This window comes from Phalacrocorax aristotelis, unplaced genomic scaffold, assembly GCF_949628215.1.
Source record: "Phalacrocorax aristotelis unplaced genomic scaffold, bGulAri2.1 scaffold_113, whole genome shotgun sequence".
Taxonomy (NCBI): Eukaryota; Metazoa; Chordata; class Aves; order Suliformes; family Phalacrocoracidae; genus Phalacrocorax; species Phalacrocorax aristotelis.
Genome location: NW_027441194.1, coordinates 168,756 through 230,831, shown reverse-complemented (window position 1 = coordinate 230,831; position 62,076 = coordinate 168,756). Strand labels below are relative to the sequence as shown.

Here is a 62,076-nt window from a genome sequence, read left to right as displayed (position 1 = left end):
TTGCCCTGTTGCGCTAGCAACATCTACTGATTTATGATCAAATTTCTCTTCACGTGTATTCAATACCAAATAAGTGGCTCCCGTATCTACCAAAAATTCTATTTCTTCATTCCGTAGCTTCAGTGTAACCAGGTGTTCAGCTAGGGTTGATTCCCCTGGTCTCCTTCATGCCAAGCTACTTCAAGCATTTAACCCAGATCTCTGGATTCAGGTTGTTCTAGTTTCTGAAGGTTGTTTTCTCTCCCCCCGCCCCCATCTGGGGCTGATTGTCTTATGAATATAGAGACCAGCTGAATTGCTTTTTCTGGTTTTTCTGGGTTCAAATGAGTATATTTTCTGGTGGTCACCTTCAGTCTTTCCATAAAGGCTGAAGGGGACTCACTTAATTCTTGTCTCACTTCATAAATTTTGACCAATTTATTGCTTTTGGCATTGCTTGTCTTACTCCAAATAAAATCTCTCTCTGACATCTAGTCAACATTCCCCTGGGTCCTGGCTGATTAGGGTCCCACTCGGGATTTGTAGATGGAAAATTCTTATTCATTGTTCTCTGTAAATTCCCGTTAGCATGTGCTCCCTGCACCTGCCTTCTGGCTGTATTCAGTACTATTTTCTTGTCAGTTTCATCAAGCGAAGTATCCAGTATCACAAGTAGAGCAACACTCTTTCAAGTTCTCACCACGTTTTCCTCTTTTCAGAAACATTGCCGTAGAATCTTGTGGACATACCTCACGCTGTTTCTGCTGCTCGGGATGATTCCACGGTGTAAAGAACAAATCAACATATGCCACTTCTTCCCATTTGCCTTCCCTTTTTACAAAACAACATTAATTGCAAGATGGTACGATATTGCAATGTCTCATGTTCTGGCCATTTGTGCCCACCTTCCAATTGATACGTTGGCCACCAATGATTGCAATATTCAATTAATGGTTTCCGAGTTAGTGGGTCACCGCCCCCGACGTCTTTCCAGTGCTTCAAAATACATCGCAAAGGTGTTCTCTGTGGGATAGGTTTCCTACTCAGTAATGCTCCCGTCTCCCAGTCAACTAGTAGTTGTGATTGTGCGCTATCGCAAATAGTAGTCAGAGGGACTCCAACCCCCGTTAGAGGTCTCACTGGAAATCTGCCACTGGGATCTGTAGCCCCCTGCTAGATATCCCTGGAGACTTCAACCCCCTGTTGAAGACTCCCCTACCCTCGGGTCCCGCTCCACAGGCTTTCGCCTAGCAGAGACTTACCAACCGAGGCACCTCTTGGCCCCGACCCTGCGTGGCTTTCGCCGCGCCTTACGGGCAGGCCTGTGGGACTCAAACCCGCTATCCTATCCTATGTGGGAAACTAACCCCACGTATTATTCTACCTAAGTTTCTTCTTCAAAGAATGCCTTGTTTACCTCAATCCAGGGGATCTTGCTCAGAATTCTCTGGCCCGGGGATCGGAAGCTCTCCCGGAGAATTCCTCGGGGCCGGCTGCAGGTCCCACGATCCCACGCATCCGTCGAGATTCAAAAGCAGGTTCCCACCTGGGGTGCCAAAACTGTTACCGAAAAACGCGTTAAAATCGGAAACGACTCCTCAACACCGATTTAGTATTAAAGAGCAGGCATTCTATGTTCACGGCGCCGGATGCACGGGGGATCGCTCCTCCTGGCGTGCGTACCTCACGCACCTTTCCTGTACAATTTGTAGATGAAAATTTTACATACTCATACATAGTCATTATTGTCTTGTCTAGCGATGGGTACAAACTTGCTCGTTCCGTATGTCAATCACTGCGCAGGCTCGGTTGTCCTCTTCCGTTGTTCTCTTCTGAGTAGGTGGTGTTACTTGGGTCGGTGGTGGTCTGTGAGTCGGTGGTCGCGATCTCCCCCTGCCGGAATTACCTTTTAGCTTCTCGGCTCTTACTCTTGGCAGTCTTGGCTAGTTTTCTCAGTCCGCTAAGCGAAACCGCGTTTTTGTCATCCTTTTCTGACAGAAGCATGTTGTCTGTTGTTCTGCTGACATTAACGATCGCCTAGGCACTAAAATGCAGATCGACAGGTGCGCTGATTGGTACGCTCCATGTTCCCGTAATGGAACACCGTCTCTGGTTGGTTGATTTCATCGCTTTGGTTACACCTGTTCCTGTTGTTCAGTTTCTTCTTTTTTGGCTTTGTGTGATTCTCTCTGTGATTCTGTTTTTCTCTGCCTCGCTTTTCCCAGCTCCCCGTCCCTCACTTTTAATGCCCGTTATCCTTCACCAGCACACTCTCCCTTGGTTCCCATCCTCGTTTCTGAATTCCTCCCTCTTTGCCACGTAGCCCGTGACTTTTTTCTTAATCTCTCTCTGTCTGCCTCAACGCTCCCCCCGTGCTTTTTAATTTGTCTTCTCTGCTCTGTACCCTGCTACTGTTCTTGCCTTTCTGAGTTCTTCTCTGTCCAGCTCTCTTTCCCTATTCATGAATTCCTGTTCTTCCTGCAGCCACCGCTGTTCCCTGTGACCTCCATCTCTCTCTGTCCAGCTCCCTGTCCCTAGGTTTTAATTCCTGCCTCTGCCCGCTGTAGCCTGTCTAGATGTTTCTCTCGGCCTCTCTCTCTGTCCGGCTCCCTCTCTCTGTGTTCTAATTCCACGTTCTCTGTCACGTGGACCCGTGCTATTTGTTTGTCCTCATCTCTCTCTGTCCAGCTCCTTGCTGCGATGTTTTATTTCCTCATTTCCTCCCTCTCTGTCTTTGTAGCCCATTGCTGTTGGTTTGTGTTTTTTTTTTTTTTCCACTTGTTTCTTCATGTGTCTCTGTCTGCCTCCCAGTCCCTGATCTTTAATTCCTCCTTCCCTGTAGGCCGCTGTTCCTTTTTTCCATTCTACATTGTGTTCTCTTTGGTCTCGTGTTCTTATTCATTGATTCCCTCCTCGCTGCCCTGTGGCTTGTCCCCATTTTATTGTTGCTTCTCTCTCCCTCTCTCTGGCTTCTTGCCCCTGTTTTTAAAATTCCTCCCTCTCTTCTCTCTTCCCTGTAGGCCGTGTGATCTTTAGCCTTTCTCCATCTCTTTCTGCCCAGCTCTCTGTGTCTATTCATTAATTCTTCCCTCTCTGCCCTGTAGCCTGTAGCTTCTGTCCTTTCTCCATCTTGCTGTCCCTGGCTCCCGCGTGACCCTATGCTAGAATTGTTTCTCTCTTCTCTCCGTACGCATTGCGATTCCTTTTGCTCTCTGTCTCCCTTTGGTTTTTTTCTTTTTTTTTTCTGGCTCCCTGTCCCTAATTCTTAATTCTCTGCCTTCTCGTGCCCCATGGTTTGTTCTGTGGGGTTCTCTCGCGGTTCCCTCGCAGTTCCCTCCAGTCCATACTGGGCTATATTGGTCTAGTCCATACTGGGCTATATTGGTCTAGTCCATACTGGGCTATATTGGTCTAGTCCATACTGGGCTATATTGGTCTGTCCCGGCTTCCTCCCACTTCTTTCCCAGTGCCTCACAGTAGGTCCCGGTTCCGTCCATGGGGGGAACTGTGGGGGAACTGTGGGGGAACTGTGGGGGAACTGTGGGGGAACTGTGGGGGAACTGTGGGGGAACTGTGGGGGAACTGTGGGGGAACTGTGGGGGAACTGTGGGGGAACTGTGGGGGAACTGTGGGGGAACTGTGGGGGAACTGTGGGGGAACTGTGGGGGAACTGTGAGGGAACTGTGAGGGAACTGTGAGGGAACTGTGAGGGAACTGTGAGGGAACTGTGAGGGAACTGTGAGGGAACTGTGAGGGAACTGTGAGGGAACTGTGAGGGAACTGTGAGGGAACTGTGAGGGAACTGTGAGGGAACTGTGAGGGAACTGTGAGGGAACTGTGAGGGAACTGTGAGGGAACTGTGAGGGAACTGTGAGGGAACTGTGAGGGAACTGTGAGGGAACTGTGAGGGAACTGTGAGGGAACTGTGAGGGAACTGTGAGGGAACTGTGAGGGAACTGTGAGTAGGGGGGCGGCCCCCCGGGCCCCAGCCCCCCCCCCCCCCGCCTGGGGCCAGGGCGCCGCGGCCGCCGGCCCCTTCCTCCTCTGCCCGCTCCCGTCGCAGACGGCTCGGTATGTGTCACGAGCGGCAGCCCCGTTCAGCAGCTCTCGGAGGGCGCGCGGCTGTGCCCGGCCGTGACCGGGGCCCGCAGGGGTTTCCCGCTCGCCCCGAGAAGGCGCTGGCCCCGAGCCGGCGCGTCCCGCCCCGCCCGGCCCTCGGCGCCCTCGCGAGCTGAGCGCGGCCCGGCCAGCAGGGGGCGCTGGCGCTCACCGGCTGGGCGCGGTGGCGGGGCCGGTGGGGGCCGTTCCTTCCGGCCGCCCTTTAAGGGCCGCCCCGCGGGGCTCGGGCTTCCGGTGGCGCGTGCGCGTCGGAGCGGGGGCGGGAGCGGTGCGTGTGGAGGCCGAAGGGCCGGTGCGTGTGGCGGCCGGGTCGCGAGGCGTCCCTGTGCGGTGCCGGGGCCCCTCTGCGGCCCGGCGTGGGAAGCCCGCGGCCGGCGGAGCCTGCTGGGAGCTGGGCGGGGAGCGCCGCGGCGGTCCGGCCGCCGGCAGCCATCCCCTGCGGTGGCCGGCAGCCCCTCGGGACGCCTGGAGGCCTGGCGGTGCCCGAGCCTCGCCTGCGGCAGCCGCCTGAGAGAGCAGCGCGGCCGTGTCCGGGGGCCGGAGAGCGCTGGTGGGTGAGTTCGGGCAGCGGGGGGCGGGTGTGTGTCTCCGGGCGGGGCCGGGGGGCTCCGTGCCCCGCAGAGGAGCCCCGGTCGGGCATCGTTCGCTTCCGAACAATGCAGGTCTGTCCCTGGTTATTTTCTGTGTACAGTGTTTCGGGCCACCTGAAAGCCTTTGGCCGGGTAGGTTTGGTGCGGGGCGATGGCAGGTGTGGACCCTGAAAGATCTCGGGTGGGGGGCGTGGGAGGTATTTCTTGCCTTAAAACTCTGAGCCCACCTCGTGTGTCATGTCGTGTTATCATGTCGTGAGTCTCGTGACTGTGGCAAATGGCTGAGTCGGGCGTTTTCTGATAACTAACTTCTGAACGTGTGCGTGTGTAGGCACGGGGAGATTTGTACAGGGTGACGGAGCCCCTTGTGCTTCTGTGCTAATGTCTACCTGTTCTAGACCTGCAGTGTTGGAAAGCCTTTGTTTAGTGCCTAGTTGTGGCTGCGTAACTGCTGTTGCGCCTGCAGCTGTGCTCGCAGGGATGCTGGGTGGCTCCGCATCAAACCGGCCGCCGGGCGGCCGGGTTGTGCCGCAGAGCATGCCGGGAGCTGTATTCCTGGCGCAGTGGCTGCCGGCCCTGTCACGTGGTTCGCCGGGCATGGCGGGAGGCGCGGTCTTCCGGCGCTCGGGTGCCGGGCGGCCGTGGCGCGTACGGTACGCGAGGTGTATTTTTGGGGTTGGCTTCGTGTTGATTACTGGGGGCTTGCGGGTGCGGCCGCTTCCCGAGAAGCGGTGAGTTCCCCGGGAGCTGACAGAAGGGAAGAGGGAAAGGAGGAGGACGATGACCTTTTCCCCGTGCCCAGGGCGCAGATGATGGCCGCCTCCCCGGCCCACCGGAGGTCCCGCTCAGCCTCCCCTGGCCCCCCTTGCCCCGTGCGCCTGCCCCCAGCTCCGGCACCTCCCCATAAGCGTGCTGCATAGCCTTAGGCTGCCCCCAGGCCCTGTCGTGAAGGCAGCAAGCCGTCCCTCAAGCGCACTGGATTCCCCCTTGGCGCAGGGGCCCTTAGCAGTAGCGTGGGGAGGGAGCGGTGTGTCCAGAAGCCCCTGCGGAAGGAGAGGCTTTGGCCAGGGTCGATCGACGGTAATGATGGTCACTGTTTCTTCTTTCCCTCTCCCAGAGACCGTGCTGAGGACGTGGTTGTCTGTCCTTCCCCCGGGGATGCCGTTGCCTGCGGCCGTCTCAGGCTCGCGTGGCTTCTCTCTGCCCGTCCTCGCCGTCCTCGCAGCGCAGGGCCGAAAAGGGATAGACAAAGCCCTTCCCGGCTGCGGACAGGAGCTGCCTCAGCTGAAGCTGGAGACGCCAACGAAAGGTAAAGAAGAAGAAACTGAAGGTGCTCTGGCTGCCAGCTGCCTTCCTGCCGCAGGCAAGAGAGAGCCTGTCCATGCAGGTGGGGGAGGAAGGATCCCCCTTCATAGCCCGCAGCGGGCCAGGCCACCAACGTGCACCGTAGGGTCTGTACGCGTAACCCGGAGTTGGGTACGGGCGTGTAGTGCACGAGCGAGCTAGGCTACGTGCCTAGGAAGCCTCATCTGGTAAGAGCTGTAAGACACCCACGTATTCTCTTCAGGTGGAGGACGGCCTAGAGTCTGGAGCTGCAGAAGAGGCAGGGAGGAGAGGAGGGGAAAGAAGCATCTGAACGGCTAAATTGTGCCAGCAGCGCTGAGAGCGAGAGTCGCGGTGAGTCCTGGGCCAGTGGGGCCCTGTTGCCTCTCTTGTACGTCCTGGGCCCTCCCTGTCTCTCCCCCGGCCCCCTCTCTTTCCTTACCTGCTGCAAAATTTACTTTTTTTTTTTGCGCCCCCCCCCCCGCACCTTCTTTCTCTGTCTCGCTCTGAGTGTCTCCCTGCCTCCCCGTCTTTTCAGTCCTCCCTCTCTCTGTCCTGTAGCCTGTGGCTCCTTTTTCTTTCTCCGCCTTTCTCTGCCTGGCTCTGGCTCAGTTTTTTTTTTTTTTTTTATTCCTCCTGCTCTGTCCTGTAGCCTGTCGGTGTTTTGTTGTTCTCTGGCTCTCTTGATCTGACTCCCTGTGTTACCGAAAAACACGTTAAAATCGGAAACGACTCCTCAACACCAATTTAGTATTAAAGAGCAGGCATTCTTTATTCGCGGCGCCGGACGCACGGGGGATCGCTCCTCCTGGCGTGCGTACCTCACGCACCTTTCCCGTACAATTTATAGATGAAAATTTCACATACTCATACATAGTCATTATTGTCTTGTCTAGTGATGGGTACAAACTTGCTCGTTCCCTATGTCAGTCACTGCGCAGGCTCGGTTGTCCTCCCAGTACAGTGCAGGGAACGGGGACGTACAGTGCGGGGAACGGGGACGTACCAGGATCTACTGGGTTGTACTGGGAGGGAACTGGGACGTACTGGGAGGCTCTACAATGTCCTGGGATGTCCTGGGATGTAGTGTGGAGGAACTAGGATGTACAGGCTTGTACTGGGTTGTACTGGGTGGAACTGGAAGGGATTTGGGATGTACCAGGATGTACTGGGATGTACTGGGAGGTAACTGTTATGTACTGGGAAGGAACTGGTAGGGAACTGGGATGTACTGGTATGTACTGGGAGGGAAGTGTTATGTACTGAGGGGAACTGGGACGTACTGGGATGTGCTGGGAGGGAACTGTGAAGTACTGGGATGTACTGGGAGGGAACTGGGATGTACTGGGATGGAACTGGGATGTACTGGGATGTACTGGGAGGGCACTGGAACGTAATGGGATGTACTGGGAGGGAACTGGGGTGTACTGGGAGGCACTACAATGTGCTGGGATGTCCTGGGATGTACCGTGGAGGAAGTAGGGTGTACAGGCTTGTACTGGGTTGTACCGGGTGGAACTAGCAGGGATTTGGGATGTACCAGGATCTACTGGGATGTACTGCGATGTACTGGGAGGGAAGTGTTATGTACTGAGGGGAACTGGGACGTACTGGGATGTGCTGGGAGGGAACTGTGAAGTACTGGGATGTACTTAGAGGGAACTGGGATGTACTGGGAGGGAACTGGGATGTACTGGGTGGGAAGTGTTGGGAATTGGGATTTACTGGGAGGGAACTGGGATGGACTGGGAGGGAGCTGGGATGTAGTGGGACATACTGGGAGGGAACTGGGATGTACTGGGGTGTACTGGGAGGGGACTGTTATGTACCGAGGGGGAACTGGGATGTACTGGGAGTGAACTGTGAAGTACTGGGATGTACTTAGAGGGAAGTGGGAGGGAACTTGGATGTAGTGGGAGGGAACTGGGATTTACTTGGAGGAAAGTGGCATGTACTGGGCTGTACTGGAATGGAACTGGGAGTGAACTGTGTGTGAACTGTGAGGGAACTGGGATGTACTGTGAGGGAACTGGGATGTACTGGGATGTACTGGGATGCACTGGTAGGGATCTGGGATGTACTGGGCTGCACTGGTAGGGAACTGGGATGTACTGGGAGGAAACTGGAATGTCCCAGTTGACACCCACTTCCCTCCCAGTGCCTCCCAGTATATCCCAGTTTCCTCCCAGTACATCCCAGTAAATCCCAGTTTGCTCCCAGTACATCCCAGTACATCGCAGTACATTACAGTTCCCTGCCTGTACATCCCAATACATCCCCGTTCCATGCCAGTACATCCCAGTTCCCTACCAGTTCATCCCCGTACATCCCAATTCCCTCCCGGTTCACTACCACTTCTTTCCCAGTGCCTCCCAATACATCCCAGTTCCGTCCCATTACATCCCAGTATATCCCAGTTCCCTCCCAGTACATCCCAGGTCCCTCCCAGTACTGGGAGGGAACTGGGATGTACTGGGAGGCACTACAATGTGCGGGGATGCCCTGGGATGTACTGTGGAGGAACTAGGATGTACAGGCTTGTACTGGGTTGTACCGGGTGCAACTGGCAGGGATATGGAATGTACTGGGATGTACTGGGAGGTAACTGTTATGTACTGGGAAGGAACAGGGAGGGAACTGGGACGTACTGTGAGGACACTGGGATGTACTGTTATGTACTGGGAGGGAAGTGTTATGTACTGAAGGGAACTGGGACGTACTGGGATGTACTGGGAGGGAACTGTGAAGTACTGGGATGTACTGGGAGTCAACTGGGAGGGAACTGGTATGTAGTAGGATGTACTGGGAGGGAACTGGGATGTACTGGTATGTACTGGGAGGGAACTGGGATGTACGGGGACATACTGGCAGGGAACTGGGATGTACTGGGAGGGGATTGGGATGTACTGGGAGGGAACTTGGATGTATTGGGAGGGAAGTGTTATGTACCAAGGGGGAACTGGGACGTACTGGGATGTAGTGGGAGTGAACTGTGAAGTACTGGGATGTACTGTGAGGGAACTGGGATGTACTGGGAGGGAACTTTGAAGTACTGGGATGTACTTAGAGGAAACTGGGAGGCAACTGGGATGTAGTGGGACGTACTGGAATGGAACTGGGAGTGAACTGTGTGTGAACTGGGAGGGAACTGGGATGTACTGTGAGGGTACTGGGATGTACTGGGAGGGACTGGGAGGGATCTGGGATGTACTGGGCTGCACTGGTAGGGAACTGGGATGTACTGGGAGGACACTGGAATGTCCCAGTTGACACCCACTTCCCTCCCAGTTTCCTCCCAGTAAATCCCAGTTTCCTCCCAGTAAATCCCAGTTTCCTCCCAGTAAATCCCAGTTTCCTCCCAGTACATCCCAGTAAATCCCAGTTCGCTCCCAGTACAACCCAATACATCGCCGTACATTCCAGTTCCGTTCCTGTACATCCCAATACATCCCCGTTCCATGCCAGTACATCCCAGTTCCCTACCAGTTCATCCCCGTACATCCCAATTCCCTCCCGGTTCACTACCACTTCTTTCCCAGTGCCTCCCAATACATCCCAGATCCGTCCCATTACATCCCAGTACATCCCAGTTCCCTCCCAGTACATCCCAGATACCTCCCAGTACTGGGAGGGAACTGGGATGTACTGGGAGGCACTACAACGTGCGGGGATGCCCTGGGATGTACTGTGGAGGAACTAGGATGTACAGGCTTGTACTGGGTTGTACCGGGTGGAACTAGCAGGGATTTGAAATGTCCTAGGATGTACTGGGATGTACTGGGATGTACTGGGAGGTAACTGTTGTGTACTGGGAGTGAACTGGGAGGGAACTGGGATGTACTTGGAGGGAAATGGGAGAGAACTGAGATGTACTGGAGGGAACTGGAATGGAATAAGAGGCAACTAGGACGCACTGGTCGGAAACAGGGACGGAACTGGGATGTACTGGGACGTACTGGGAGGGAACTGTTGTGTACTGGGAGTGAACTGGGAGGGAACTGGTATGTAGTAGGATGTACTGGGAGGGAACTGGGATGGACTGGGATGCACTGGTAGGGAACTGGGATGTACTGGGAGGAAACTGGAATGTCCCAGTTGACACCCACTTTCCTCCCAGTTTCCTCCCAGTATATCCCAGTTTCCTCCCAGTACATCCCAGTAAATCCCAGTTTGCTCCCAGTACATCGCAGTACATTCCAGTTCCGTTCCTGTACATCCCAATACATCCCCGTTCCATGCCAGTACATCCCAGTTCCCTACCAGTTCATCCCCGTACATCCCAATTCCCTCCCGGTTCACTACCACTTCTTTCCCAGTGCCTCCCAATACATCCCAGTTCCGTCCCATTACATCCCAGTACGTCCCAGTTCCCTCCCAGTACTGGGAGGGAACTGGGATGTACTGGGAGGCACTACAATGTGCGGGGATGCCCTGGGATGTACCGTGGAGGAACTAGGATGTACAGGCTTGTACTGGGTTGTACCGGGTGGAACTGGCAGGGATTTGGGATGTACCAGGATCTACTGGGATGTACTGGGATGTACTGGGAGGTAACTGTTGTGTACTGGGAGTGAACTGGGAGGGACCTGGGATGTACTGGAAGGCACTACAATGTGCGGGGATGCACAGGGATGTACCGTGGAGGAACTAGGATGTACAGGCTTGTACTCGGTTGTACCGGGTGGAACTGGCAGGGATTTGAAATGTCCTAGTATCTACTAGGATGTACTGGGATGTACTGGGAGGTAACTGTTGTGTACTGGGAGTGAACTGGGAGGGAACTGTGAAGTACTGGGATGTACTTAGAGGGAACTGGGATGTACTGGGAGGGAACTGGGATGTACTGGGTGCAAAGTGTTGGGAATTGGGATTTACTGGGAGGGAACTGGGATGGACTGGGAGGGAACTGGGATGTAGTGGGACATACTGGGAGGGAACTGGGATGTACTGGGGTGTACTGGGAGGGAATTGTTATGTACCGAGGGGGAACTGGGATGTACTGGGAGTGAACTGTGAAGTACTGGGATGTACTTAGAGGGAAGTGGGAGGGAACCTGAATGTAGTGGGAGGGTACTGGGATTTACTTGGAGGAAAGTGGCATGTACTGGGCTGTACTGGAATGGAACTGGGAGTGAACTGTGTGTGAACTGTGAGGGAACTGGGATGTACTGTGAGGGAACTGGGATGTACTGGGACGTACTGGGACAGACTGGGAGGGATCTCGGATGTACTGGGAGGGATCTGGGATGTACTGGGAGGCACTACAATGTGCGGGGATGCCCTGGGATGTACTGTGGAGGAACTAGGATGTACAGGCTTGTACTGGGTTGTACCGGGTGGAACTGGCAGGGATTTGGGATGTACCAGGATCTACTGGGATGTACTGGGAGGTAACTGTTATGTACTGGGAAGGAACAGGGAGGGAACTGGGATGTACTGGGAGGGAACTGGGATGTACTGTGAGGACACTGGGACGTACTGTGAGGACACTGGGATGTACTGTTATGTACTGGGAGGGAAGTGTTATGTACTGAGGGGAACTGGGACGTACTGGGATGTACTGGGAGGGAACTGTGAAGTACTGGGATGTACTGGGAGTGAACTGGGAGGGATCTGGTATGTAGTAGGATGTACTGGGTGGGAACTGGGATGTACCAGGATGTACTGGGAGGGAACTGGGAGGAAACTGGTATGTACTGGGAGGGAACTGGTATGTACTGGGAGGGAACTGGGATGTACTGGGACATACTGGCAGGGAACTGGGATGTACTGGGAGGGGATTGGGACGGACTGGGAGGGAACTGGGATGTACTGGGCTGCACTGGTAGGGAACTGGGATGTACTGGGAGGAAACTGGAATGTCCCAGTTGACACCCACTTCCCTCCCAATGCCTCCCAGTATATCCCAGTTTCCTCCCAGTATATCCCAGTTTCCTCCCAGTATATCCCAGTTTCCTCCCAGTATATCCCAGTTTCCTCCCAGTATATCCCAGTTTCCTCCCAGTACATCCCAGTAAATCCCAGCTCGCTGCCAGTACATGCCAATACATCGCTGTACATTCCAGTTCTGTTCCTGTACATCCCAATACATCCCCGTTCCATGCCAGTACATCCCAGTTTCCTGCCAGTTCATCCCCGTACATCCCAATTCCCTCCCGGTTCACTACCACTTCTTTCCCAGTGCCTCCCAATACATCCCAGTTCCGTCCCATTACATCCCAGTACATCCCAGTTCCCTCCCAGTACGTCCCAGTTCCCTCCCAGTACGTCCCAGTTCCCTCCCAGTACATCCCAGGTCCCTCCCAGTACTGGGAGGGAACTGGGATGTACTGGGAGGCACTACAATGTGCGGGGATGCCCTGGGATGTACTGTGGAGGAACTAGGATGTACAGGCTTGTACTGGGTTGTACCGGGTGGATCTGGCAGGGATTTGAAATGTCCTAGGATCTACTAGGATGTACTGGGAGGTAACTGTTATGTACTGGGAGGGAACTGGGAGGGAACTGGGACGTACTGTGAGGAACTGGGATGTACTGGTATGTACTGGGAGGGAAGTGTTATGTACTGAGGGTAACTGGGACGTACTGGGATGTACTGGGAGGGAACTGTGAAGTACTGGGATGTAGTGGGAGTGAACTGGGAGGGAACTGGTATGTAGTAGGATGTACTGGGTGGGAACTGGGATGTACCAGGATGTACTGGGATGTACTGGGAGGGAACTGGTATGTACTGGGAGGGAACTGGGATGTACTGGGATGTAGTGGGAGGGAACTGGGAGGAAACTGGGATGTACTGGGAGGGAACTGGTATGTACTGGGAGGGAACTGGGATGTACTGGGACATACTGGCAGGGAACTGGGATGTACTGGGAGGGGATTGGGACGGACTGGGAGGGAACTGGGATGTACTGGGCTGCACTGGTAGGGAACTGGGATGTACTGGGAGGAAACTGGAATGTCCCAGGTGACACCCACTTCCCTCCCAATGCCTCCCAGTATATCCCAGTTTCCTCCCAGTATATCCCAGTTTCCTCCCAGTACATCCCAGTAAATCCCAGCTCGCTGCCAGTACATGCCAATACATTGCTGTACATTCCAGTTCTGTTCCTGTACATCCCAATACATCCCCGTTCCATGCCAGTACATCCCAGTTTCCTACCAGTTCATCCCCGTACATCCCAGTTCCCTCCCGGTTCACTACCACTTCTTTCCCAGTGCCTCCCAATACATCCCAGTTCCGTCCCATTACATCCCAGTACATCCCAGGTCCCTCCCAGTACGTCCCAGGTCCCTCCCAGTACGTCCCAGGTCCCTCCCAGTACATCCCAGGTCCCTCCCAGTACTGGGAGGCACTACAATGTGCGGGGATGCCCTGGGATGTACTGTGGAGGAACTAGGATGTACAGGCTTGTACTGGGTTGTACCGGGTGGAACTGGCAGGGATTTGGGATGTACCAGGATCTACTGGGATGTACTGGGATGTACTGGGAGGTAACTGTTGTGTACTGGGAGTGAACTGGGAGAGAACTGGGATGTACTGGGAGGGAACTGGGATGTACTGTGAGGACACTGGGATGTACTGGTATGTACTGGGAGGGAAGTGTTATGTACTGAGGGGAACTGGGACGTACTGGGACGTGCTGGGAGGGAACTATGAAGTATTGGGATGTACTTAGAGGGAACTGGGATGTACTGGGAGGGAACTGGGAGTGAACTGGGAGGGAACTGTGAAGTACTGGGATGTACTTAGAGGGAACTGGGATGTACTGGGAGGGAACTGGGATGTACTGGGTGGAAAGTGTTGGGAATTGGGATTTACTGGGAGGGAACTGGGATGGACTGGGAGGGAACTGGGATGTAGTGGGACATACTGGGAGGGAACTGGGATGTACTGGGGTGTACTGGGAGGGAACTGTTATGTACCGAGGGGGAACTGGGATGTACTGGGAGTGAACTGTGAAGTACTGGGATGTACTTAGAGGGAAGTGGGAGGGAACTTGGATGTAGTGGGAGGGAACTGGGGTTTACTTGGAGGAAAGTGGCATGTACTGGGCTGTACTGGAATGGAACTGGGAGTGAACTGTGTGTGAACTGTGAGGGAACTGGGATGTACTGTGAGGGAACTGGGATGTACTGGGATGTACTGGGACGGACTGGGAGGGAACTGGGATGTACTGGTAGGGATCTGGGATGTACTGGGCTGCACTGGTAGGGAACTGGGATGTACTGGGAGGAAACTGGAATGTCCCAGTTGACACCCACTTCCCTCCCAGTGCCTCCCAGTATATCCCAGTTTCCTCCCAGTACATCCCAGTAAATCCCAGCTCGCTGCCAGTACATCCCAGTACATCGCAGTACATTCCAGTTCCGTTCCTGTACATCCCAATACATCCCCGTTCCATGCCAGTACATCCCAGTTCCCTACCAGTTCATCCCCGTACATCCCAATTCCCTCCCGGTTCACTACCACTTCTTTCCCAGTTCCGTCCCATTACATCCCAGTTCCGTCCCAGTATATCCCAGTTCCCTCCCAGTACATCCCAGGTCCCTCCCAGTACTGGGAGGGAACTGGGATGTACTGGGAGGCACTACAATGTGCGGGGATGCCCTGGGATGTACTGTGGAGGAACTAGGATGTACAGGCTTGTACTGGGTTGTACCGGGTGGAACTGGCAGGGATTTGGGATGTACCAGGATCTACTGGGATGTACTGGGATGTACTGGGAGGTAACTGTTATGTACTGGGAGTGAACTGGGAGGGAACTGGGATGTACTGGGAGGGAACTGGGACGTACCGTGAGGACACTGGGATGTACTGGTATGTACTGGGAGGGAAGTGTTATGTACTGAGGGGAACTGGGACGTACTGGGATGTACTGGGAGGGAACTGTGAAGTACTGGGATGTACTGGGAGTGAACTGGGAGGGAACTGGTATGTAGTAGGATGTACTGGGTGGGAACTGGGATGTACCAGGATGTACTGGGATGTACTGGGAGGCAACTGGTATGTACTGGGAGGGAACTGGGATGTAGTGGGAGGGAACTGGTAGGGAACTGGGATGTACTGGGAGGGAACTGGTATGTACTGGGAGGGAACTGGGATGTACTGGGACATACTGGCAGGGAACTGGGATGTACTGGGAGGGGATTGGGACGGACTGGTAGGGAACTGGGATGTACTGGGAGGAAACTGGAATGTCCCAGTTGACACCCACTTCCCTCCCAATGCCTCCCAGTATATCCCAGTTTCCTCCCAGTATATCCCAGTTTCCTCCCAGTATATCCCAGTTTCCTCCCAGTACATCCCAGTAAATCCCAGCTCGCTGCCAGTACATGCCAATACATCGCTGTACATTCCAGTTCTGTTCCTGTACATCCCAATACATCCCCGTTCCATGCCAGTACATCCCAGTTCCCTACCAGTTCATCCCCGTACATCCCAATTCCCTCCCGGTTCACTACCACTTCTTTCCCAGTTCCGTCCCATTACATCCCAGTTCCGTCCCATTACATCCCAGTACATCCCAGTTCCCTCCCAGTACATCCCAGGTCCCTCCCAGTACATCCCAGGTCCCTCCCAGTACTGGGAGGGAGCTGGGATGTACTGGGAGGCACTACAATGTGCGGGGATGCCCTGGGATGTACTGTGGAGGAACTAGGATGTACAGGCTTGTACTGGGTTGTACCGGGTGGAACTAGCAGGGATTTGGGATGTACCAGGATCTACTGGGATGTACTGGGATGTACTGCAGGTAACTGTTATGTACTGGGAGTGAACAGGGAGGGAACTGGGACGTACTGGTAGGGAACTGGGATGTACTGGGAGGGAACTGGGACGTACTGTGAGGACACTGGGATGTACTGGTACGTACTGGAGGGGAAGTGTTATGTACTGAGGGGAACTGGTGCGTACTGGGATGTACTGGGATGGAACTGTGAAGTACTGGGATGTACTGGGAGTGAACTGGGAGGGAACTGGTATGTAGTAGGATGTACTGGGTGGGAACTGTGATGTACCAGGATGTACCAGGATGTACTGGGAGGGAACTGGTATGTACTGGGAGGGAACTGGGATGTAGTGGGAGGGAACTGGGAGGGAACTGGTATGTACTGGGAGGGAACTGGGATGTACTGGGACATACTGGCAGGGAACTGGGATGTACTGGGAGGGGATTGGGATGTACTGGGAGGGAACTTGGATGTATTGGGAGGGAAGTGTTATGTACCAAGGGGGAACTGGGACGTACTGGGATGTAGTGGGAGTGAACTGTGAAGTACTGGGATGTACTGTGAGGGAACTGGGATGTACTGGGAGGGAACTTTAAAGTACTGGGATGTACTTAGAGGAAACTGGGAGGCAACTGGCATGTACTGGGATGTACTGGAATGGAACTGGGAGTGAACTGTGTGTGAACTGTGAGGGAACTGGGATGTACTGTGAGGGAACTGGGATGTACTGGGATGTACTGGGAGGGACTGGGAGGGATCTGGGATGTACTGGGCTGCACTGGTAGAGAACTGGGATGTACTGGGAGGAAACTGGAATGTCCCAGTTGACACCCACTTCCCTCCCAGTTTCCTCCCAGTAAATCCCAGTTTCCTCCCAGTATATCCCAGTTTCCTCCCAGTACATCCCAGTAAATCCCAGTTCCCTCCCGGTTCACTACCACTTCTTTCCCAGTGCCTCCCAATACATCCCAGTTCCGTCCCATTACATCCCAGTACATCCCAGTTCCCTCCCAGTACATCCCAGTTCCCTCCCAGTACTGTGAGGGAACTGGGACGTACTGTGAGGACACTGGGATGTACTGGTATGTACTGGGAGGGAAGTGTTATGTACTGAGGGGAACTGGGACGTACTGGGATGTACTGGGAGGGAACTGTGAAGTACTGGGATGTACTGGGAGTGAACTGGGAGGGAACTGGTATGTAGTAGGATGTACCGGGAGGGAACTGGGATGTACCGGGAGGGAACTGGGATGTACTGGGAGGGAACTGGTATGTACTGGGAGGGAACTGCGATGTACTGGGATGTAGTGGGAGGGAACTGGGAGGAAACTGGGATGTACTGGGAGGGAACTGGTATGTACTGGGAGGGAACTGGGATGTACTGGGACATACTGGCAGGGAACTGGGATGTACTGGGAGGGGATTGGGACGGACTCGAGGGAACTGGGATGTACTGGGCTGCACTGGTAGGGAACTGGGATGTACTGGGAGGAAACTGGAATGTCCCAGTTGACACCCACTTCCCTCCCAATGCCTCCCAGTATATCCCAGTTTCCTCCCAGTATATCCCAGTTTCCTCCCAGTACATCCCAGTAAATCCCAGCTCGCTGCCAGTACATGCCAATACATTGCTGTACATTCCAGTTCTGTTCCTGTACATCCCAATACATCCCCGTTCCATGCCAGTACATCCCAGTTTCCTACCAGTTCATCCCCGTACATCCCAGTTCCCTCCCGGTTCACTACCACTTCTTTCCCAGTGCCTCCCAATACATCCCAGTTCCGTCCCATTACATCCCAGTACATCCCAGTTCCCTCCCAGTACGTCCCAGGTCCCTCCCAGTACAACCCAGGTCCCTCCCAGTACTGGGAGGGAACTGGTATGTACTGGGAGGGAACTGGTATGTACTGGGAGGGAACTGGGATGTACTGGGACATACTGGCAGGGAACTGGGATGTACTGGGAGGGGATTGGGATGTACTGGGAGGGAACTTGGATGTATTGGGAGGGAAGTGTTATGTACCAAGGGGGAACTGGGATGTACTGGGATGTAGTGGGAGTGAACTGTGAAGTACTGGGATGTACTGTGAGGGAACTGGGATGTACTGGGAGGGAACTTTAAAGTACTGGGATGTACTTAGAGGAAACTGGGAGGCAACTGGCATGTACTGGGATGTACTGGAATGGAACTGGGAGTGAACTGTGTGTGAACTGGGAGGGAACTGGGATGTACTGTGAGGGAACTGGGATGTACTGGGATGTACTGGGAGGGACTGGGAGGGATCTGGGATGTACTGGGCTGCACTGGTAGGGAACTGGGATGTACTGGGAGGAAACTGGAATGTCCCAGTTGACACCCACTTCCCTCCCAGTTTCCTCCCAGTATATCCCAGTTTCCTCCCAGTATATCCCAGTTTCCTCCCAGTACATCCCAGTAAATCCCAGTTCGCTCCCAGTACATCCCAATACATCGCCGTACATTCCAGTTCCGTTCCTGTCCATCCCAATACATCCCCGTTCCATGCCAGTACATCCCAGTTTCCTACCAGTTCATCCCCGTACATCCCAATTCCCTCCCGGTTCACTACCACTTCTTTCCCAGTGCCTCCCAATACATCCCAGTTCCGTCCCATTACATCCCAGTACATCCCAGTTCCCTCCCAGTACATCCCAGTTCCCTCCCAGTACTGGGAGGGAACTGGGACGTACTGTGAGGACACTGGGATGTACTGGTATGTACTGGGAGGGAAGTGTTATGTACTGAGGGGAACTGGGACGTACTGGGATGTACTGGGAGGGAACTGTGAAGTACTGGGATGTACTGGGAGTGAACTGGGAGGGAACTGGTATGTAGTAGGATGTACTGGGTGGGAACTGGGATGTACCGGGAGGGAACTGGGATGTACTGGGAGGGAACTGGTATGTACTGGGAGGGAACTGGGATGTACTGGGATGTAGTGGGAGGGAACTGGGAGGAAACTGGTATGTACTGGGAGGGAACTGGTATGTACTGGGAGGGAACTGGGATGTACTGGGACATACTGGCAGGGAACTGGGATGTACTGGGAGGGGATTGGGACGGACTGGGAGGGAACTGGGATGTACTGGGCTGCACTGGTAGGGAACTGGGATGTACTGGGAGGAAACTGGAATGTCCCAGTTGACACCCACTTCCCTCCCAATGCCTCCCAGTATATCCCAGTTTCCTCCCAGTATATCCCAGTTTCCTCCCAGTATATCCCAGTTTCCTCCCAGTACATCCCAGTAAATCCCAGCTCGCTGCCAGTACATGCCAATACATTGCTGTACATTCCAGTTCTGTTCCTGTACATCCCAATACATCCCCGTTCCATGCCAGTACATCCCAGTTCCCTACCAGTTCATCCCCGTACATCCCAATTCCCTCCCGGTTCACTACCACTTCTTTCCCAGTGCCTCCCAATACATCCCAGTTCCGTCCCATTACATCCCAGTACATCCCAGTTCCCTCCCAGTACGTCCCAGTTCCCTCCCAGTACGTCCCAGTTCCCACCCAGTACATCCCAGGTCCCTCCCAGTACTGGGAGGGAACTGGGATGTACTGGGAGGCACTACAATGTGCGGGGATGCCCTGGGATGTACCGTGGAGGAACTAGGATGTACAGGCTTGTACTGGGTTGTACCGGGTGGAACTGGCAGGGATTTGAAATGTCCTAGGATCTACTAGGATGTACTGGGAGGTAACTGTTATGTACTGGGAGTGAACTGGGAGGGAACTGGGATGTACTGGGAGGGAACTGGGACGTACCGTGAGGACACTGGGATGTACTGGTATGTACTGGGAGGGAAGTGTTATGTACTGAGGGGAACTGGGACGTACTGGGATGTACTGGGAGGGAACTGTGAAGTACTGGGATGTACTGGGAGTGAACTGGGAGGGAACTGGTATGTAGTAGGATGTACTGGGTGGGAACTGGGATGTACCAGGATGTACTGGGATGTACTGGGAGGCAACTGGTATGTACTGGGAGGGAACTGGGATGTACTGGGATGTAGTGGGAGGGAACTGGGCGGAAACTGGGATGTACTGGGAGGGAACTGGTATGTACTGGGAGGGAACTGGGATGTACTGGGACATACTGGCAGGGAACTGGGATGTACTGGGAGGGGATTGGGACGGACTGGGAGGGAACTGGGATGTACTGGGCTGCACTGGTAGGGAACTGGGGTTTACTTGGAGGAAACTGGAATGTCCCAGTTGACACCCACTTCCCTCCCAATGCCTCCCAGTATATCCCAGTTTCCTCCCAGTATATCCCAGTTTCCTCCCAGTACATCCCAGTAAATCCCAGCTCGCTGCCAGTACATGCCAATACATCGCTGTACATTCCAGTTCTGTTCCTGTACATCCCAATACATCCCCGTTCCATGCCAGTACATCCCAGTTCCCTACCAGTTCATCCCCGTACATCCCAATTCCCTCCCGGTTCACTACCACTTCTTTCCCAGTTCCGTCCCATTACATCCCAGTTCCCTCCCAGTACATCCCAGGTCCCTCCCAGTACATCCCAGGTCCCTCCCAGTACTGGGAGGGAACTGGGATGTACTGGGAGGCACTACAACGTGCGGGGATGCCCTGGGATGTACTGTGGAGGAACTAGGATGTACAGGCTTGTACTGGGTTGTACCGGGTGGAACTGGCAGGGATTTGGGATGTACCAGGATCTACTGGGATGTACTGGGATGTACTGGGAGGTAACTGTTATGTACTGGGAGTGAACTGGGAGGGAACTGGGACGTACTGGTAGGGAACTGGGATGTACTGTGAGGGAACTGGGACGTAGTGTGAGGACACTGGGATGTACTGGTATGTACTGGGAGGGAAGTGTTATGTACTGAGGGGAACTGGTGCGTACTGGGATGTACTGGGATGGAACTGTGAAGTACTGGGATGTACTGGGAGTGAACTGGGAGGGAACTGGTATGTAGTAGGATGTACTGGGTGGGAACTGGGATGTACCAGGATGTACTGGGATGTACTGGGAGGGAACTGGTATGTAGTGGGAGGGAACTGGGATGTAGTGGGAGGGAACTGGGAGGGAACTGGGATGTAGTGGGAGGGAACTGGTATGTACTGGGAGGGAACTGGGATGTACTGGGACATACTGGCAGGGAACTGGGATGTACTGGGAGGGGATTGGGATGTACTGGGAGGGAACTTGGATGTATTGGGAGGGAAGTGTTATGTACCAAGGGGGAACTGGGACGTACTGGGATGTAGTGGGAGTGAACTGTGAAGTACTGGGATGTACTGTGAGGGAACTGGGATGTACTGGGAGGGAACTTTAAAGTACTGGGATGTACTTAGAGGAAACTGGGAGGCAACTGGGATGTACTGGAATGGAACTGGGAGTGAACTGGGAGGGAACTGGGATGTACTGTGAGGGAACTGGGATGTACTGGGATGTACTGGGAGGGACTGGGAGGGATCTGGGATGTACTGGGCTGCACTGGTAGGGAACTGGGATGTACTGGGAGGAAACTGGAATGTCCCAGTTGACACCCACTTCCCTCCCAGTTTCCTCCCAGTATATCCCAGTTTCCTCCCAGTATATCCCAGTTTCCTCCCAGTACATCCCAGTAAATCCCAGTTCGCTCCCAGTACATCCCAATACATCGCCGTACATTCCAGTACCGGTTCACTACCACTTCTTTCCCAGTTCCGTCCCATTACATCCCAGTTCCGTCCCATTACATCCCAGTACATCCCAGGTCCCTCCCAGTACATCCCAGGTCCCTCCCAGTACTGGGAGGGAGCTGGGATGTACTGGGAGGCACTACAATGTGCGGGGATGCCCTGGGATGTACTGTGGAGGAACTAGGATGTACAGGCTTGTACTGGGTTGTACCGGGTGGAACTGGCAGGGATTTGGGATGTACCAGGATCTACTGGGATGTACTGGGATGTACTGGGAGGTAACTGTTGTGTACTGGGAGTGAACTGGGAGAGAACTGGGATGTACTGTGAGGGAACTGGGATGTACTGTGAGGACACTGGGATGTACTGGTATGTACTGGGAGGGAAGTGTTATGTACTGAGGGGAACTGGGACGTACTGGGACGTGCTGGGAGGGAACTATGAAGTATTGGGATGTACTTAGAGGGAACTGGGATGTACTGGGAGGGAACTGGGAGTGAACTGGGAGGGAACTGTGAAGTACTGGGATGTACTTAGAGGGAACTGGGATGTACTGGGAGGGAACTGGGATGTACTGGGTGGAAAGTGTTGGGAATTGGGATTTACTGGGAGGGAACTGGGATGTACTGGGAGGGAACTGGGATGTAGTGGGACATACTGGGAGGGAACTGGGATGTACTGGGGTGTACTGGGAGGGAACTGTTATGTACCGAGGGGGAACTGGGATGTATTGGGAGTGAACTGTGAAGTACTGGGATGTACTTAGAGGGAAGTGGGAGGGAACTTGGATGTAGTGGGAGGGAACTGGGATTTACTTGGAGGAAAGTGGCATGTACTGGGATGTACTGGAATGGAACTGGGAGTGAACTGTGTGTGAACTGTGAGGGAACTGGGATGTACTGTGAGGGAACTGGGATGTACTGGGACATACTGGGAGGGAACTGGGATGTACTGGGAGGGGATTGGGACGGACTGGGAGGGAACTGGGATGTACTGGGAGGGAACTGGGAGGGAAGTGTTATGTACTGAGGGGAACTGGGACGTACTGGGATGTGCTGGGAGGGAACTGTGAAGTACTGGGATGTACTTAGAGGGAACTGGGATGTACTGGGAGGGAACTGTGAAGTACTGGGATGTACTGGGATGGAATTGGGATGGAACTGGGATGGAACGGGGAGGGAACTGGTATGTAGTAGGATGTACTGGGTGGGAACTGGGATGTACCAGGATGTACTGGGAGGGAACTGGGATGTACTGTGAGGGAACTGGGATGTACTGGGACATACTGGCAGGGAACTGGGATGTACTGGGAGGGAATCGGGATGTAATGGGAGGGAACTGGGATGTATTGGGAGGGAAGTGTTATGTACCAAGGGGGAACTGGGACGTACTGGGATGTAGTGGGAGTGAACTGTGAAGTACTGGGATGTACTGTGAGGGAACTGGGATGTACTGGGAGGGAACTTTGAAGTACTGGGATGTACTTAGAGGAAACTGGGAGGCAACTGGCATGTACTGGGATGTACTGGAATGGAACTGGGAGTGAACTGTGTGTGAACTGTGAGGGAACTGGGATGTACTGTGAGGGAACTGGGATGTACTGGGACGGACTGGGAAAGAACTGGGACGGACTGGGAGGGATCTGGGATGTACTGGGCTGCACTGGTAGGCAACTGGGATGTACTGGGAGGGAACTGGGATGTACTGGGCGTCGCTGGGAGGGAGCTGGGATGTACTGGGATCCATACTGTGTGGCATGTTGGTCATTACTGGGACGCACTGGTCTACACGCGCGGGCTGATATCTGACCCCTCTGGCCCCACCCACCTTTGCGACAGGCCCCGCCCCCTGGCGAGGGCCTGGTGGGGTGGGGCCGTGCTCGTGTGCTCCCCAGCATCCCCAGTTAGCAACAGGTCCCACCCCCTGGTGACAGCCTGGGGGTGTTGCTGGTGCTGCCTGGCCCCACCCTCCATAGCAACAGGCCCTGCCCTTGGTGATGGCTCCAGGGGCATTGCCAGCGTCCCTTTGGACACACCCCCTTAGTGACAGGCCCCACCCCCCGGCAACGGCCCGGGGGTCGGTGCCGGCTCTCTCCCCTTAGCGACAGGCCCCACCCCCCGGCAACGGCCCGGGGGGCGGTGCCGGCTCTCTCCCCTTAGCGACAGGCCCCGCCCCCCGGCAACAGCCCGAGCCTGTGTTTGCTCCGCTCGGGGGGCTCGGTTTGGGTGTTTTCTCTCCCCCCTCCCTCCCGTGCCGGGAACTCCAGGCGGCTCTCGTACGGCTCCCGGGGCCTTCACCCCCCGGGGGGCTCGGCCCGCCCCTTTCGCGGGGCGCTGTGGGAAGGGCGGGGGCGGGGCCCGGGGGTGGAAGAGCCCCGGCTCTGGCCCTGGGCTTCTCTGGCGTCGGTGCTCCCGTGTTCCCTCGGGCGGTCGCAGCTTTGGGGCTGTCTCAGCCCCCCGGGCAGGCGTGCTCTGGCGTTTAGAGAAGCGGAGGCGTTGCCTGAGGTAAGGATTCCAGAGCTTGGCACTCTTTGGCGGCATCTGTACTAGAAAGGTCCCTTGTGGCCTGCTTTGCTTTTTTTCTCCCAGGATGCTGTTTTGGGCGCTGAGGGGGCGGTGAGACGGGTTAGTGGTATGGTGTTCTGTTTGGGGTTTGGTTTTTGCTTTGCTGTTTTTTTTCCCCTCGTGAGATCATTTTATTGTGCTGCTGCAATTCCTGTCTTTACTGAACCCGGAACCTTGGGGGTTTTCACTAGTTGTGCCGTTCACTGTTTCAGGTGTTGCCTTGGCCTCTCAACAGCCGTGGCACAACCTGCAGCGATGCTGCCTCTCCAGGCCCCCGCAGGCCCCGCTTTCTTGTCCAGCCAGGCGGGAAAGCGTGGTTGTTGCAGAAACAGCTACGCCCTGCGACTCCTCCTCAGGTTGTTGGCTCGGCCCCAACAGCGTACAGGCTGCTGAGGTCACCGCCTCCGCGCGGGACGCAGGCGGCCCGGAGAGCTTTACCCCGCGCCATTTCCGTCCCCTCTGGGCAGCAGCGGAGCTGCCGCCGCTTCAGGCGGCCGCTTTCTCGAGGGCGAGGAGCTGGGATGACAACGGGCCGCTGCAGACTCTGGTCAGGGTAAGAGGCTGTTCCCTGGGGAGCCGGCGCAGGGGGAGCGGAGGTACGCACGGGCACTTGTCGGTGCCCCTGGCCGGTAAAGGGAAGGTTAAATTGTTAGAGTGCAAATAAATACATATTATTTAGGGAGGAGTCGTGACTAAATTTAATCACACCTATTACTGAACAAACCAGGCAGTCATTATTCCTAATCTGTAGTTAAAAAAAATAAAGGCAGTCCTTTTTTATGCCATAAATAGAGTTGCGAGTCATTAATAGCTCAATCTAAATACAGCCGTTACTAAATCAACTGCAGGCATTAATGACTCCTGATCAGAAACAAAATAAGGAAATTTTCGAATCTAGAATGAAAATCGACCCGGAAAGCTAAATTGGGAGCGGGTAGTACTGAAATTGTAACAGGGCTGTTAGAAAGTTCAGAGGCAGCGACAGCTCCTGCTTCCAACCCAAGCAGTAAACGAAGCTTTAGGTTCTTAAATGAAGAGAAATAAAGGTGAGCTGTTAAACAGTGGCTGGGGTCAAGCGTAGCTATTAAGAAAATTTGCAGGTACGGGTGATTCCTGAGCAGAACTAACAATTCCAGAAGATTTAGATTTAAAAACTACAGAGCTAATGGAGTGCCACAACCGCCCGGATGTAACTGCAGCCGCTTTGGGGGAATGCCCCAGCCCTCCCCAACCACCGCTATTAATTACTGCCAAGGAGAGCGAAAGTGAAAGTAGAAGCAGTGCAGGTGAAGTGTGAGCAGTACGCTTTTTCCTAAGTCATCTCTTCGTGTCAGGAGAGGAAAGAAAATGGAAAGAAGATGTTTGCAGGGGGTCTGTGCTGGGTTACCTGCGCGTCTCTTCCGTGCGTCCTTGAGGAGACATTTAGCTCCTGTTGGGCGCTCGCAGGTGGAGACAGGGCGAGCTGGAGGCAGGATCGGTGCCGGCACTGATAAAGGGATGGGCAACGAGCGGAGAGAAGAGGGGGCAAGGGCTGAAAAAGGGTCACCGGTTCTGCAGGGAAGGCAGCGGGATGTGACTCGGCAACCGCTCTGACGAGCGCAGGGTCATTCGCTGCGATGAAGTCAGGGTCTGCGGCTGGCCCGGAGAGGCAGCAGAAATCCCAAACTCTTTGCAGGGGTACCGGCCAGATTAGGGCAACACCTGAACAGTAAAACCATTTAGAGGAAGCAGAGCTGGGCTGCACCGCGTGGCCAACCTCCCTCTTCTCCATGAGTCCCAAAGGGGCAGCTCCAAGAATGTGCTGAGAATTCATCCCTTGCGCTAAAAATGAGACGTAAGTAGCACCCACCCGTGAATTTTATTTTCTCTCTCGCTCTGCGGCTCCTGCCTGCTTGTCTCTCCTCAGTGCTCACCTGCACCCGTGCTCGGATGGGGCAGCTGAGGGAAGGTGCTGCCATCTCCCCAGCCCCGGCGGACCGCCCCTCAGCTGTGTCCTCTGTCAGGGAGCGTCGTCATCTCTCCTGCCTCCCAGAGCGTGTCCTGTAGTGGCAGACGCGCGGGCTTTTCCCTGCACGCGCATACGGGAAGGGAAGCACAGTGAGAGCTGGGCTTGTCAAAGAGTAACGGGGGTGGTGGGAAGCGTAGCTAGAACCGGAGAGCTACAGCGCAAAAGCAAAGCAGACGGGACACAAAAGTAAAATGGTGCACAGGAATGCTGAGGCGAGAACTCCCGCAGCACACAGGAAATCAGTGTCGGAATCTATTTTCTTCTGACTGCCAAATTAAAAATAATGGCACGCTTTGCAACGCTAAGCTCGCTCTGATCGTCTGAACTGTTTCTTTCCAACTCCCCACCGCCCCCAGCACACCGTTCAGCCTCCTCAGCCTGAAATGCCTTGTTTTCCTTCTTTTTTTTTTTTTTTTTTTAATGACAGGGCAACTTCTGTTCCCGAGGTGGTGCCCACAGTACAGCTATCTCTTCGAAGGCAGTTTGGTTTAGGTCAGAGAATGTTTAGCCTGGACTGAATCAGCCTCTGTTTCTATTTCTGGAAATCATCGGTCCTGTGCATAAAGCCCGGAAAAAAGGAAATATGAACCAAAGGACGTGGGGCCTGCAGGGGTAGGAAAATATTTGAGAAGAGGTTCAGTGGGGAAATGATTGTTTGTCTGTGGGGCGTCCAGGCAAGCAACCCAGCTGCTAGAAAGCGGCGCTGTCCCCAGGATGGCCTCGGCGGTCCCGTCGGAGTCGGGGGAACAAGGACAAGGCAGGGTGAAGCATCTGACCTGCCGTGTGGAACGTGACTGTACAAAGCACGTGTGATGCACTGCAAGTTCATTTGTTTAAACTGTGAGTTAAAGAAGGTGTGCAGTTGCTTTGTAAACAGCCGACGCTCTAAAGCTACACCCGTCTAACTGCTAGCTGTATTAAATCTATCGTATTGCTGTTTCTGCATTAAAAAAAGTAACAAACCAACACACCTATGTAAGCACGTCTAAGTACAATGGAAAACCACTGTTTAACGCGTGGCATGTGTGGGTTGTTTTTTTGGGGTGGGAGGGTGGGGTGTATGACAAAAACCTGCGAGAGACACACGCGCATACGCACATGTCATGTTTAGCGCTCACCTAAACCCAAAAAAGAAAATCCACTCTTTATTTTGCAGCATTAGCATTAGCTTCCAGCGCACAGCCTGAGCGCGTACCTCTGCTCTCACCATCTGCTCCCTCTTCAACCGTGTGTGGCTGTCATCATCAGCTTGCACAGGCTTTCCTCGTGCAAGTTTCCGCGACAGCTTACGAGAAGGCGGGGAAACAAACCCAGCAAGACGCGTAGTGCCTTCCTCTATGGGCTCCGTCCAGCCTTTGTTAAAATGAGCAGAAAAGAAATCTGCTGCTGCCTTTACCCTGACTCGCTCTTACAGAGAGCATCTGACTTGACCCGCAGCAAAGCGATGCCCCAGGCAGCAGCACGTATTGGCGCGCACCGCGGTTTCACCCACCTGTTTTACTGCGCCGGTCCTTTCCCACGGCCGATGCCGCAGATGTGGCGCGCCCCACCCCCAAACCTCTTTACGAGGGTTCCCTGGGCTCTGCAAGTCGCCTGCTGGACGTGTTGCTGATTCAGGCACGGGCAAAGTCAGCTTCTTCGCTGGCCTCGGGCCAGGGCAGCCACGTACTCGAGGGAAACTCAGAATATCTCCAGCGAGATCTCACCGGGAGGCTGGGACCTCGTCAGTAGGGGAGAAAGCCAAGCGACTGACACTGAAAGGGAGCTCTTTGCTAGGCTGTAGATCGTAAAGTTAACAAAGAAAACAAACCTGCCTTTTTAAAAATGCCCTCTTTTGAGTCTGCCACGTTTGATACAGATTTTTAAAATTGCAGGGTATATCTCCTACAGGCCTCATGCAAAGGGAAGTGAGTACCTCTGGCTCTCAGGACAAGGGGGGTCCCTCAGGAGCCCAGGCGCTCACGCCAGCCGGCATCTGGCACAGCACAGGGCAGGAGCTTTGGCAGTAGTACGTGAGCTGAGAATGAGAGTCAGGCAGCACTGCACGCTTCTCCTGTGAGCCGCCGAGGCTCGCGCGCTGTACCTTCCACAAATAAAAGGCCAGAAGAGTCAGCATTTCTGCTAGTTCCAGCCTCATCCGTACCCTCGTTAGTGTAACTGTAAGCGAGCGTCCCGTAGCGACTGGGAGCGTGGCAGCTGGGCTTCCTGCGCTGCCTTAGGTTGTGCCCTTGGAGAGACCCTTCTCCGAGCCCCGGGCTGGGTGGGCTGCGGTGCCGTTCAACGCTGAATAGGCACGAAGGCCTATAAACAAAATGTATTTATATTGCACCCATACCCGGCAGCCAACCGCCGCTTTATTTACGTATTCTGCACCTCCTGCCGACGCTTTTAAACTTAGCCGATATTGCCGCAGTTTTCTCTGACGGGGCAGGGGACTGCCACGCAGCAGGGGGAGTTTCTGGGTGCCTCCCACGGACACAGACGTCCTCAGCTGGGTAGGGACAGGGTGAGAGCTGGAACAACTCTGCTGACATGTAAGGGCCGTCCCAGGGCAAGGCTCCTGGGTCTGGGGGCTGAAAGGCGAGCCGCGCTGGGTGGTTGGTGTGGGAGTTGTGGAGCAAGTAGGGGAAAAAAAAAACAACAAGAAAAAACCATCCAAATGTTTCACAGCAGGTAGAAAGCTTGGCAGAAAGCAAACTGAATGCTGTAAAGACAAAAGCCGAAAGCCGGCTGTGGACTGTACGAAAAGAGTCAGTGCCACGGAAAGAGGTTATTTCTTCAACTGACCATAGGAGGCTTTTTGTGAGATAACACAACACCTCTTCTTTCTGCTACAGCGCGGCACCGCAGCAGTAATGGGCCAGAGCGTGCGAGCGCCTTTGGCAGGATCGGTAACGGCCGGGGCACGGCCGACCGGCCAGCCCACCTTCCGCACAAGGAAAACACCATTCCCCTGGAACGCCACGCAGACCCAGGACGGGTAAGGCGGAGGCCGAGCCCAGGCGCCCCCATTGCCAAGGACCACCTTGGCCTTGCAGCGTCTCACGCTTCGGGGTGTTCTGCTGGCCGTGGCTAAGCTCAGGCCCCCTGCTCGTGGCTGCCCCCGGTCGCCCGGCGCCGGTCGGGCCCCAGCCCCCAGCGCGGTGCGGCGCAGGGCAGTGACCCAGCAGGGCGGCCCCACGGGCCCCAGCCCCCCACCCCCCGCCGTGCCTGCGGCCAGGGCCCCGCGGCCGCCGGCCCCTTCCTCCTCTGCCCGCTCCCGTCGCGGACGGCTCGGTAAGTGTCACGAGGGGCAGCCCCGTTGAGCAGCTCTCGGAGGGCGCGCGGCTCTGCCCGGCCGTGACCGGGGCCCGCAGGGGTTTCCCGCTCGCTCGCTCGCCCCGAAAGGAGCTGGCCCCGAGCCGGCGCGTCCCCCCCCGCCCGGCCCACGGCGCCCTCGCGAGCTGAGCGCGGCCCGGCCAGCAGGGGGCGCTGGCGCTCACCGGCTGGGCGCGGGGGCGGTCCGGCGCGGGGGAGGGGCCGGTGGGGGCCGGTCCTTCCGGCCGCCCTCTAAGGGCCGCCCCGCGGGGCTCGGGCTTCCGGTGGCGCAGCGCGGCGGAGCGGAGGTGGGAGCGGTGCGTGGGGCGGCTGCGCCGCGAGGTGTCTCTTTGCGGTGCCGGGGCCCCTCTGCGGCCCGGCGTGGGAAGCCCGTGGCCGGCGGAGACTGCTCGGAGCTGGGCGGGGAGCACCGCGGCAGTCCGACCGCAGGCAGCCATCCCCTGCGGTGGCCGCCAGCTCCTCAGGACTCCTGGAGGCCTGGCAGCGCCCGACCCTCGCCTGCGGCAGCCGCCTGGGAGAGCAGCGCGGCCGTGGCCAGGGGCCGGAGAGCGCTGGTGGGTGAGTTCGGGCAGCGGTGGAGGCTCCGTGCCGGGCCCGACCCCGGGCCGGGGTGGGGGGGGGGCGGCTCCGTGCCGGGCCCGACCCCGGGCCGGGGTGGAGTGGGGGCGGCTCCGTGCCGGGCCCGACCCCGGGCCCGGGCCGGGGTGGGGGGGGGCGGCTCCGTGCCGGGCCCGACCCCGGGCCCGGGCCGGGGTGGGGGGGGGGCGGCTCCGTGCCGGGCCCGACCCCGGGCCCGGGCCGGGGTGGGGGGGGGGCGGCTCCGTGCCGGGCCCGACCCCGGGCCCGGGCCGGGGTGGGGGGGGGCGGCTCCGGGCCGGGCCCGACCCCGGGCCGCTCCGGGCCGGGGTGGGGGGGGGGCGGCTCCGGGCCGGGCCCGACCCCGGGCCGCTCCGGGCCGGGGTGGGGGGGGGGCGGCTCCGGGCCGGGCCCGGGCCCGGGCCGCTCCGGGCCGGGGTGGGGGGGGGGGCGGCTCCGGGCCGGGCCCGGGCCCGGGCCGCTCCGGGCCGGGTTGGGGGGGGGGGCGGCTCCGGGCCGGGCCCGGGCCCGGGCCGCTCCGGGCCGGGGTGGGGGGGGGGGGCGGCTCCGGGCCGGGCCCGGGCCCGGGCCGCTCCGGGCCGGGGTGGGGGGGGGGCGGCTCCGGGCCGGGCCCGGGCCCGGGCCGCTCCGGGCCGGGGTGGGGGGGGGGGCGGCTCCGGGCCGGGCCCGGGCCCGGGCCGCTCCGGGCCGGGGTGGGGGGGGGGGCGGCTCCGGGCCGGGCCCGGCCCCGGGCCGGGGTGGGGGGGGCGGCGGCTCCGTGCCGGGCCCGGGCCGCTCCGGGCCGGGGTGGGGGGGGCGGCGGCTCCCTGCCGGGCCCGGGCCCGGGCCGGGGTGGGGGGGGGCGGCGGCTCCCTGCCGGGCCCGGGCCCGGGCCGGGGTGGGGGGGGGCGGCGGCTCCCTGCCGGGCCCGGGCCGGGGTGGGGGTGGGGCGGTTCCCTGCCGGGCCCGGGCCCGACCCCGCGGTGGGGGGGGGGCGGCTCCGTGCCGGGCCCGGGCCCCGCAGAGAAGCCCTGGTCGGGCATCGTTCGCTTTTGCACAATGTAGGGCTTTCCCCGTCGATTTTCTGTGTACTGTGTTTTGGGCCACCTGAAACCCTTTGGCCGGGTAGGTTTGGTGCGGGGAGATGGCAGGTCTGGAGCCTGAAAGATCTCGGGTGGGGGGCGGGGGAGGTATTTTTGCCTTAAAACTCTGAGCCCACCTCGTGTGTCATGTCGTGTTATCACGTCGTGAGTCTGGTGACTGTGGCAAATGGCTCAGTTGGGCGTTTTCTGATAAATAACTTCTGAACGTGTGCGTGTGTAGGCACGGGGAGATTTGTGCAGGGTGACAGAGCCCTTTGTGCTTCTGTGCTAATGTCTACCTGTTCTAGACCTCCAGTGTTGGAAAGCCTTTGTTTAGTGCCTAGTTGTGCCTGCGTAACAAATGTTTTAGCTGCTGATGTGTTATACCTCTGCTGTGAACTTTTTCCTGGGTGGCTTGATTGTTTCTGGTTGTCCGTGTAAATCTAGGCAGATATTTTCTGCCCGGTGGTGAAGTCTATCGCTTTGGATAACAAAGGGCAGGAGAGCAATAAAGAAAAAGGTGATTCGTCTGCTGCAGCTCCTTGGAAACGATTCGTTCCTTATTTTCTGCCGTTGGGGAGGTGTTGTGCTTTCCAGATAATGCAGCCTCTCCTGTGCCTGTCCACGCCGTGCATTTTTGTCCTGCCCTTGCTTGAAAAGGCTCTCCTTGCCTTCTTCCTCTGTGCTGCAGTTGGCTTAATCTCTCGCTGCTGCTGCTGGAAGAGGGATAAAGGGAGTGTTGTTGATCGGGTTGTTAAAAGCTTTTTCGCGGGCTGTAACGCGCGGGAAGGGGTGGGCGGGGGGGGGGCGACTCAGTACGGGGGAGGGGGAGGATCAGGCTGCGGGGAAAATGGGAAACCAACATCACCCTTCCCCTCCTACGGCGCAGCCCGGCTGCACGGCTCCCCGGGGATGCCCCTGCCCCGCGGGTGTACCGTGTGTGCGCCCCCCGCGTGGGGCGGGGGGGGACGACACCCCCCCACACAGTCGGCGGCACTGGGGCAACCCCTGCCCCAGGGCTCCGCGCTCGTACCCGGCTCTCCCCGCTCCGGCACGGCACGGGGCTGGACGCACCGAGGAGACCCCGGGGCGGCTTCTCGCGGCTGGGCGAGAACAGGGCCTGGCCCCGAGCAGCCGAGCGGGCACCGCCGGTAGCTCGGAGGAGCGGGGCCGGCTCGGCTCGAGGCGTCAGAGCGAAAAGGGACGAGAACCGTCCCGGAGCGTTGGGGGGGCGGCGGATGGTCCGGTGGCCGGGTTCGGCTCCGTGCCGGGCCGTGGGGCAGCCGGAGCCGCGCCGGGGGGCAGGTGAGGAGCCGCGTGGCCGGGCGCGCTGTGGGTCGGCGGGTTTCGGCTGTGGGGTCTCCCGGTCCGCGGAGTCCCCGGGGGGGGGTTGCGGGCAGCAGTGGCCCCGGGCCGAGCGCTTTCGTGGGTCGGTGGTTGTGTTTTGGGGCCGAGCCCGTGCCCGGCCGTGGGGAAGTAGGGGCAGCCCCACCCGGCTCTCGGCTGCTCCTCGTCGGGGTCGGGCGGCGGCGGCGACCCCGGCGGGGGCTCCTGTGGTGCCGGGCGGGTCCCCCCTTGCCCGCGAGGCAGGCAAGGACCCCGGCTGCTGCCGCCGCGGTTTGCTGGAGGCGGGCCGGGCCCGGCCCCCTGTGGGGTTGGGGTGCGGGCCCGGCGCTGCCGGGGAAACGCGGCCTGCGAGAGCAGGAAGAAAGCGCTGCCGGGCTGGCGCTGGGCTGCCCCGCCGGGGTGCGGGGCCGGGCCCGCGCAGTTCAGTTCCCAAGGCCTCCCCGACAGTGCGCGCGTGGGCCGTGGGGGTGCAGGGCTGTGGGGTGGCTGCGCTCTCCGCGGCCCTGAGCGTTGCCCGTGGGGACTGCGGAGGGGGCCGGGACGCAGCCAGGCTCAGCTGGTTTGGTCCCTGAACGGGGAGAGCACAGCTCTTCTGTTCCTGGGCCTTGAGAGCAGGCTCCTGTGGCTGATGCCGGGGCCCTGAAACAGATCGAGTCGTGCGTTTTGAGGGCCTGAGCGAGGGGACTAAGTCGTGTGGTTTTGGGCTGAGGAGCAGAGGTCAAGTGCTGCATTTTTGGGACTTGAGAACAGGCTCAGCAGCTGGGCTTTTTGGCTCAGAACCGGTCCCAAAGTGAGCTGGTTTGGGGGCCAAAAGCAGCAGCCGGTTTGGCTGCTTGTGCAGGCTGGGGGGTGGGGGCATTGGGGGCTGCAGGGGAAAGCAGGGGTTGGGCAGGGTACGAGGACCCTCCCCGGAGGTGGGGGTCCGGTCACATCGGACCCCGAAGTTCGGGAGGCCGGCATGCACCAGAGCGAACTCGCCACCTGAGGCGGGTCTCTGGAGGAAGGGTGCTTTTTGGATCCAGCGCAGCGCACCCTCTTTGGGTCCAGCTCTTCTTTCTGCGCTGCTTAGAATAGTTATTAACCAATTAATTAATCATACAAACTAAGTCACAACAGCTCTGTCGGCTCCATCATGGTTCGGAGCTCTGAATCGGTTTCACTTGGTGTCTAACATGTTTTTTCCCCGAGGAGAGGCTAAGTTTCAAAGTTAATTAGTTTTCTCATAAGTGTGTCAGTCAATAAAATTGAGTTACGATTGTTAAAACCACAAAGGTGACAGGAGTCTCACGGATCTGGTCTATTTCTGAAAATGTATTCATCCCATGCAAATGTCATCGGGATACAGATCATCTGCACTTCATGCTCTGACAAGACAAGATGCTGAGACAGGGATGAGCTCCAAAAGGACTGCTGAAAAGAAAAAAAACGCATTCCACAGTCATGGGGTTTTTTTGTTTGCGTTTGGGGGGGCGGGGTGGCTTTAACAAAAGAGTGCAGTGTTGGCCGGCAGCAGCCTGCAGAGCACTTTTGCTGCCTGATCTCTCCTTTTCTTCTCTTCCACTCCTCTTTCAGGGCTGTAATTGTCATTTGGATAGTTTTAGAAGAGCAGTTAAGTTGCTCGCCTGTGTCAATGTGCTGGTAATACCAGGAAGGTGAATGCTTGAACCGGTCGGGCGGGTAGGAATGAATAACTTGGCTGCAGGTAGAACTTCTGAGGGAAGACCAGCAAAACCAGGAAGCAAATAGCAAGTTCCCAAAAAATGTGCGGGTGTCAAACACAAAAGTTTTATTGCCGAATGTTTTTGGGAATATGTTCCCAATGGCTATTTTTAGTAAACATAAATTTTCAGGAGATTCAGGGTTCTGCGTGGCAAAACATGTCCCTCTGTTTTTGTGTCCTGCCGCACAAACGGCCGGCGGCAGGGCTCTTGTTCCCTGCTCTCGCTATTGCCACAGCAGGGCTGCGATATTTAGACCTAAGAGATGGGTTTAGGAATGGAAGGAGAGAGAACGCCTGTGTTCTGTAAGGGCTATGAATGCTGACCCTTTGTCTCCGTCTGCCGCTTTTCCTGTGCGGGTGATGAAGCTGTTTTACTTTTCTCTGTTGTTCCAGGTCTAAATAGCTGCGAAGCTGTCGCCGCTGTGGGTGCGCAATTTGTGTTGCTGTGTTTCTGTGGAGTTCTAGCTACGGCTCGCTTCTAGTGTGGCCAAGCGTCAAGGTAGGGCTTTCAGCTTAAAGCTTCAGAAGCGCTGCGCGCCGAGATGGGTGTAGGTGAAACTGCTGTTGCGCCTGCAGCTGTGCTCGCAGGGATGCTGGGTGGCTCTGCATCAAACCGGCGAGGTGCGCGTGGACCTCCGTCGGGCTGCGCCCTGGGTGCGCGAGCGTGCCGTGTTTTTGCTGTTCCGGCTTGCATGTGCGAGGGCTTAACGTTTGATTTAATGCATTTCCTTTAACGGCAGGCTGTAGTTGGGCTCTAGACGGTATTCCTACGTGGGCACAAGAGCTGTGGAATGGTTAAGCTGTTGCTGTGCCTCCAGGTGACTTGTTCAGTAACGCTGTTTTTCCAGGTGCAGATGGATGAGTCGTGCAGGGCAACGGAGGAGGGCCCAGGGGAGCGCTGTAAGAAGGTGAGTCTGTGTAGTACTGGAGGGAAGATGTGACTGATGGCTATAGGGCTCCATTATGGGTTTTACTCTTTTTTTTTTTTTTTGTGATCCGAGGGTGCTAAGCGATGAGCCAAGCGTGATCTGGGCCCTGGAGGTGAGTCAGGCAAGGTGACCGGTGCTTGGTGGGCTGGAGTAGGTGTTCTTTTTCAGGTTATTCAGGGTTTTTTCTCCTTCTCTTCACTTTCCCATCCCAATTTGGGGCCGATTCCCTCAAACGGGGACTTCCCCCTGTGGGGCTGCTTATGCAGCCTGGGAGCTGCTGCCTGGGCACAAAAATACCTCAAACCCCTTACTCTGGGTCTGCAATGGGGGGTGAAAAAACAGAAAGAATTCTGGTGGAAAGAAAACAACTTGGGGCTTCTGGGAAAGCCAACTCCAGCTGGATTTGTGCAGGTGGAAAGGAAAAAAAGGGTGGTGGTGGGGAAGGAACAACCACCTAAAAGCACCCACCAACCATTCTCATGCACAAAACCGAAAGTGAAAATGACCATTTTTTGTAGGGTAAAAGCACAAAAAGTCCCCACAGAACTCAGTAGTTTGGAAAAGCAACCCCAATTATTACATTATGTAAAGAAGGCGGGGAAAAAAAGAAAACCAAAACAAAACCCTATCACAACCCTGATGCCACATGCCTACCAGCAGTTCCTGGGGCTTATTCTGCGGGGGTGGGGAACCCAACCTTGTTCCCCAGGTTTGCTGTGCTGCTTCTCCTCCCTCGGGCATGCGGGGGGCAGTGGCATGGACAGTAGCAAGCACCAGACGTTTTTAAGCGGTCGAGAGGAAAGGACAAATGCTCGAGACGCTTTGCTGTTTGGTGCAGAGGCAATGAATGGTGCTGCTGGGGCTGCGAGGGGGAAAGGTGCAGAGGAATAGAAGCTCTGTGGATGCAGCCAAGTTACGGTTTCTGGATGGTATTAATCGAGAAGAGTAATTCAGATAATGCTGCTGCCCAGCGACCAGAATTGGGTACTGAGCCCGGGAGCCGCGCACGCGCGGTGGCGTCCCTGTGATCCCCATTGCTCTCTCCGCAGGTAACAGCCCTGCGATGCTGCGGTGCCTGCGAGGTGATGCCGCCGTGCTCGTTGCTGCTTCCTGGTAAGGAAAGGCCTCCTCCGCTCCTGCTGCAGCGTGGTGGTGTGTCGGACACGATTCCCTGTGTCGGGTGAGGCCTAGGGCTGCCGGCGAGGTGAGCGAGCGCCTTTGGTGGGTGCAGGGGTGTCTCCTTGCGTGCCTGCACTACTGGGGCTGGTGGGATGGGAAGCTTCAAACGACCCGCCGAGGCAGGCTTCTGGTATGCTAAAGGCGAGTGGGTGAGGGCAGCCCTAGGAGTTACTCGGGAGCTGATAGAAGGGAAGAGGGAAAGGAGGAGGAGGATGATGACCTTTTCCCCCTGCCCAGGGTGCAGAAGATGGCCGACTCTCCAGCTCACCAGAGCTCCCCCTCAGCCTCCCCTGGCCCCCCTTGCCCAGTGCGCCTGCTCCCAGCTCCAGCACGAGCGAGCTAGGCTACGTGCCGAGGAAGCCTCATCTCGTAAGAGCTGTAAGACACCCATGTGTTCTCTTCAGGTGGAGGACGGCCTAGAGTCTGGAGCTGCAGAAGAGGCAGGGAGGAGAGAAGGGGAAAGAAGCATCTGAACGGCTAAATTGTGCCAGCAGCGCTGAGAGCGAGAGTCGCGGTGAGTCCTGGGCCAGTGGGGCCCCGTTGCCTCTCTTGTGCGTCCTGGGCCCTCCCTGTCTCTCCCCCGGCCCCCTCTCTTTCCTTACCTGCTGCAAAATTTTATTTTTTCTTTTGGGCCCCCCCCGCACCTTCTTTCTCCATCTCGCTCTGAGTGGCTCCCTGCCTCCCCGTCTTTTTCAGTCCTCCCTTTCTCTGTCCTGTAGCCTGTGGCTCCTTTTTCTATCTCCGCCTCTCTCTGCCTGGCTCTGGCTCCGTTTTTTTATTCCTCCTGCTCTGTCCTGTAGCCTGTCGGTATTTTGTCTTTCTCTGGCCCTCTTGGTCTGACTCCCTGTGTTACCGAAAAACGCGGTAAAATCGGAAACGACTCCTCAACGCCAATTTAGTATTAAAGAGCAGGCATTCTTTATTCACGGCGCCGGATGCACGGGGGATCGCTCCTCCTGGCGTGCGTACCTCACGTACCTTTCCCGTACAATTTGTAGATCAAAATTTTAGGTATTCATATATATTCATTATTGCCCTGTCTGCTGATCGGTACAAACTTGCTCGTTCCGTATGTAAATCGCTGCGCAGGCTCGGTTGTCCTCTTCCGTTGTTCTCTTCTGAGTAGGTGGTATTACTTGGGTCGGTGGTGGTCTGTGAGTCGGTGGTCGTGATCTCCCCTGCCGGAATTACCTTTTTACCTTCTTGGCTAGTTTTCTCAGTCCGCTCCACGAAACTGCGTTTTGTCATCCTTTTCTGACAGAAGCACGTTGTCTGTTGTTCTGTTGACATTAACGATCGCCTAGGGACTAAAATGCAGATCGACGGATACGCCGATTCGTACGCTCCATGTTCCCGTAATGGAACACCGTCTCTGGTTGGTTGATTTCATCGCTTTGGTTACACCTGTTCCTGTTGTTCAGTTTCTTCTTTTTTGGCTTTGTTTGATTCTCTCTGTGATTCTGTTTTTCTCTGCCTCGCTTTTCCCAGCTCCCCGTCCCTCACTTTGAATGCCCGTTATCCTTCAGCAGCTCACTCTCCCTTGGTTGCCATCCCCGTTTCTGAATTCCTCCTGCTTTGCCACGTAGCCCGTGGCTTTTTTCTTAATCTCTCTGTCTGCCTCAATGCTCCCGCCGCGCTTTTTAATTCGTCTGCTCTGTACCCTGCTACTGTTCTTGCCTTTCTGAGTTCTTCTCTGTCCAGCTCCCTTTCCCTGTTCATGAATTCGTGTTCTTCCTGCACCCGCCGCTGTTCCCTGTGATCTCCGTCTCTCTCTGTCCAGCTCCCTGTCCCTAGGTTTTAATTCCTGCCTCTGCCCGCTGTAGCCCGTCTAGATTTTTCTCTCGGCCTCTCTCTCTGTCCGGCTCCCTCTCTCTGTGTTCTAATTCCACGTTCTCTGTCACGTAGACCCGTGCTATTTGTTTGTCCTCATCTCTCTCTGTCCAGCTCCTTGCTGCTATGTTTTATTTCTTCCCTCTCTCTCTGTCTTTGTAGCCCATTGCTGTTGTTGTGTTTTTGGTTTTTGTTTTTTTTTTCCCACTTGTTTCTTCGTTTGTCTCTGTCTGCCTCCCAGTGCCTGATCTTTAATTCCTCCTTCCCTGTTGGGCCGCTGTTCCTTTTTTCCATTCTACGTTGTGTTCTCTTTGGTCTCGTGTTCTTATTCATCGGTTCCCTCCTCGCCGCCCTGTGGCTTGTCCCCATTTTAGTGTTGCCTCTCTCTCCCTCTCTCTGGCTTCTTGCCCCTGTTTTTAAAATTCCTCCCTCTCTTCTCTCTTCCCTGTTGGCCGTGTGATCGTCAGCCTTTCTCCACCTCTTTCTGCCCAGCTCTCTGTGTCTATCCATTAATTCTTCCCTCTCTGCCCTGTAGCCTGTAGCTTTTGTCCTTTCTCCATCTTGCTGTCTCTGGCTTCCCCGTGACCCTCTTTTAGAATTGTTTCTCTCTTCTTTCTGTACGCATTGCGATTCCTTTTGCTCCCCATCTCCCTTTGTTTTGGGTGTTGTTTTGTTGTTGTTTTTCTGGCTCCCTGTCCCTAATTCTTAATTCTCTGCCTTCTCGTGCTCTGTACCACGTAGCCCCGTGGTTTGTTTTGTGGTGTTCCCTCCCCGGCCCCTTCCCTCCGTCGTTGGCTGTCTCGGCTCCCTGTCCCCGTGGCTTCATTCTTCCCTTTCTGCCCTGTTCTTGTCGCTTATCTTGTCTTTCTCCATCGCGCTCGGTCCAGCTTCCTGCCCCTATTCTTCTTTCCTCCCTCGCTGTCGTGCTGCCTGCCCCAGGTTCTTTGTGCGTCTCCAGCCTGCTCCTCTTCCTTCTTTGTTGGTCTGTGTCCTGCTCTTCCCTCTTTCTGCTGCCTCTCTTCCCCTCTCTCTGCTGCTTTTATCTCCACCTCCGTCAGGCTCCCTGTCCTTCTCTGGCCGTCCTGTTCCCTGCCTCGTGCCTTCTCACTACACGCACACACGTCCCCCCCGCCCCGTCCAGCCGGATGCCGCTCTTCTCTTCTCTCTTCCTACTGTCCCGTGCCCTGCTCCTCACCTTTGGTGGCCTCCCCCTCTGCCCAGCAGCCCGTCGCCCCAGGAGCCAGGCGACGGACGGTCCGTTCCCTGCCAAACCGGGACAAGCGCGTGCCGTGGCTTAGCCCCAGCTGGCTATTCTGCACCAGGGAGCTGCTTGCTCACTCCACCCTCAGTGGGCTGGGGGAGAGAGCTGGAAGGGTAAGAGTGAGAAAAATCATGGGTTGAGATCAAGGCTGTTTAATAGGTAAAGCAAAAGCTGTGCGTGGAAGCAAAGCAAGGAATTAATTCGCTCCTCCTTTTCGGCGGGCAGGTGTTGAGCCACCTCTGGGAAAGCAGGGCTCTGTCATGTGTAACGGTTACTTAGGGAGAGAAATGCTGTAGCCCCTGCCCTCCCTCCCCCCCCCCCCCCAAGGACTCCCCCTTCTTCCCCCAGCTGCGTGTGCTGAGCATGATGTCAAATGGTATGGAATATCCCTTTGGTCAGTTAGCTGGGAAAGCTTTCCCAGCTGTGTCCTCTCCCAGCCTACCTGCTGGTGGGGCACTGAGAGAACCAGAAGAGGCCCTGACTGTGGAAGCAGTGCTCAGCAAGAACCAAAACATCTCTACATTATTAACGGTGTTTTGAGCATAAATCCAAAACGTATCCCTTCCTAGCTACTGTGGAGAAAATGAGCACTATCGCAGCCAACACCAGCTCCGTGCGGCTGCGGCAACGGCGGCCGAGGTGGCCTTGGGGCAGGGGGGGAGCGTTGGGGACCCTGACCCACGAATGGCTCCTGGGACTTGTTACGTGCGCGCCTGCACAAACACCTGCCCTCTCCTTTGCCCTCAGGGCTGCGTTTGCGCTGCCTTTGCGTGGGGCAAGGGGCTGTGATGGAGCCCAGGGGAGGAGGTGGTGCACTGTGGGGGTGAGGGGAGGGGGCCCCCCGTTGCTGCTGCGCCTCAGCTGATGGCGGGGTCTGGATGGAGGAGCCCCAGGTGCGGGCGGTGGGGCTGACGGTGCCGGCTCCTCCCTGGAAAAGGGGTGGTGCCCGGCTCCGGGGGGCCAGTGTGAGCCGAGGGCGGAGCGGAGCTGTGGCCGAGTGTCAGCGGGCTGCGACTGTAGCGAGGGAGGAGGTGAGCGGGGGCTGGGTGGTGGAGCGCTGCGTCCCGGGTCAAGCCCCGAGGAGGGCTGCGGCGGGGCAGCGCCGGGTCGGAGCGGGCGGTGGGGAGAGCGAGGCTGTGCTGAGGGCTCGGTGGGGCTTCCGGGTGCATCGGCGGCCGGGACGGTGGCCCGCAGGGTCCGAGAGCGGGGAGGGCGGGCTGGCGGCGTGCCGGGAGCTGTGGTGGTGCGCCTGGAGGCTGGCCGTGCGGCCGTGTTGTGGCGCAGAGCATGCCGGGAGGTGTAGTCCTTGCGGCGCGCGGCTGCCGGGCGGCCGTGTTGTGGCGCAGAGCATGCCGGGAGGTGTAGTCCTTGCGGCGCGCGGCTGCCGGGCGGCCGTGTTGTGGCGCAGAGCATGCCGGGAGGTGTAGTCCTGGCGCAGTGGCTGCCGGCCCTGTCACGTGGTTCGCCGGGGCGTGGCAGGAGGCGCGGTCTTCCGGCGCTCGGGTGCCGGGCGGCCGTGCCGCGTACGGTAGGCGCGGTGTATTTTTGGGGTTGGATTCGTGTTGATTTCTGGGGGCTTCCAGGTGCGGCCGCTCCCCGAGAAGCGGTGAGTTCCCCGGGAGCTGACAGAAGGGAAGAGGGAAAGGAGGAGGACCTTTTCCCCCTGCCCAGGGCGCAGATGATGGCTGCCTCCCCGGCTCGCCGGAGCTCCCGCTCAGCCTCCCGCTCAGCCTCCCCTTGCCCCGTGCGCCTGCCCCCAGCCCCGGCACCTCCCCTGAAGCGTGCCACGTAGCCCTTGGCCGCCCCCAGGCCCTGTCGTGAAGGCAGCGAGCCGGCCCTCAAGCGCACTGGATTCCCCCTCGGCGCAGGGGCCCTTAGCAGTAGCGCGGGGAAGGGGCGGTGTGTCCGGAAGCCCCTGCGCAAGGAGAGGCTTTGGTCAGGGTCGATGGACGGTAATGACGGTCGCTGTTTCTTCTTTCCCTCTCCCAGAGACCGTGCTGAGGACGTGGTTGTCTGTCCTTCCCCCGGGGACGCCGTCGACTGCGGCCGTCTCAGGCTTGCGTGGCTTCTCTCTGCCCGGCTTTGCCATCCTCGCGGCGCCGGGGCGAAAAGGGACACACAGAGCCCTTCCCGGCTGTGGACAGGAGCTGCCTCGGCTGAAGCTGGAGACGCCAACGAAAGGTAAAGCAGAAGAAACTGAAGGCGCTCTGGCTGCCAGCTGCCTTCCTGCTGCAGGCAAGAGAGAGCCTGTCCCTGCAGGTGAGGGAGGAAGGATCCCCCTTCATAGTCCGCAGCGGGCCAGGCCACCAACGTGCACCGCAGGGTCCGTACGCGTAACCCGGAGTTGGGTACGGGCGTGTAGGGCACGAGCGAGCTAGGCTACGTGCCGAGGAAGCCTCATCTCGTAAGAGCGGTGAGACACCCACGTATCCTCTTTAGGTGGAGGTCGGCCTAGAGTCTGGAGCTGCAGAAGAGGCAGGGAGGAGAGGAGGGGAAAGAAGCATCTGAACGGCTAAATTGTGCCAGCAGCGCTGAGAGCGAGAGTCGCGGTGAGTCCTGGGCCAGTGGGGCCCCGTTGCCTCTCTTGTGCGTCCTGGGCCCTCCCTGTCTCTCCCCCGGCCCCCTCTCTTTCCTTACCTGCTGCAAAATTTTATTTTTTCTTTTGGGCCCCCCCCGCACCTTCTTTCTCCATCTCGCTCTGAGTGGCTCCCTGCCTCCCCGTCTTTTTCAGTCCTCCCTCTCTCTGTCCTGTAGCCTGTGGCTCCTTTTTCTATCTCCGCCTCTCTCTGCCTGGCTCTGGCTCCGTTTTTTTATTCCTCCTGCTCTGTCCTGTAGCCTGTCGGTATTTTGTCTTTCTCTGGCCCTCTTGGTCTGACTCCCTGTGTTACCGAAAAACGCGGTAAAATCGGAAACGACTCCTCAACGCCAATTTAGTATTAAAGAGCAGGCATTTTTTATTCACGGCGCCGGATGCACGGGGGATCGCTCCTCCTGGCGTGCGTACCTCACACACCTTTCCCGTACAATTTGTAGATCAAAATTTTAGGTATTCATACATATTCATTATTGCCCTGTCTACTGATCGGTACAAACTTGCTCGTTCCGTATGTAAATCGCTGCGCAGGCTCGGTTGTCCTCTTCCGTTGTTCTCTTCTGAGTAGGTGGTATTACTTGGGTCGGTGGTGGTCTGTGAGTCGGTGGTCGCGATCTCCCCCTGCGTAAAGGAATTACCTTTTTACCTTCTTGGCTAGTTTTCTCAGTCCGCTCCACGAAACCGCGTTTTGTCATCCTTTTCTGACAGAAGCACATTGTCTGTTCTGTTCGCATTAACGATCGCCTAGGGACTAAAATGCAGATCGACGGATGCGCTGATTCGTACGCTCCATGTTCCCGTAATGGAACACTGTCTCTGGTTGGTTGATTTCATCGCTTTGGTTACATTTCCCCCGTATGGAAGTTCTGAAATAATAATTTTCTCAATACTTCCATCCTAGATCAATAATATTCCACTATGTCAGTTTGGTGTTTGGTTCATCTTCTCAAAGTTTTCACTTGATTGTGGTCTCCAGGGTGTATGCAGGTCCCATTTTCTACGCAAAATTTTATTAATTTGTTGAACTACCTCTGCAAAAAAATGTGGTGCTCTATCAGAGGACATTCCCATTGGCACTCTAAATCTTGGTATTATTTCTTTCAGCAACGTTTTAACTACTACTCTAGCTTTGTTGGTGCAGCACGAGAAAGCTTCTGGCCATCTAGAAAATTTGTCAATCAGCACTAACAAATACTGCTCTATCTATTTTGTCTGGGTAACTCAGAGAACTTAATTTGCTAATAATTTCCGGGAGAATTTTTTGTTTTGTTACTCCTAAAGGTGGTTTCCTTTGGTTCAGGGGATTATTTCTAGGACAGATTGGACACTTAGCTACTATGGGTTTAACTATTCTTGTCATGCCTACACACGCTACAGATGTTTTTAAACTCAAAACCGTAGCATCTACACCCCAATGTGTTTGCTCATGCTTTTCTTTTCAAGTTCTGTCATAACTTGTGGGGTTGTTATTATTATTACTTGTTTTTCTGGTGTTATCTACCACCTCTCTGTGTTTTGTGATGTTTCCAATTGTTCTGCTAATTGCTCATCCAATTTATTATATCTCGGTTTCAACTTTGGAATTCTGATCTGTTTTACTGGTACTAGTGCAAGGATACCTTGCTCTGCAGTCCTCTTTGCAGCTTTATCTGTCAATCGTTTGCTTATGTTTACAGCCGTCTGGCCGAATTGATGAGCTTTGCAACGCTTTACCGCCACTTCTTTTGGTTTCTGCACATCTTCCGGAAGTTGGAGATTGTCGTCTTTATGCTGTATTGATGATTCTTGGGCTGATGGCAGTCCTTTCTCCTTCCCAATAGCTCCATGATCGTGGATCACACCAAATGCACGTTTGGAATCAGTCTAGATATTTATCCTTTGTCCTTCTGCCATTCGCAGAGCTCGCTTCAATGCTACCAATGCTGCTTTCTGTGCTGAGGTGTTTGCAGGCAGCACCCCTGACTCCGTTCCCTCGGCGGCGATAACGACAGCATATCCGGCCATTCGCTTCTCTTCTCGCCCAGAGCTTCTTCCATCTGTAAACAACTCCAGATCAGGATTTTCCCAGAGGTTTGTGTCTCAGGTCTGGTCTGCTGGAATAGACTTGTTCAATAGTTAGCAAGCGATCGTGTTCTAAATTGTCCGTAAGGTTTTCTGTTGTTAAAAACGTAGCAGGATTCAGTATAGCAGTAGTCTTCGATTCCACATCGTCTTGTTCTAACAGAACAACTTGATATTTCAACATTCTGCTAAGGGATAGCCAACGACCCCCCTTTTGTCCTAAAACAGTCACCGCTATGTGCGGGACACATACTGTCATCTTCTGTCCCATTGTTAACTTTGGGGCTTCCTGGATCGGCAGCGCTGTTGTTGCTACTGCCCGTAAACACCTAGGCCGTCTTTTACTCACGTGGTCGAGTTGTTTGGAGAAGTAGCCCACAGGTCTCTTCCAGGTTCCCAGTCGCTGTGTCAGCACTCCAAGGGCTAAATGTTGTCTTTCGTGGACAAACAACTCAAAAGGTTTAGCGAAATCAGGTAGGCCTAATGCAGGGGCCATCATCGAGGCTCTTTTCAGTTCTTTGAATGCCGCTTGGCATTCGGGCGTCCGGGTTAAATATTTATCCTTTGATTCTTTCAATGCCTCATATAATGGTTTTACATAGAGTCTGTAGTTCAGAATCCAGAGCTGACGCCATTTCACTATTTTCAGAAAAGCTCTCAATTCCTTCGGGCCGCTAGGTTTGGGAATTTGACAAATAGTTTCTTTCTTTTCACTTTCTAATTGTCTTTGAGATATTTCAAATCCTAAATAAATGGCTGCTGCTTCTCCTATTTGGGTTTTGTTTCTGGAAACTCTGCATCTTCCTTGGCCCAGAAAATTTAAAAATTTCAAAACATTATTCTTTACTTTCTGCCACTATCAGAATGTCACCTGCATTCTGTAACAATATGCCTCTCCCTGGGTTCTGTTTTTTCTATACATTTCTACATTTCTAATTTTTTTCTTGCCAGCTGAGTCCCAAATATCGTAGGACTAATTTTAAATCCTTGTGTAAGTACGGTCCATGTTAGCTGTGTCTTTCATTCTGTGGTGGGGCTTTCCCATTCCAAAGCAAATAGGCTTTGACTTTTTATGCCTGGAGGTATGCAAAAGAAGGCATCCTTCAAATCTAGCACAGTAAACCATTTATGCTCCTCCTTTAAAAGAGGTCAGTAAAGTGTATGGATTAGCTACTACCGGATGTATGTCTTGGGCCACCTGATATATAGCCCTTAAATGGTGAACTAGCTAATACTCTTTGCCTCTAGATTTCTTTACTGGCGACACAGGAGTACTATATTCTGATTCACATTCCACTAAAAGCTCATATTCTGAAAAATTTTATAATTAACTTCTCTAATCCTTCTTGAGCCTCTCGCTTAATAGGGTATTGTTTTTGTCTTACCGGCTTGGCTCCAGGCTTTAAGGTTACTTTTACCGGCTCTGCCCACTTAGATCGCTCCGGAGCTCCGCTCGCTCAAACCAAAGGATAATTACTACGTTTTCCACTTCTTCGGGAACCTGTTCCTCCCTGGAGGAATCCTGTAACATAAACGCTCTCGCCTCTGTGGCTTTTGATTCTGGTATTAGTAATTTAATCTCTCCATCTTTAAAAGTTACTTGAGCATCTAATTTACTTAATAGATCTCATCATAACAGAGGCAGTGGACATTCAGGCATATACAGAAATTGGTGAGTTGCCCATTGCTTCTCCAATTTAAACTTTAATGGCTCTGAGAGGGGCTAATTTTTCTTTGCCCTGTCGCACTAACAACACCTACGGATTTATGATTAAATTTCTCTTTACGTGTATTCAATACCAAAGAAGTGGCTCCCGTATCTACCAAAAATTCTATTTCTTCATTCCGTAGCTTCAGTGTAACCAGGTGTTCAGCTAGGGTTGATTCCCCTGGTCTCCTTCATGCCAAGCTACTTCAAGCATTTTACCCAGATCTCTGGATTTGGGTTCTTCTAGCTTCTGAAGGTTTCTTCTCCCCCCCCCACTATCTGGGGCTGATTGTCTTATGAATATAGAGACCAACTGAATTGCTTTTTCTGGTTTTTCTGCGTTCAAATGAGTATATTTTCTGGCAGTCACCTTCAGTCTTTCCATAAAGGCTGAAGGGGACTCCTTTAATTCTTGTCTCGCTTCATAAATTTTGACCCATTTATTGCTTTTGGCATTGCATGTCTTACTCCAAATAAAATCTCTCTCTGACATCTAGTCAACATTCCCCTGGGTCCTGGCTGATTAGGGTCCCACTCGGGATTTGTAGATGGAAAATTCTTATTAATTGTTCTCTGTAAATTCCTGTTAGCATGTGCTCCCTGCACCTGCCTTCTGGCTGTATTCAATACTATTTTCTTGTCAGTTCCATCAAGTGAAGTATCCAGTATCACAAGTAGAGCAACACTCTTTCAAGTTCTCACCACATTTTCCTCTCTCCAAAAACATTGCCGTAGAATCCTGTGGACGTATCTCACGCTGTTTCTGCCACGCTGGATGATTCCACAGTGTAAAGAACAAATCAACATATGCCACTTCTTCCCATTTGCCTTCCCTTTTTACAAAACAACATTAATTGCAAGATGGTACGATATTGCAATGTCTCATGTTCTGGCCATTTGTGCCCCCCTTCCAATTGATACGTTGGCCACCAATGATTGCAATATTCAATTAATGGTTTCCGAGTTAGTAGGTCATCGCCCCCGATGTCTTTCCAGTGCTTCAAAATACATCCCAAAGGTGTTCTCTGTGGGATAGGTTTCTTACTCAGAAATGCTCCCATCTCCCAGTCAACTAGTAGTTGTGATTGTGCGCTATCGCAAATAGTAGTCAGAGGGACTCCAACCCCCGTTAGAGGTCTCACTGGAAATCCGCCACTGGGATCTGTAGCGCCCTGCTAGATATCCCTGGAGACTTCAACCCCCTGTTGAAGACCCCCCTACCCTCGGGTCCCGCTCCACAGGCTTTCGCCTAGCAGAGACTTACCAACCGAGGTACCTCTTGGCCCCAACCCTGCGTGGCTTTTGCCGCGCCTTACGGGCAGGCCCGTGGGACTCAAACCCGCTATCCTATCCTATGTGGGAAGCTAACCCCACGTATTATTCTACCTAAGTTTCTTCTTAAAAGAATGCCTTGTTTACTTCAGTCCAAGGGATCTTGCTCAGAATTCTCTGGCCTGGGGATCGGAAGCTCTCCCCGAGAATTCCTCGGGGCCGGCTGCAGGTCCCACGGTCCCGCGGATCTGTCGAGATTCAAAAGCAGGGTCCCATCTGGGGTGCCAAAACTGTTACCGAAAAACGCGGTAAAATCAGAAATATCTATTCAACACAAATCTAGTATTAAAGAGCAGGCATTCTTTATTCACAGCGCCAGACGCACGGGGGATCGCTCCTCCTGGCGTGCGTACCTCACGCACCTTTCCCGTACAATTTGTAGATCAAAATTTTAGGTATTCATACATAGTCATTATTGCCCTGTCTACTGATCGGTACAAACTTGCTCGTTCCGTATGTAAATAGCTGCGCAGGCTCGGTGGTGGTCCGTGAGTCGGTGGTCGCGATCTCCCCCTGCCAGAATTGCCTTTTGCCTTCTTGGCTCTTAATCTTGGCGGTCTTGGCTAGTTTGCTCAGTCCGCTCCACGAAAGCGCGTTTTGTCATCCTTTTCTGACAGAAGCACGTTGTCTGTTGTTCTGTTGACGTTAACGATCGCCTAGGGACTAAAATGCAGATCGACAGACACACCGATTCGTACGCTCCACGTTCCCGTAATGGAACACCGTCTCTGGTTGGTTGATTTCATCGCTTTGGTTACACCTGTTCCTGTTGTTCAGTTTCTTCTTTTTTGGCTTTGTTTGATTCTCTCTGTGATTCTGTTTTTCTCTGCCTCGCTTTTCCCAGCTCCCCGTCCCTCACTTTGAATGCCCGTTATCCTTCAGCAGCTCACTCTCCCTTGGTTGCCATCCCCGTTTCTGAATTCCTCCTGCTTTGCCACGTAGCCCGTGGCTTTTTTCTTAATCTCTCTGTCTGCCTCAACGCTCCCGCCGCGCTTTTTAATTCGTCTGCTCTGTACCCTGCTACTGTTCTTGCCTTTCTGAGTTCTTCTCTGTCCAGCTCCCTTTCCCTGTTCATGAATTCGTGTTCTTCCTGCACCCGCCGCTGTTCCCTGTGATCTCCGTCTCTCTCTGTCCAGCTCCCTGTCCCTAGGTTTTAATTCCTGCCTCTGCCCGCTGTAGCCTGTCTAGATGTTTCTCTCGGCCTCTCTCTCTGTCCGGCTCCCTCTCTCTGTGTTCTAATTCCACGTTCTCTGTCACGTAGACCCGTGCTATTTGTTTGTCCTCATCTCTCTCTGTCCAGCTCCTTGCTGCTATGTTTTCTTTCTTCCCTCTCTCTGTCTTTGTAGCCCGTTGCTGTTGTTGTGTTTTTGGTTTTTGTTTTTTTTTTCCCACTTGTTTCTTCGTTTGTCTCTGTCTGCCTCCCAGTGCCTGATCTTTAATTCCTCCTTCCCTGTTGGGCCGCTGTTCCTTTTTTCCATTCTACGTTGTGTTCTCTTTGGTCTCGTGTTCTTATTCATCGGTTCCCTCCTCGCCGCCCTGTGGCTTGTCCCCATTTTAGTGTTGCCTCTCTCTCCCTCTCTCTGGCTTCTTGCCCCTGTTTTTAAAATTCCTCCCTCTCTTCTCTCTTCCCTGTTGGCCGTGTGATCGTCAGCCTTTCTCCACCTCTTTCTGCCCAGCTCTCTGTGTCTATCCATTAATTCTTCCCTCTCTGCCCTGTAGCCTGTAGCTTTTGTCCTTTCTCCATCTTGCTGTCTCTGGCTTCCCCGTGACCCTCTTTTAGAATTGTTTCTCTCTTCTTTCTGTACGCATTGCGATTCCTTTTGCTCCCCATCTCCCTTTGTTTTGGGTGTTGTTTTGTTGTTGTTTTTCTGGCTCCCTGTCCCTAATTCTTAATTCTCTGCCTTCTCGTGCTCTGTACCACGTAGCCCCGTGGTTTGTTTTGTGGTGTTCCCTCCCCGGCCCCTTCCCTCCGTCGTTGGCTGTCTCGGCTCCCTGTCCCCGTGGCTTCATTCTTCCCTTTCTGCCCTGTTCTTGTCGCTTATCTTGTCTTTCTCCATCGCGCTCGGTCCAGCTTCCTGCCCCTGTTCTTCTTTCCTCCCTCGCTGTCGTGCTGCCTGCCCCAGGTTCTTTGTGCGTCTCCAGCCTGCTCCTCTTCCTTCTTTGTTGGTCTGTGTCCTGCTCTTCCCTCTTTCTGCTGCCTCTCTTCCCCTCTCTCTGCTGCTTTTATCTCCACCTCCGTCAGGCTCCCTGTCCTTCTCTGGCCGTCCTGTTCCCTGCCTCGTGCCTTCTCACTACACGCACACACGTCCCCCCCGCCCCGTCCAGCCGGATGCCGCTCTTCTCTTCTCTCTTCCTACTGTCCCGTGCCCTGCTCCTCACCTTTGGTGGCCTCCCCCTCTGCCCAGCAGCCCGTCGCCCCAGGAGCCAGGCGACGGACGGTCCGTTCCCTGCCAAACCGGGACAAGCGCGTGCCGTGGCTTAGCCCCAGCTGGCTATTCTGCACCAGGGAGCTGCTTGCTCACTCCACCCTCAGTGGGCTGGGGGAGAGAGCTGGAAGGGTAAGAGTGAGAAAAATCATGGGTTGAGATCAAGGCTGTTTAATAGGTAAAGCAAAAGCTGTGCGTGGAAGCAAAGCAAGGAATTAATTCGCTCCTCCTTTTCGGCGGGCAGGTGTTGAGCCACCTCTGGGAAAGCAGGGCTCTGTCATGTGTAACGGTTACTTAGGGAGAGAAATGCCGTAGCCCCCGCCCTCCCTTTCCCCCGCCCCCCAAGGACTCCCCCTTCTTCCCCCAGCTGCGTGTGCTGAGCATGATGTCAAATGGTATGGAATATCCCTTTGGTCAGTTAGCTGGGAAAGCTTTCCCAGCTGTGTCCTCTCCCAGCCTACCTGCTGGTGGGGCACTGAGAGAACCAGAAGAGGCCCTGACTGTGGAAGCAGTGCTCAGCAAGAACCAAAACATCTCTACATTATTAACGGTGTTTTGAGCATAAATCCAAAACGTATCCCTTCCTAGCTACTGTGGAGAAAATGAGCACTATCGCAGCCAACACCAGCTCCGTGCGGCTGCGGCAACGGCGGCCGAGGTGGCCTTGGGGCAGGGGGGGAGCGTTGGGGACCCTGACCCACGAATGGCTCCTGGGACTTGTTACGTGCGCGCCTGCACAAACACCTGCCCTCTCGTTTGCCCTCAGGGCTGTGTTTGCGCTGCCTTTGCGTGGGGCAAGGGGCTGTGATGGAGCCCAGGGGAGGAGGTGGTGCACTGTGGGGGTGAGGGGAGGGGGCCCCCCGTTGCTGCTGCGCCTCAGCTGATGGTGGGGTCTGGATGGAGGAGCCCCAGGTGCGGGCGGTGGGGCTGACGGTGCCGGCTCCTCCCTGGAAAAGGGGTGGTGCCCGGCTCCGGGGGGCCAGTGTGAGCCGAGGGCGGAGCGGAGCTGTGGCCGAGCGTCAGCGGGCTGCGACTGTAGCGAGGGAGGAGGTGAGCGGGGGCTGGGTGGTGGAGCGCTGCGTCCCGGGTCAAGCCCCGAGGAGGGCTGCGGCGGGGCAGCGCCGGGTCGGAGCGGGCGGTGGGGAGAGCGAGGCTGTGCTGAGGGCTCGGTGGGGCTTCCGGGTGCATCGGCGGCCGGGACGGTGGCCCGCAGGGTCCGAGAGCGGGGAGGGCGGGCTGGCGGCGTGCCGGGAGCTGTGGTGGTGCGCCTGGAGGCTGGCCGTGCGGCCGTGTTGTGGCGCAGAGCGTGCCGGGAGGTGTAGTCCTTGCGGCGCGCGGCTGCCGGGCGGCCGTGTTGTGGCGCAGAGCATGCCGGGAGGTGTAGTCCTGGCGCAGTGGCTGCCGGCCCTGTCACGTGGTTCGCCGGGGCGTGGCAGGAGGCGCGGTCTTCCGGCGCTCGGGTGCCGGGCGGCTGTGCCGCGTACGGTAGGCGCGGTGTATTTTTGGGGTTGGATTCGTGTTGATTTCTGGGGGCTTCCAGGTGCGGCCGCTCCCCGAGAAGCGGTGAGTTCCCCGGGAGCTGACAGAAGGGAAGAGGGAAAGGAGGAGGACCTTTTCCCCCTGCCCAGGGCGCAGATGATGGCTGCCTCCCCGGCTCGCCGGAGCTCCCGCTCAGCCTCCCCTGGCCCCCCCTTGCCCCGTGCGCCTGCCCCCAGCCCCGGCACCTCCCCTGAAGCGTGCCACGTAGCCCTTGGCCGCCCCCAGGCCCTGTCGTGAAGGCAGCGAGCCGGCCCTCAAGCGCACTGGATTCCCCCTCGGCGCAGGGGCCCTTAGCAGTAGCGCGGGGAAGGGGCGGTGTGTCCGGAAGCCCCTGCGCAAGGAGAGGCTTTGGTCAGGGTCGATGGACGGTAATGACGGTCGCTGTTTCTTCTTTCCCTCTCCCAGAGACCGTGCTGAGGACGTGGTTGTCTGTCCTTCCCCCGGGGACGCCGTCGACTGCGGCCGTCTCAGGCTTGCGTGGCTTCTCTCTGCCCGGCTTTGCCATCCTCGCGGCGCCGGGGCGAAAAGGGACACACAGAGCCCTTCCCGGCTGTGGACAGGAGCTGCCTCGGCTGAAGCTGGAGACGCCAACGAAAGGTAAAGCAGAAGAAACTGAAGGCGCTCTGGCTGCCAGCTGCCTTCCTGCTGCAGGCAAGAGAGAGCCTGTCCCTGCAGGTGAGGGAGGAAGGATCCCCCTTCATAGTCCGCAGCGGGCCAGGCCACCAACGTGCACCGCAGGGTCCGTACGCGTAACCCGGAGTTGGGTACGGGCGTGTAGGGCACGAGCGAGCTAGGCTACGTGCCGAGGAAGCCTCATCTCGTAAGAGCGGTGAGACACCCACGTATCCTCTTTAGGTGGAGGTCGGCCTAGAGTCTGGAGCTGCAGAAGAGGCAGGGAGGAGAGGAGGGGAAAGAAGCATCTGAACGGCTAAATTGTGCCAGCAGCGCTGAGAGCGAGAGTCGCGGTGAGTCCTGGGCCAGTGGGGCCCCGTTGCCTCTCTTGTGCGTCCTGGGCCCTCCCTGTCTCTCCCCCGGCCCCCTCTCTTTCCTTACCTGCTGCAAAATTTTATTTTTTCTTTTGGGCCCCCCCCGCACCTTCTTTCTCCATCTCGCTCTGAGTGGCTCCCTGCCTCCCCGTCTTTTTCAGTCCTCCCTCTCTCTGTCCTGTAGCCTGTGGCTCCTTTTTCTATCTCCGCCTCTCTCTGCCTGGCTCTGGCTCCGTTTTTTTATTCCTCCTGCTCTGTCCTGTAGCCTGTCGGTATTTTGTCTTTCTCTGGCCCTCTTGGTCTGACTCCCTGTGTTACCGAAAAACGCGGTAAAATCGGAAACGACTCCTCAACGCCAATTTAGTATTAAAGAGCAGGCATTTTTTATTCACGGCGCCGGATGCACGGGGGATCGCTCCTCCTGGCGTGCGTACCTCACACACCTTTCCCGTACAATTTGTAGATCAAAATTTTAGGTATTCATACATATTCATTATTGCCCTGTCTGCTGATCGGTACAAACTTGCTCGTTCCGTATGTAAATCGCTGCGCAGGCTCGGTTGTCCTCTTCCGTTGTTCTCTTCTGAGTAGGTGGTATTACTTGGGTCGGTGGTGGTCTGTGAGTCGGTGGTCGCGATCTCCCCCTGCGTAAAGGAATTACCTTTTTACCTTCTTGGCTAGTTTTCTCAGTCCGCTCCATGAAACCGCGTTTTGTCATCCTTTTCTGACAGAAGCACATTGTCTGTTCTGTTGACATTAACGATCGCCTAGGGACTAAAATGCAGATCGACGGATGCGCTGATTCGTACGCTCCATGTTCCCGTAATGGAACACTGTCTCTGGTTGGTTGATTTCATCGCTTTGGTTACATTTCCCCCGTATGGAAGTTCTGAAATAATAATTTTCTCAATACTTCCATCCTAGATCAATAATATTCCACTATGTCAGTTTGGTGTTTGGTTCATCTTCTCAAAGTTTTCACTTGATTGTGGTCTCCAGGGTGTATGCAGGTCCCATTTTCTACGCAAAATTTTATTAATTTGTTGAACTACCTCTGCAAAAAAATGTGGTGCTCTATCAGAGGACATTCCCATTGGCACTCTAAATCTTGGTATTATTTCTTTCAGCAACGTTTTAACTACTACTCTAGCTTTGTTGGTGCAGCACGAGAAAGCTTCTGGCCATCTAGAAAATTTGTCAATCAGCACTAACAAATACTGCTCTATCTATTTTGTCTGGGTAACTCAGAGAACTTAATTTGCTAATAATTTCCGGGAGAATTTTTTGTTTTGTTACTCCTAAAGGTGGTTTCCTTTGGTTCAGGGGATTATTTCTAGGACAGATTGGACACTTAGCTACTATGGGTTTAACTATTCTTGTCATGCCTACACACGCTACAGATGTTTTTAAACTCAAAACCGTAGCATCTACACCCCAATGTGTTTGCTCATGCTTTTCTTTTCAAGTTCTGTCATAACTTGTGGGGTTGTTATTATTATTACTTGTTTTTCTGGTGTTATCTACCACCTCTCTGTGTTTTGTGATGTTTCCAATTGTTCTGCTAATTGCTCATCCAATTTATTATATCTCGGTTTCAACTTTGGAATTCTGATCTGTTTTACTGGTACTAGTGCAAGGATACCTTGCTCTGCAGTCCTCTTTGCAGCTTTATCTGTCAATCGTTTGCTTATGTTTACAGCCGTCTGGCCGAATTGATGAGCTTTGCAACGCTTTACCGCCACTTCTTTTGGTTTCTGCACATCTTCCGGAAGTTGGAGATTGTCGTCTTTATGCTGTATTGATGATTCTTGGGCTGATGGCAGTCCTTTCTCCTTCCCAATAGCTCCATGATCGTGGATCACACCAAATGCACGTTTGGAATCAGTCTAGATATTTATCCTTTGTCCTTCTGCCATTCGCAGAGCTCGCTTCAATGCTACCAATGCTGCTTTCTGTGCTGAGGTGTTTGCAGGCAGCACCCCTGACTCCGTTCCCTCGGCGGCGATAACGACAGCATATCCGGCCATTCGCTTCTCTTCTCGCCCAGAGCTTCTTCCATCTGTAAACAACTCCAGATCAGGATTTTCCCAGAGGTTTGTGTCTCAGGTCTGGTCTGCTGGAATAGACTTGTTCAATAGTTAGCAAGCGATCGTGTTCGAAATTGTCCGTAAGGTTTTCTGTTGTTAAAAACGTAGCAGGATTCAGTATAGCAGTAGTCTTCGATTCCACATCGTCTTGTTCTAACAGAACAACTTGATATTTCAACATTCTGCTAAGGGATAGCCAACGACCCCCCTTTTGTCCTAAAACAGTCACCGCTATGTGCGGGACACATACTGTCATCTTCTGTCCCATTGTTAACTTTGGGGCTTCCTGGATCGGCAGCGCTGTTGTTGCTACTGCCCGTAAACACCTAGGCCGTCTTTTACTCACGTGGTCGAGTTGTTTGGAGAAGTAGCCCACAGGTCTCTTCCAGGTTCCCAGTCGCTGTGTCAGCACTCCAAGGGCTAAATGTTGTCTTTCGTGGACAAACAACTCAAAAGGTTTAGCGAAATCAGGTAGGCCTAATGCAGGGGCCATCATCGAGGCTCTTTTCAGTTCTTTGAATGCCGCTTGGCATTCGGGCGTCCGGGTTAAATATTTATCCTTTGATTCTTTCAATGCCTCATATAATGGTTTTACATAGAGTCTGTAGTTCAGAATCCAGAGCTGACGCCATTTCACTATTTTCAGAAAAGCTCTCAATTCCTTCGGGCCGCTAGGTTTGGGAATTTGACAAATAGTTTCTTTCTTTTCACTTTCTAATTGTCTTTGAGATATTTCAAATCCTAAATAAATGGCTGCTGCTTCTCCTATTTGGGTTTTGTTTCTGGAAACTCTGCATCTTCCTTGGCCCAGAAAATTTAAAAATTTCAAAACATTATTCTTTACTTTCTGCCACTATCAGAATGTCACCTGCATTCTGTAACAATATGCCTCTCCCTGGGTTCTGTTTTTTCTATACATTTCTACATTTCTAATTTTTTTCTTGCCAGCTGAGTCCCAAATATCGTAGGACTAATTTTAAATCCTTGTGTAAGTACGGTCCATGTTAGCTGTGTCTTTCATTCTGTGGTGGGGCTTTCCCATTCCAAAGCAAATAGGCTTTGACTTTTTATGCCTGGAGGTATGCAAAAGAAGGCATCCTTCAAATCTAGCACAGTAAACCATTTATGCTCCTCCTTTAAAAGAGGTCAGTAAAGTGTATGGATTAGCTACTACCGGATGTATGTCTTGGGCCACCTGATATATAGCCCTTAAATGGTGAACTAGCTAATACTCTTTGCCTCTAGATTTCTTTACTGGCGACACAGGAGTACTATATTCTGATTCACATTCCACTAAAAGCTCATATTCTGAAAAATTTTATAATTAACTTCTCTAATCCTTCTTGAGCCTCTCGCTTAATAGGGTATTGTTTTTGTCTTACCGGCTTGGCTCCAGGCTTTAAGGTTACTTTTACCGGCTCTGCCCACTTAGATCGCTCCGGAGCTCCGCTCGCTCAAACCAAAGGATAATTACTACGTTTTCCACTTCTTCGGGAACCTGTTCCTCCCTGGAGGAATCCTGTAACATAAACGCTCTCGCCTCTGTGGCTTTTGATTCTGGTATTAGTAATTTAATCTCTCCATCTTTAAAAGTTACTTGAGCATCTAATTTACTTAATAGATCTCATCATAACAGAGGCAGTGGACATTCAGGCATATACAGAAATTGGTGAGTTGCCCATTGCTTCTCCAATTTAAACTTTAATGGCTCTGAGAGGGGCTAATTTTTCTTTGCCCTGTCGCACTAACAACACCTACGGATTTATGATTAAATTTCTCTTTACGTGTATTCAATACCAAAGAAGTGGCTCCCGTATCTACCAAAAATTCTATTTCTTCATTCCGTAGCTTCAGTGTAACCAGGTGTTCAGCTAGGGTTGATTCCCCTGGTCTCCTTCATGCCAAGCTACTTCAAGCATTTTACCCAGATCTCTGGATTTGGGTTCTTCTAGCTTCTGAAGGTTTCTTCTCCCCCCCCCACTATCTGGGGCTGATTGTCTTATGAATATAGAGACCAACTGAATTGCTTTTTCTGGTTTTTCTGCGTTCAAATGAGTATATTTTCTGGCAGTCACCTTCAGTCTTTCCATAAAGGCTGAAGGGGACTCCTTTAATTCTTGTCTCGCTTCATAAATTTTGACCCATTTATTGCTTTTGGCATTGCATGTCTTACTCCAAATAAAATCTCTCTCTGACATCTAGTCAACATTCCCCTGGGTCCTGGCTGATTAGGGTCCCACTCGGGATTTGTAGATGGAAAATTCTTATTAATTGTTCTCTGTAAATTCCTGTTAGCATGTGCTCCCTGCACCTGCCTTCTGGCTGTATTCAATACTATTTTCTTGTCAGTTCCATCAAGTGAAGTATCCAGTATCACAAGTAGAGCAACACTTCAAGTTCTCACCACATTTTCCTCTCTCCAAAAACATTGCCGTAGAATCCTGTGGACGTATCTCACGCTGTTTCTGCCACGCTGGATGATTCCACAGTGTAAAGAACAAATCAACATATGCCACTTCTTCCCATTTGCCTTCCCTTTTTACAAAACAACATTAATTGCAAGATGGTACGATATTGCAATGTCTCATGTTCTGGCCATTTGTGCCCCCCTTCCAATTGATACGTTGGCCACCAATGATTGCAATATTCAATTAATGGTTTCCGAGTTAGTAGGTCACCGCCCCCGATGTCTTTCCAGTGCTTCAAAATACATCCCAAAGGTGTTCTCTGTGGGATAGGTTTCCTACTCAGTAATGCTCCCGTCTCCCAGTCGACTAGTAGTTGTGATTGTGCGCTATCGCAAATAGTAGTCAGAGGGACTCCAACCCCCGTTAGAGGTCTCACTGGAAATCCGCCACTGGGATCTGTAGCGCCCTGCTAGATATCCCTGGAGACTTCAACCCCCTGTTGAAGACTCCCCTACCCTCGGGTCCCGCTCCACAGGCTTTCGCCTAGCAGAGACTTACCAACCGAGGTACCTCTTGGCCCCAACCCTGCGTGGCTTTTGCCGCGCCTTACGGGCAGGCCCGTGGGACTCAAACCCACTATCCTATCCTATGTGGGAAGCTAACCCCACGTATTATTCTACCTAAGTTTCTTCTTAAAAGAATGCCTTGTTTACTTCAGTCCAAGGGATCTTGCTCAGAATTCTCTGGCCTGGGGATCGGAAGCTCTCCCCGAGAATTCCTTGGGGCTGGCTGCAGGTCCCACGGTCCCGCGGATCCGTCGAGATTCAAAAGCAGGGTCCCATCTGGGGTGCCAAAACTGTTACCGAAAAACGCGGTAAAATCAGAAATATCTATTCAACACAAATCTAGTATTAAAGAGCAGGCATTCTTTATTCACAGTGCCAGACGCACGGGGGATCGCTCCTCCTGGCGTGCGTACCTCACGCACCTTTCCCGTACAATTTGTAGATCAAAATTTTAGGTATTCATACATAGTCATTATTGCCCTGTCTACTGATCGGTACAAACTTGCTCGTTCCGTATGTAAATCGCTGCGCAGGCTCGGTGGTGGTCCGTGAGTCGGTGGTCGCGATCTCCCCCTGCCAGAATTGCCTTTTGCCTTCTTGGCTCTTAATCTTGGCGGTCTTGGCTAGTTTGCTCAGTCCGCTCCACGAAAGCGCGTTTTGTCATCCTTTTCTGACAGAAGCACGTTGTCTGTTGTTCTGTTGACGTTAACGATCGCCTAGGGACTAAAATGCAGATCGACAGACACACCGATTCGTACGCTCCACGTTCCCGTAATGGAACACCGTCTCTGGTTGGTTGATTTCATCGCTTTGGTTACACCTGTTCCTGTTGTTCAGTTTCTTCTTTTTTGGCTTTGTTTGATTCTCTCTGTGATTCTGTTTTTCTCTGCCTCGCTTTTCCCAGCTCCCCGTCCCTCACTTTGAATGCCCGTTATCCTTCAGCAGCTCACTCTCCCTTGGTTGCCATCCCCGTTTCTGAATTCCTCCTGCTTTGCCACGTAGCCCGTGACTTTTTTCTTAATCTCTCTGTCTGCCTCAATGCTCCCGCCGCGCTTTTTAATTCGTCTGCTCTGTACCCTGCTACTGTTCTTGCCTTTCTGAGTTCTTCTCTGTCCAGCTCCCTTTCCCTGTTCATGAATTCGTGTTCTTCCTGCACCCGCCGCTGTTCCCTGTGATCTCCGTCTCTCTCTGTCCAGCTCCCTGTCCCTAGGTTTTAATTCCTGCCTCTGCCCGCTGTAGCCCGTCTAGATTTTTCTCTCGGCCTCTCTCTCTGTCCGGCTCCCTCTCTCTGTGTTCTAATTCCACGTTCTCTGTCACGTAGACCCGTGCTATTTGTTTGTCCTCATCTCTCTCTGTCCAGCTCCTTGCTGCTATGTTTTCTTTCTTCCCTCTCTCTGTCTTTGTAGCCCGTTGCTGTTGTTGTGTTTTTGGTTTTTTTTTTTTTTCCCCACTTGTTTCTTCGTTTGTCTCTGTCTGCCTCCCAGTGCCTGATCTTTAATTCCTCCTTCCCTGTTGGGCCGCTGTTCCTTTTTTCCATTCTACGTTGTGTTCTCTTTGGTCTCCTGTTCTTATTCATCGGTTCCCTCCTCGCCGCCCTGTGGCTTGTCCCCATTTTAGTGTTGCCCTCTCTCTCCCTCTCTCTGGCTTCTTGCCCCTGTTTTTAAAATTCCTCCCTCTCTTCTCTCTTCCCTGTTGGCCGTGTGATCGTCAGCCTTTCTCCACCTCTTTCTGCCCAGCTCTCTGTGTCTATCCATTAATTCTTCCCTCTCTGCCCTGTAGCCTGTAGCTTTTGTCCTTTCTCCATCTTGCTGTCTCTGGCTTCCCGTGACCCTCTTTTAGAATTGTTTCTCTCTTCTTTCTGTACGCATTGCGATTCCTTTTGCTCCCCATCTCCCTTTGTTTTGGGTGTTGTTTTGTTGTTGTTTTTCTGGCTCCCTGTCCCTAATTCTTAATTCTCTGCCTTCTCGTGCTCTGTACCACGTAGCCCCGTGGTTTGTTTTGTGGTGTTCCCTCCCCGGCCCCTTCCCTCCGTCGTTGGCTGTCTCGGCTCCCTGTCCCCGTGGCTTCATTCTTCCCTTTCTGCCCTGTTCTTGTCGCTTATCTTGTCTTTCTCCATCGCGCTCGGTCCAGCTTCCTGCCCCTATTCTTCTTTCCTCCCTCGCTGTCGTGCTGCCTGCCCCAGGTTCTTTGTGCGTCTCCAGCCTGCTCCTCTTCCTTCTTTGTTGGTCTGTGTCCTGCTCTTCCCTCTTTCTGCTGCCTCTCTTCCCCTCTCTCTGCTGCTTTTATCTCCACCTCCGTCAGGCTCCCTGTCCTTCTCTGGCCGTCCTGTTCCCTGCCTCGTGCCTTCTCACTACACGCACACACGTCCCCCCCGCCCCGTCCAGCCGGATGCCGCTCTTCTCTTCTCTCTTCCTACTGTCCCGTGCCCTGCTCCTCACCTTTGGTGGCCTCCCCCTCTGCCCAGCAGCCCGTCGCCCCAGGAGCCAGGCGACGGACGGTCCGTTCCCTGCCAAACCGGGACAAGCGCGTGCCGTGGCTTAGCCCCAGCTGGCTATTCTGCACCAGGGAGCTGCTTGCTCACTCCACCCTCAGTGGGCTGGGGGAGAGAGCTGGAAGGGTAAGAGTGAGAAAAATCATGGGTTGAGATCAAGGCTGTTTAATAGGTAAAGCAAAAGCTGTGCGTGGAAGCAAAGCAAGGAATTAATTCGCTCCTCCTTTTCGGCGGGCAGGTGTTGAGCCACCTCTGGGAAAGCAGGGCTCTGTCATGTGTAACGGTTACTTAGGGAGAGAAATGCCGTAGCCCCCGCCCTCCCTTTCCCCCGCCCCCCAAGGACTCCCCCTTCTTCCCCCAGCTGCGTGTGCTGAGCATGATGTCAAATGGTATGGAATATCCCTTTGGTCAGTTAGCTGGGAAAGCTTTCCCAGCTGTGTCCTCTCCCAGCCTACCTGCTGGTGGGGCACTGAGAGAACCAGAAGAGGCCCTGACTGTGGAAGCAGTGCTCAGCAAGAACCAAAACATCTCTACATTATTAACGGTGTTTTGAGCATAAATCCAAAACGTATCCCTTCCTAGCTACTGTGGAGAAAATGAGCACTATCGCAGCCAACACCAGCTCCGTGCGGCTGCGGCAACGGCGGCCGAGGTGGCCTTGGGGCAGGGGGGGAGCGTTGGGGACCCTGACCCACGAATGGCTCCTGGGACTTGTTACGTGCGCGCCTGCACAAACACCTGCCCTCTCGTTTGCCCTCAGGGCTGTGTTTGCGCTGCCTTTGCGTGGGGCAAGGGGCTGTGATGGAGCCCAGGGGAGGAGGTGGTGCACTGTGGGGGTGAGGGGAGGGGGCCCCCCGTTGCTGCTGCGCCTCAGCTGATGGTGGGGTCTGGATGGAGGAGCCCCAGGTGCGGGCGGTGGGGCTGACGGTGCCGGCTCCTCCCTGGAAAAGGGGTGGTGCCCGGCTCCGGGGGGCCAGTGTGAGCCGAGGGCGGAGCGGAGCTGTGGCCGAGCGTCAGCGGGCTGCGACTGTAGCGAGGGAGGAGGTGAGCGGGGGCTGGGTGGTGGAGCGCTGCGTCCCGGGTCAAGCCCCGAGGAGGGCTGCGGCGGGGCAGCGCCGGGTCGGAGCGGGCGGTGGGGAGAGCGAGGCTGTGCTGAGGGCTCGGTGGGGCTTCCGGGTGCATCGGCGGCCGGGACGGTGGCCCGCAGGGTCCGAGAGCGGGGAGGGCGGGCTGGCGGCGTGCCGGGAGCTGTGGTGGTGCGCCTGGAGGCTGGCCGTGCGGCCGTGTTGTGGCGCAGAGCGTGCCGGGAGGTGTAGTCCTTGGGGCGCGCGGCTGCCGTGCGGCCGTGTTGTGGCGCAGAGCATGCCGGGAGGTGTAGTCCTTGCGGCGCGCGGCTGCCGGGCGGCCGTGTTGTGGCGCAGAGCATGCCGGGAGGTGTAGTCCTTGCGGCGCGCGGCTGCCGGGCGGCCGTGTTGTGGCGCAGAGCATGCCGGGAGCTGTATTCCTGGCGCAGTGGCTGCCGGCGCTGTCACGTGGTTCGCCGGGGCGTGGCGGGAGGCGCGGTCTTCCGGCGCTCGGGTGCCGGGCGGCCGTGCCGCGTACGGTAGGCGCGGTGTATTTTTGGGGTTGGATTCGTGTTGATTTCTGGGGGCTTGCGGGTGCGGCCGCTCCCCGAGAAGCGGTGAGTTCCCCGGGAGCTGACAGAAGGGAAGAGGGAAAGGAGGAGGACCTTTTCCCCGTGCCCAGGGCGCAGATGATGGCCGCCTCCCCGGCTCGCCGGAGCTCCCGCTCAGCCTCCCGCTCAGCCTCCCCTTGCCCCGTGCGCCTGCCCCCAGCCCCGGCACCTCCCCTGAAGCGTGCCACGTAGCCCTTGGCCGCCCCCAGGCCCTGTCGTGAAGGCAGCGAGCCGGCCCTCAAGCGCACTGGATTCCCCCTCGGCGCAGGGGCCCGTAGCAGTAGCGCGGGGAAGGGGCGGTGTGTCCGGAAGCCCCTGCGCAAGGAGGGGCTTTGGTCAGGGTCGATGGACGGTAATGACGGTCGCTGTTTCTTCTTTCCCTCTCCCAGAGACCGTGCTGAGGACGTGGTTGTCTGTCCTTCCCCCGGGGACGCCGTCGACTGCGGCCGTCTCAGGCTTGCGTGGCTTCTCTCTGCCCGGCTTTGCCATCCTCGCGGCGCCGGGGCGAAAAGGGACACACAGAGCCCTTCCCGGCTGTGGACAGGAGCTGCCTCGGCTGAAGCTGGAGACGCCAACGAAAGGTAAAGCAGAAGAAACTGAAGGCGCTCTGGCTGCCAGCTGCCTTCCTGCCGCAGGCAAGAGAGAGCCTGTCCATGCAGGTGGGGGAGGAAGGATCCCCCTTCATAGTCCGCAGCCGGCCAGGCCACCAACGTGCACCGCAGGGTCCGTACGCGTAACCCGGAGTTGGGTACGGGCGTGTAGGGCACGAGCGAGCTAGGCTACGTGCCGAGGAAGCCTCATCTCGTAAGAGCGGTGAGACACCCACGTATCCTCTTTAGGTGGAGGTCGGCCTAGAGTCTGGAGCTGCAGAAGAGGCAGGGAGGAGAGGAGGGGAAAGAAGCATCTGAACGGCTAAATTGTGCCAGCAGCGCTGAGAGCGAGAGTCGCGGTGAGTCCTGGGCCACTGGGGCC

At 55.1% G+C, this 62,076-nt stretch overlaps 1 long non-coding RNA gene across 3 annotated transcripts; it reads left to right on the top strand.

Annotated features, from left to right (window-relative positions):
- The first annotated feature begins 4,508 nt into the window (after positions 1-4,508).
- Positions 4,509-36,451, top strand: LOC142051028 (uncharacterized). 3 transcript variants are annotated; one of them, XR_012658257.1, is made up of 5 exons: positions 4,509-4,577; positions 29,793-29,866; positions 34,882-34,941; positions 36,012-36,075; positions 36,379-36,451. It is a non-coding gene; the product is annotated as an uncharacterized LOC142051028 (long non-coding RNA). The 3 variants fall into 3 exon arrangements; XR_012658256.1 differs by lacking the exon at positions 36,379-36,451 and having other exon boundaries at positions 36,012-36,166; XR_012658258.1 differs by lacking the exons at positions 36,012-36,075; positions 36,379-36,451 and adding an exon at positions 35,035-35,083.
- Positions 36,452-62,076: the final 25,625 nt, after the last annotated feature.